This window comes from Pelecanus crispus, chromosome 4, assembly GCF_030463565.1.
Source record: "Pelecanus crispus isolate bPelCri1 chromosome 4, bPelCri1.pri, whole genome shotgun sequence".
Taxonomy (NCBI): domain Eukaryota; kingdom Metazoa; phylum Chordata; class Aves; order Pelecaniformes; family Pelecanidae; genus Pelecanus; species Pelecanus crispus.
The window spans coordinates 75209979-75282067 of record NC_134646.1 but is presented as its reverse complement, the minus strand read 5'-3'; the positions used below and the strand labels follow the sequence as shown (position 1 = coordinate 75282067).

General features: G+C 39.0%; 2 protein-coding genes across 2 annotated transcripts in view; both read right to left on the bottom strand.

Annotated features, from left to right (window-relative positions):
- HTRA3 (HtrA serine peptidase 3) overlaps positions 1 to 2431 on the bottom strand; it is a 25742-nt gene extending 23311 nt beyond the window's left edge. The window contains exon 1 of the mRNA XM_075709331.1: positions 2008 to 2431. Coding sequence (XP_075565446.1) covers positions 2008 to 2431 — 424 coding nt within the window. The remainder of the gene's footprint in view (positions 1 to 2007) is intronic.
- Positions 2432 to 36009: 33578 nt separating this feature from the next.
- SH3TC1 (SH3 domain and tetratricopeptide repeats 1) lies at positions 36010 to 64274 on the bottom strand. The gene is made up of 17 exons (XM_075709571.1): positions 64067 to 64274; positions 61538 to 61612; positions 58261 to 58388; positions 55593 to 55698; positions 53620 to 53763; positions 52785 to 52962; positions 51885 to 51984; positions 50859 to 51058; positions 49879 to 50006; positions 47626 to 47649; positions 44302 to 45990; positions 43430 to 43610; positions 40272 to 40422; positions 38021 to 38143; positions 37578 to 37728; positions 36474 to 36670; positions 36010 to 36240 (listed from the first exon to the last, which is right to left on the bottom strand). Exons 1-17 carry the CDS (start codon positions 64272 to 64274, stop codon positions 36010 to 36012), a joined length of 4014 nt encoding a protein of 1337 aa, XP_075565686.1.
- Between the last annotated feature and the right edge of the window lie 7815 nt (positions 64275 to 72089).

Below are 72089 nucleotides of genomic sequence, written 5' to 3'. Positions count from 1 at the left end.
CAGTAATTTTAAACTGTCGACTTTCTTCTAAACCTCTCATTACAGCCATTGCATGTTATTGTTTTTACAAAAAAAAAAAAACAAACCAAACCAAAAAAACCCACCCAAAACATAATTGAGCTCTATTCCTGGCTCAGCCACCAACTCAGTCTGACCTTGGGCAAGACACTTGGTTTCTTTGAGCTTCAGTTTGTGCAGCTGTAGAATTGAATAAAAAATTTAAAACTTAACAGAGAACCAGATGCTTCATCTAAGCTGAGGTTTTCTGGGACAAAAAATAAAGCCGAAATAAAGTGAACACTAAAATAGTTGCTTGGGGGGCAAGGGGGGAAGTTACCTCTACCTCAGAGCTCCAAATTCCTAAGATTGTAGACAAAAGACAGTAGATTCAGGAGGAATCCTTAAAGAAAATGTCATATATACCAAACCCCAAGCACTCAGTAAGCCCTCAGATGCTGGCTAGCTCACTCATTTTGGTTAAACATTCTGATTATTTCACGTGGATATGTTCCAACCAAGTATTAGCAGTACTAAAGCTAATGGATGCTGATGTGAAAAGGAACAGGCAAGCAGCAATTTCTAACTACAAAATATTGGAGCAACCGATCATTGCAGCTCCAGCCTGGCATGTGAAGCAATTCTTGGCTCTGGCAAGAGAATCGTAAAGTAACTCCAGGAATATCACTTGACCTCCTCCCTTTCTGTGCCACTGTTCACCTTCTCTCAAGAGCAGGATATATGAAAGGTCCCCTATTCACAGAAAGGCTACAACAGTAGCTCTTTTCCCTCTGACTCCTCCCAATAATTTTGGCAAGTTTGCCATCTATGAATACACAGGATGGTTAGTGGTCCACCTGACGTAATGGAAATACTAGTGCATGGTTTAAAACTCCATTATGCATATTGCTTTTCTTTCCAGGAACACCATGAGAAAGGTAGCAGAAGCAAATCCCTGAAAGAGTGTATCAGTAAGTATGTGAAAAGATATTAGCAGCGTTAACACTTCCATGAAGTGACCCATTTTAATACTAAAAAAAAATTACCAACATAAGTGGTTATTAAACTTTCTGAAGTTAAACCATCAAGCCTTAAGTTACCATAGCATATCACAATATCCAAGGTCTAGCAAAGTTATTGCAAACACAAGACCATTTGCTATCCTGAGTGTCAATATTTTAAACTGTAAAGGAGGTTCACAGGCATTTTTTCCCACTTTAGACTCTACAAGACTACAAAACTTTTTGTGAAAAGGAAACAAAACGGGCAAAAGACTATGTTTTAGGTGTTTTATATACTACTTGGTACTTTTTCTGCCCTGTTCGAGCTACATGGCTTTAAGAGGCATTTCCGCCCAGCGATACCTGTCAGGTGAATCCCATTAACCTCCCACCCACCGTCAGGGAAGGCCGCAGCGCACAAGCGTTCCCGGGTCCCCGCTCTGCTCGTGCAGGCCACGGTGCAATAGATCTGCAGCGCAACCTGCGTGGGTGATGCCACCGCAACACCTCAGCAGCGAGTGCTGACGTTACGAAACGAACGCGGCGCTGGCAGGACGAGAGCAAGCTTGTACGGCTGCCCTGCCTTGAGAAGGGCCGACAGCTTGAGGACGTGGCTGCTGCCCTGCCCTGACGCCCTGCACCGAGCTGGCCGCCATGCTGTCAAGCGCCTTCCCCACCTGCTCACGGGAGCCCGCGGCAGCGGCGTGCACGCCGAGGCATCCGCGGCCACGCTACCGAGGGGAAACCTTCCCAAAGGGCGGCCGAGGCCTCTAGCCCATGCTGAGGATCAGTGAGGGGAATTTTTGCCGTTCAGAAAGGACCTGAGCTCACCTCCCCGTGCCACAACCATCGCTTGTGGCCTCTCACACTCCCTGGAGCCACCCCGCCTTCCCAGGACATTGCAAATCACTTTTCCTAGCCTGGAAACCGGCGCACCCCGTGCCATCCGCCCGCCAGCCTCTGCCCCGGGAGGCCGTCACCGCACAGGCGGGCCCCGCCATGCTCCTACCCGATTCACAGGCTCCCTTCTGGACCTGGGCGACGGCGGGCAGGCCGTGCTGCAGCGCCTTGCGGCTCACCGCCTTCAGCTGGCAGATGTTGTCGTAGGTCCGGCCGTCGCTGCCGCACACCTGGGCGCTGAGCTTGCACTGGCAGACCCCCTTGGCGAAGCGCTTGCCCATGGGGTAGCGGCAGTCGAGGCTGTCCCCGCAGGGCGGGTCCTCCTTGCGGCCGCAGGAGTCCCCCTCGCCCGCGGCGCAGATGAGGCAGCAGTTGCAGCGGTCGGGGACGTAGCCGCTGGGGCAGCTGGGGCTGGGGCACTTGGAGACATCGCAGCGGGTCGGGCACTTGGCTCGGGCAGCCGAGAGCTCCGCGGCGCCGGGGCTGCAGCTGAGGAAGAGCAGGAGCAGCGGGCTCAGCAGCGACACCCGCATCCTCGGCGGGCTGCGGGCGGGGAGAGCGGCGGAGAAGGGGTGCGAGCCCGCCCGGCCCCAGGGGGGAGGCGGAGGAGCGTGGCGGGGGAAAGGTGCGATCGCGGTGCAGCGAGGGCAGGGAAACTCCGGCTTTATGCACACACGGGTGGGAAAGCCGCTTCTGCCCCGAGCAGGGCTTCTGCAGGCGGAGCGGGAAAGAGCAGCGGCTGGATGGGAGGAGGCTGGAGTATAAAGCCGCAGAGCCAAGGCCAGCTCAGTGCCTGCGCGGCGCGGCAGCTCTGCAGGGACTAGCTCGCAGGGCTGAGGCGCCGAGCCATGGCCGAGCTGCCGCGCAAGGTGAGCGCCGTCCCCGGGCGGCGGCGGCGGGAAGCAGTGAGAAGCAGTGAGAAGCAGTGAGGAGGGCGGCGCAGCGGGGCTATATGGGGGACGTGCCCGGGGCCGCCGCCTCCAGCAGCAGCCGCGGGAGCTCCGCGGCGGCCACGGCGGCCAGGCCCCACCCCGGCCGGGGAGGGCCGGCTCCCCGCGGGCCGGCCGGGGAGGGCCGGCCTGAGAGGAGCCCTCAGGCGAGCCGGGCCGGCTGGGCTGGGCAGGGCCGGCTCCCTACGGGCGGGCAGAGCGGGGAGGGCCCGCTCCCCTCAGCGGCGGGGCAGGTACCGCCCGTCTGCTGGTAAATCACCGCCCCGAGGGGCGAAAGGCAGAGGGTGAGCCGGCTTGCGGCGATCCGCTCGACGCCAGCAGCTGTGGGCGAGCGAGGGGAGCTAAAAAAATGCAAATATGTACGTGTAAGAGCATTTACGTGAAGAGGGCAGTTGTGACCCCTGTGAGAGCTGGGGGAAGAAAGCTGGCAGCCATTTTGTCTTCCCTCATGTTCCTCTTTAATATTGTCAGCGTTAAGGCCGTTTGTCACCACTGCCAAAGGCTAATTGGGGTCGGGCCCTTGTGACGCTAAACGCAACGACACTTGGACGTGAATCCCTTTTTGCAGGTGATGAAGCCGAGACGCGTGGAGCTGAACATGCCCCTGGTAGCCACTTGCTCATACATGGGCATCGTGGCAAGTTGTACAAGACACTTTCCAACAGCCAAAGGGCATCCACTGGCTCCCCACTGTCATTTACTTCAACAAAAGATTTGGTAGCTTCCATATAATATTAATTGAAAGTATTGCCAAAGCCTTAACTCTTGAGATTTGGGGGTTTTTTTTAATCTATTACTAATCCCAAAGTATTCGGTAACAGTCGGGTGGAACAGAGCATGTAGTCACCCATACAGTCTTCATAATGCGCAGAGTAAACCTTGCCCATACATGCCATGCTTATCAGCAAAACACTCACATTTGGTCTGAGGTAGTGACTAGTCATAACTTTCAAATTAATTAATCTAGGTGGGGGTTGAGCTGGCTTCCAGAAAAGTTGACTTAAGGAGAAAAACCTCTCACATAGCTTACCCAGAGACCATACCAAACTTGGCAAGTCTTACTTGCTGCATATGACATTTCCAACCTTGACTTCTGCCTTCAGTTCCCCTTTCCCTCTTTTTCATGCAAGGGATAAAACTCACACAATCCCACAAGGTACTACCTCAGCCTGTCTCCTGATGGGATCCCATGAACCCGGTTTAAGTAGGCACTATTTGCTGACCAGCTGCATCTGGCTATAGGGTCATAAAAGGGGGAAATTGTGATGCTGTCTTCTAATTAAGGACCTCTTGAATGCAGTAGGCAGCATCCAGAATCCCCTGCTACAGTTAGTGTTTTATTGTTTCCTCTGTTATAGGGAGGAATGCAAGACTGGATTCTCCAAACAGCTGCAGTCTCACTTATGGAAAAAGAAGGTATATGTGATAGCTAAAGGCATTACATGTGATGAGAAAACTCTAAAATTTTGTGGTAGAACACATCTTGTCACTTTTTTGAAAGGCAAGGTTTACTAAATAACTTTATTTATAGAGCAGTATCTAAAATATGGAAAATGTCTGTGTTTTGATATAAGCTTGCCCTTTAAGGAAACAGGAGACTAATAAAAATGAAAAGTGTTAGGTCTGCAACATGGGTCAGAAAGAAACAAGAGCTCTGTGTGTATGCAATGTGAATATTTTCATTATTTATGATGACCTTCGTTACAAGGAAGAGGTTGGGGAAAATGTTTCAAATTACAAATAGCAGTCTGTGAATTACTCCTGTTAGAGTACAGAATCTTTCATAGCTGTATTTGCATTCCTATTAGTTATCTCTTTCTGTAGTCACACTTGGACTTCAAACAGGATATAGGAAAACAGGACAAATGTGGACAGACAAATAGAGAAATCTTGACTGAAGAGTCTGCAATCTAGGATAAGTATAAGGAGTTTCACAGAATCTTTCATAATTGGCTTATCAGTCTGCGTCTCGTTAATTTAGGATTTTTAGATAAAAAATCTGAAAGGTATTTTGTGCTGACTGTTGTCTCGTAGCCAAAATAAAACAGATGACATAATTTCTCTCAGATAAGCATATGTGTAATATTGCCACTGCTAGGACTGGGTATTAATTATATTCTGAGGGGTACTGATCAGGCTCCTGTTTATTATAGTAGGTAACACAAAAAAATATAAGGGATACCTCAGTCTCTGCAGCTATTTTTTTTTTTCTTTCAAAATTCATTATTCCAAAAAAAGAGTGATGCAGAGAGTATGGCTAGGAAAAAAATGAAAGTCACAACAAGTATTGGATGTTCGTCTTGGCAATAGTGAGTAAGAAGGTTCATGGCTCAATGCTACTTGTTGAACACTTTTCACTAGAATTTGAATTCATTCAAAATTCAAATGTGTCTCTAAAAGCTATTCAAATGATAACTCATTCAGTAACAGTTCTCCATCACTTGGAAAAATGACCGTTTCATGGGTTCTGAATCACCTCCATTTGGTGGAAATGATGCTTACTGCATAGCTGGAAGGGAGGTGCCTCAAGACAAATCCAAAGCAATGCAGGAAATGTTGCTGGTGACTCAGTGGGTCTCAGTCTTTTCTCTTGAGGGCCAAATTGTGATTTTTATGCAAGTCCCAAAGGACAGTGAAGAATGTAGTCACCATGCGCTTAAGAGAACATCAGGAGTTCACTCCAAAATTCACCTACTGCGTTCTAAACTCTATTCTTCCCTTTCTCAGAACAGCAAAAAAGTCCTTTCTGGCTTTTTATGAAGTTAATTGTTCTGTTGTGCCTGTTCATTTGCATCTCCTGGTGTACATGCTGGTCCCCAGCTGTTCCTACTTCTGCCTGGCTGCATATGTGCCATTGGAGACATGGATGCTGGTCTCTTCTGTGCTGTGTAGTCCACATAGCCATGACAGAGAACTAAGGTGGCACATGTCACTGCACAGAATTAATAGTGAAATGATGCCTTATCTCAGTGCTGCATTAGGGATCTGTATGCTGCTGGTAAATGAAGTGCCATTTGGATGATGTATAAATCTAAATTTATGACCCCATAACCATTAAAATGCATACTTATTTGCATGAGTATAAGAATATTTTCCACTCTGACCTGTCCCAATCCAAACTGGGTAATTATGTATCAGCTGATTTAAATCTCTGTGTCTCTCTCAAATCGCAAAGTACTCTAATTTACACACTGTCCTAAATCCTATTATTCTAATTCATCTCTGTGTATTCATAAGTCTTATAAATTTCTTTGGATTGAATTTCTGTGTAATTCAAATTTCTTGTTATTGTTTCTTTAATATGGTTAAAGTTCAGAAACATTCACTTCTGTTATAACCTCACTATACAAATTGTGTAAGTTAAAGACCACTCTGACCTCACCATTGAGGTCTCTAAATTAGGAGCACATGTTTAATATTCATCCTCAGTTCTTCGTAGGAGTATTTTGAAAAGAAATCCAAAGTACGCTTTAAACTGGAGTAATAAACACTGTTTATTTATCAGATTGTCTGCATCTCATTTCCTGAACTGAACAGCTAAAATCTGTTTGCACTCCTGACATTTCTAGTCTCACAAGCTGATCCAAGAGAACATCTGTCAGTTTGTTTTCAAGACTGGACATTGCAGAAGAAAAGAAGGGGTGGGGGGAGAAGGAAGGCTTTGACAAACACATCAGTTCAAACAAAGTGACAACTTTCTCAGCTGCCTTCATAAGCCAGGCAAGCTGTGCGTTAGAAATACAATTTCTTTCTCTTTCTTCTGTCCCCTAACAGTAGTTGAAAAGCAGGGGTCATTTTTCTTCTTCGTGTTCTGCTCAAACTGACGCCAATAAATAATTTTAGGAAGTGTTAATGAGTCCAAAACTATATTCAAGAAATACTCTCACTTCCAGTATACTGGAAGCAAATTAAAAAATCAAGAGCTTGTTCTCCTCTAACATGAGACACAGCTACTCTGAACTCATTGCGTTTGGTGCAAGAGAAAAAAGGTAGACTTTTGGCACAGAGACAGGAGTATTTGAAGGAAATGCCACAGCCTGCTCTGTTCTTCACTCTGTTTCTAGCCAAAAGAACAGTTTGTGTTGGTATGTTTAAGGGGAGGAAATTCAGACCGTTAATAACAGAACTGGCCTAGAAATCATATGCTTTAAATTCTGTCACAGTCTTAACAGGCCTTTTTCTAGCTGTAGAAGGGGGAATTTTGTCTCCAACTTTATCATTAAATATAAGGTCTGCAGTGAAAAGTGTGTATTTGAGCAGGTGTTTGGGAACAAGAAAAAAAGTCTATTTTTTTATTAGAAAATATTGATTCATAGAAGAGAAAGGTATCCAGAGGAACAAAGCATGACAATTTGTGTTTGGAAGAGCTGTTTGCTGTGTGAGGGTGTCTGTAAGGAGATGGGGTAGATCTGGTCAAAACATGTGTTTGAAGAGGGAAGAATGGAGAATGAAAGAGGGAAAGAAAAGACCCCTTTGTTTTTCCCCTCCCCAAGATCCAAGAACCAAAATTTTGGTAATTTTTTTTGAGCTGTAGAAGACTCAGATTCAATTTTTTGATCTTTCTGGTCAAGAGCAGGAACTTGGCTTTGGTGTTTTGGTGTTGAAGGTAACTACTGTATCTGCTCTGGAAGATTCAGTTTTCTTAGAGTGTTAGAAACCTCAGTTTTGTGCAGAAGCAAGACAAAAAGAAATATCAAACTCATTGTCGTATACAGATTTCCTGCTTTGCAGCCCACCCTCCTGTAGGAGCTTCCATGCCATTCCATTAATCGGCCACAAATGTTGTGTGAAGGGCCATTTGGCAAGAGCCACCAGGTCTGAGGCTGCAATGTGCAAGCTGAGCTAGCTGCTGAAAGGGGTTAGGTGGACTAGGCAGACCTAAGGCCAAATCACTGCTCGCTCAGCAGGATACCTAAGTTTGTAGTTCTCTAAAAATACTGCTGTAGTGTTCCTTACCTGCTATTAGCTCTCAAAAGAAAGATACAGTGACACCAACTCCTATCAGTTCAGTATGTGTGGGGCTATCTGAAAGAAAAATTTCCTTCAATTTAAACCACACTGTTGTGGATTCTTCAGACAAGACATGTTGCCAGACCCACACCACATCTGCTCTAGCTCATAGATTTCTGTGTGTGATTCGAATCTGTGGAACCAACAGTCTCATGGAGATGATTGTGAGTCACAGAAGCTCCTTATTCTTCTAATAAATGGCTGTAGTGAATTGGAGGAAAACGTACAAGCGTAAATGGGGTTTTGCTTCTCTCTGCTCCATGCTCTGCTTTGTTGTTGAACAACTGCCTAGAATCTCAAATAACCTCATCCCAACTGATGTGTCCCTGTGAATATACATATCCTGCAAAACCCTGCCACATGCAAAAAGGATACAGTGTGTTAAAGAAAGAGGAACGAATTTGAATGGAATGAGTTAAAGGGAAGGGGTCACTTTTAGATGTTTTCTATTCAGCTGGGCCCAATACATTTCACCTTAGGATGCTCTTAATGAACTGTCAGAAGTAACCTAGAAGTGCAGTTCACAGTAGAGTGCAAATAAAGTCAGTTTATAAGCCTCCAGAAGACCATAAAGTAATACTTAACAGACATTACAATTAAGAATGTACCATGTCTCACAAACCTAAGTTCATCTGTAATAGAATGATAGGGATTGTAGACTGAGTAAAAGCCGTGGCTGTCATATAAGTACATACTGACATTACTAATATTTTTGATACTTTCTTTGATAGTATTTTTGTAAGCAAACAGTGAAATTAAAGTTTGGGTGAAACTTAATGATGTATAACTTCTTGGAATTCTGCTGTCCAAAAAGTGTCATCAATCCTTCATAGTCTATCTGAAATTATGTCAGGCGTTACCATAGGAACATATCTTGAGTCCAGCACTGTTCTTATTATAACTGCAGCTGACTGCAAGACAAAAGAATAGAAAAATTGAAATTTACAATTACTTGTTTAAATGGAGAAATGTTCCAGTAAGTAAGATGCAATTCAATAAGGACAAGTGCAAAGTACTATGCTTTGGCACAAGTAATGAGCAATCCAGTAATGAAACAGGGACTGACTGATTCAATACAGTTCCGCATACAAGTTTTCAAGCTTATGGGAGACCATCAGCCTACACATTGAGGGGGAAAAAACACACCAAAACCACCCAAGCCTCTCCCCCTTGTTGAAATACATAGGACCTTTGTATATCTGACCAAAAGAAAAACCCAGACCACCCCTCATATTTCCTCTTTCCTCACTGCTGGTAAGGTCTCAGTTGGAATTCTGTGCCTAGGTTTGCATTGGCTGCTTCAAAAAAGACATGAATCAGTTGGAGAGAATCCACAAGAGTGTAAACTCATTACAGGTTTAAAAATATGCCTTACAAGCTAAGCTTGAAAGATCTGAAATTGTTTAGTCTAAAGCAAACAAAGACAGAAAAGGGACATGATAAGAGTATTCAAATATGTAAAAGGTTGCTGCAAGAAGAGGGTAGCAAGCTGTTCTCCATGTTCACTGGGGTAGCTCAAGAAGAAAAAGACTCAAAATGCTTGTAGGGAACTTTAGGACTGATACTACGAAGATCTTTTTAAATACAAAGGGTCTGATATTTTTAATTATAAAGATAGTAAAGCACTGGAACTGAGTTTTGTGGAAAGGATGTGGAATCTCTTTGCATTTTAAGGCCTTCTTTATAAGAAAGCTTACATAGTCATTGTTCAGAATTACTCTAGAAAGAACTGATCCTGCCTTAGGTAGGTAGGATCTTGAACTCCCTTCCTACTTTTTTCTGATTTTGTGACCATAATGCAGGCAATCTGCCTGAATAAAGAGTATATAATCAGATAGCACAAGTCCTAAAATGCATTTAGGAAGCTCAGTCAGAATTTCAAGGAAAAAGAAAGAAAGAGATGGATTAGAATTTGAGATGAAGAAGGATTCAGTTCAAACTATTGCAGACTAGTAGTTTCAGTAGTGTAATAAAACCACAAGGCAAAACCCAAATAGAAATACAGTGAGATTGAAAGTGAAAATGGTTGTACAGCTAGAGTTTGAGGTCTAGGGATGATCAGAGGATAAAGTGCTGAGGGTGAGGAGATCAAAGAGAAATATATAACAGATGGGAGAGTGGGGGAAAGAGAAATATTTCCTCCAGATGGCATATATTATCTCCTGGAAAGATTGGCAAGATTAGAGAATCTTGCCAAGAGGAGAATGTACTGTGCATAGAGGTATACCAAGTGTATTATATTAAATTCTATTCAGCAAGTAAGAAAAGCCTTCCTGTAAATGAGTTAGTTTCAAATGTGCAAATTCCATGTAGTAATCCAAATTGCTCCCTTTGTACTATCATTATTGGTATCACTAGGTATTCAGGATATAACTATGGATATTCTCTAAAACATCAAAAAATCAACCTCCTTCTGCCTTCCATCTCTTCCCTAATTTTTCTTGTTGATACCATCCCATTTTCTGTGACTGTTTTTTTCCTTGCTGGCAGAGTAACAAGGTTCAGGGGCCTGCAGATTTTATGAAGCTTTTTATGGTTGCTTGGCGTTGTAGAAGGGTGGTGTAGATGTTGCTGGATATCAGCCAATCTTTCAGTGAGAGGGTCTGCACAGTGGGTGCCAGGAGGGATGAGGACTGGAAGGCTGAAACAGAATTGTAGAATTCATTACAGAAACAAATACAGAATTAGTTCTAGAAATCAGAATAAAAAGTTTAAATTCATGAAGAAAGCTTTATTCTCCGTAATCCATGAAAGGAGAAATCGTTTAATTTCACTTGGAAAAGGTTAGGGGATTTACCATAAAAATGGTGCCTGCCTAGGGTACATAATGCTTTTCTCATCAAATTTATTTAATTAAACAATCAGTCCAGAGGAGGACTGATGAAGAAAGGTGGGTTTAGGAGTCTTGCCAGCCTTAAGTTTTCAAACTCCTGAGCCTTTTTCTAATTATGAATTTCAAAATTAATAATCTATATTTTGTTTCTTTTTATTGTTTTCTTTTTATTGTTTTCTTTTTATAAGCCTGGGAGTTGTGTTTTTGAGCTTCCCTCCATGAAATGAGAGCTAGAAAATCATTTTATTATAGAATGGAGACTCTCAAATGACTGCAGTAGTTAATGTTTTAAGAATAACACCACATTTTCAAGATTTGCTGTAAAATTACAGGAGTTGGAAACTTAGGTTTAAGTTAGAGGCCTAGAACTTGAAGGTAAGTAGATCTACTGAGGAATTAAAGAAAAAGACAGCATAAGCACAATGAGGAAAGTTACAACGCTGCCTGACTTTTCCCCATGAAGGCTGAATGATGGCAGAAGAGAGAGGCTAGTAGAACTCAAAAGCCAGGGTAGGGAGGTTGATAGGATGAGTGAAACCATAAAGTGGAGAACAATGGGTCAAGTGTGGAGAAAATAAGAACGTAAGTGTGGTCTTTGCAGGTTGTCGAAGACCGATAGTGGAGCCTGGGCTGAAACCCTTCACTCCTTGAGGCTCAACCCTCGCCCATTGAGAAACGCCAAGGCATTTGATGTGAATATTTCACTGAACTCAAGGGGAATTTTTAACAGGTATATCTTTTTTATATATATATGTATTCATGTCTGTGTGTATGCCTGTGTAAATCAATTTAAGTAGTTTGTAGATGTACGATTTAATTATAAAGTGAGTCTTACACTGCTGCATTATCCTTATTCACATAAACTGTTGACCAAGTCTGAGACTAAGATTGGACCTAGCCACACCTAGACTCCTCTCTGAGACGGAGTTTAGAAAGCAAGGGAGTCTATTCTGAACCTCATGACTCAACAGGAGGGTCCCCGTTATCCCCTGTATGTACAGTTTCTCTGTGAATCATTCCAACTCAGTGTAACTTAATTTTCCTTCATGCACTTCCATGTAGCAATAGTGAACCTTGGCATCTTTGAATCTGTAACTAAGTCACTGTTTTGATTGATTTTGCCTAATCACTTTGTTAATCACTGATGATTGACTGCTATTAAAATATCACAATCGAATCCTGCAATTTGTCACAAGTAAATTCTAAACTGCTACTAAATCAAACTGTGTAAAGTCAGTCATTCACGATAAATTAACATAACCATCAGGATTCACAAACCTCTATTCATGACACAGGTCAATCCACAGGGCCGGTCCTCTCATTTATGGTGACTTACAACAATTCCTTGGAGAAGAATAGAGCGAATCTGAACTGACACTTCTCATGCTAGACAGTGCTGCTGATTTGGGAGCAGCAGTTTTCTCACATCCTGCCACCACTACTACGTTTTAAACTGGAACTCTCTGCCTGACTCTGTGACTCAGACTAACTGAGCAAAAGGGCTAGACTGCAAAGATGGTCATTAGACCCTCTCACCCAAGCTACGGGCATTGTTATCAGCTTAGCCCTGTGAAATAATTGGCCAAAGCAAGTTAAGAAGACAGGTGGTACTGCTAGACCAAGCTGTTTGCCATAGGGTTTTATTTGCTTACCCTGGCACGTTTTGTATGATGTCAGCACACAAAGAATGTTTCTGCAGATAAAGCAAACAGCAAATGATTTCATGAGCCTGTTTGTGACAGATGTGTGCAGTGTGAAGAAACATTGTAGCACAAACTACAGTACTCGTCAAGATCGTGTTATTCCAGCTCATTAATCACATTTCTCTGGTTTGTCTCCACAGATGACTATCTGTGAAAACTCACTAGCGGTCATGACAAGGCTTTCTGCTTGCCACCCCCCTCTACAGAGATGCCTGTTGAAATTCTGCCTGTCATTATCGAAGCCACACTGAAAGACAGATGGGTGTTGTACCTCTTTCACGTCTGCTTCACACTCCTCTTCCATTCAGGGCCAAGAGCTGCCTTGTATTTGAAATCTCCCACAGTTTTTCATGATGAAAAAAAAAAGTTTTTATCAGTATTCTCATGAAATTCTTTTTATTAATGTGCTTTTATCAAATAGGTTAAAATCTGTCATGCTTTTTTTGGTGATAACTGGATAAAAGATGAGCAAATAATAGGTGCTCTAAGTTAGAGGAATTTTCATAATGAAATTACTGAATCATATTACTACAGTGAAATCAGAGCATAAAACATATTTGGAAATGTGCAGACCTTAAGGGTATTTTTTTATGTGAGGGAGGAAAAAGAGGAGATGCTTGCCTTCTCTCCACTCCGAAGAACCCAAGGGAATGTATATTTACTGCTATCCCCAGGACTTCTGTGTGCTCCTGGCCCAGTCTTTGGAAAATTATACTAGTCAAGGAGTCATGCGTGCCTGTTTTCTCATCCTTTACTTGTCATGGAGCAGCTGCATTTCAGAGTTGTTAGAGCAGTGACTACATATGGAAGAGAAGATTAATATATCAGTATTTGCAGTTGAGATCAAATCTGAAAAGAAACTTAAATAATGTGATGTTTATTGTTGCAAGAGAAAAGAAAGATTCAAAAATTCCATCTGAAGCAGTGCACATACTCATGAAACTTTTGTCCACAGACAAACCTTTTAATTTTTAATATTTTTGGCAGGATGAGCCTCACTTGGAAGAACAGGTTCTTTTATGGATATGCCAGTGTCTTGGGGACAACAGCAGTGAACCAATCTGGTCCCAAATGGCATGCGCTTCTCTCTGTTAAGCTGTCTGTCATTCAGTCAGCTCAAAGAGTCTCAAAGCTTTATGTTCCAGTGCCTCTATCCCCAGCCCTTCCTACTATTCTTATAGAAGGAAGAAGGCACTGCAGTAATCCACAAATCCTCTGTTAGTAGAATTAGGGTGAGATTCAGCTTTCAAAGGTCGTAGAGGAGGTGCTTGGCATTACACAGTGCCACAAAGACACGGGCAACTGGGAGAAGATGGAATTCCTCACAACCAGGTAGCTGAAAATTTTAGAAACAGGCCAAGTGTGATATTGCTGGGTGGCAGTCACTGCAGTGAAACAAATTCAGGACTGAAGTTGCTTCTGCACTTAAGGCATCTGGGTGTCATCTTTGACTGCACCTTTGCCTAATTCTTCTCTTCAGAAGACCTACTGAAGGAGAAGGAGATGTAGTCATGTTGTATATAGCAATATACTGATTGGAGAACCCATCCTGGAAGCAAGGAACAAAATTCTGGACCATTCTCACCCAGAGGGGATTTCAGCCTGCATCTCCATTTTTTCTTTTAGACAAGCTACTGGAAGTTGTCTTTGAGAGCTCCCACCATTTTCTCTGACCATAAAAATGTGGGGGTCCAGATGGGAGATGGTTTCTACAGTCCAGTGTTTAGGATACTCAGCTCAGTGGGATACATCTAGTAAAGTCCTTTAAATACTTGTGCTTTTGCTGGTACACAATATTCGTGCTCAGCAGCCTAACAGTGCCAAACAACTATCTCTCCTTCAGGGACAGGATTTTTTAAAAAATGGGTATCTTCCTACCAGCCCTTTCTGTGACACCCTATCTGGTAAAATAAACCTATACTATAAAATTGCACTATATTGATAATTTGTGTGTGTGTGTAAGAGGAAGCAAGGCAATGTTTTTGGTTGTGTGTTTTGGTTTGTTTGTTTGTTTTTTAAATTGAGTGAAGAATTAGAATCCCATGCTGCAAAATCATAGCAAAGGGTTGAGTCCTCAGCAAGATGTTTGGGAGCCACTATGTAGACCATGTATCACAGAGTAACTTACAGCAATAATGGCTTAATTTCACTTTCACAGAACAGCAAGGGTTAAGAAGGAGATGATATCCTTGAGACTGTCCCCACATGGGATTTCAGAGGTACTTGCTGTTGGTGCAGAACTCTGCCATTTTTGCTGTGTGACTCCCTCAGGTCATTCCTCTAAATATTCCCAGGTGGGCACACTGCTTAACTCCTCCTTAAAATGGGCCCCTCATTATACATTCATTCTCCTCACTGGAAATTCAAACAAATCAGTCCCTTTTCTATCTGTAGCTAACTTTCCCAAGGATTCTGTATGAGGATCTCATTTTATAGTGTTTCATGTCAGGCTGAAAATTTTTTTGAACAGCAAAATATTCAATGGAATAATGAAAAAACTGCTCCTAAAGGCATATGTCAGATAGCTTAGGGACAAGTTGTGCTTTTCAGTGCAAATTCACACTGGTATCTCAGACATTTAGTGTAAGTATCCCAAAATTTTAGTTTGCCAAACTGATCAGTCCAGTCTGCCTATTGTATCCAGTCCCTAAGGTATAACCAACCCATTGAATTGTGACCATATTTGTCCCTACATATCATACTCAAGATATTTTCAAAAGTTTTGTTTGTTCATACATAAACCGTGTCCTCCCTTTTTTTTTCTCTTAAGTATTCCACATCTTACAATATGTTTCACAAAAAATTTTACATGAAAGCATTTATCATGTTGAAATGTTTTTATCAACAAATGGCAACTCATCTGGTATCAATATTTAGTAAGTAAATATGATTTAGCAACACTAAAATGTTTTTGCCCCTTTTTTGTAATGCTCTTTTCTTGAAATGCACTAAGTGCCAACAATCTTTTTTTCTATTGTAATTGATGCTTTCTTATACAGGCTTATTAATCATAATGATCTAAAACCATCTGCTTGTGGACACAATCACTTGGGATTTAGGTTGCTTTTTGATTTCTACTTCTGTCTTTGGAGTTCAGATAACTCCTACTCACCTGACAGCTTCAAAACCAAACCAGAACAAAACCTCATCTGCTTCTGGTGAATTTCCCAATGCAAAGCTGACAGCAGATCTAGAAGGGAACTGATTCTAGGGCCAAATCCTATGCAGCTTTTAGTTGCTAGAATTCATTTGAATTCAGAGGGCACCAGGAGAGAATCCTGGCACGCAGCTCCGAGTGAGGAATGCAAAACTAGACCCAAAATGTTCTGGACTTGTATTTACTAATACTGTATAATCTGGCCAGGACGCCAAGGTTAATGTCTTTCCCCTTGTGAAATGTTCTGTGAGATCTTTAATTGACCACAAGTCACCAAGAGTCAGGTTTATCTTTCTCAGCAGTACAGTGCCTCTTTGAAGCACATTGGGTGCTGGTTTGATGCTGACTCGGAGGAAAGACTGCCGTCTTTTGAATCACTACCACCGTTTCACTGCAGCACCTGCCAGTTCTTCGAGATCACAGCTTCCATTCAGATTTTAGCCACTCTGAGCCTGCATTGCTTTACAAGATCTGGAGAGATCATAACCTAAGTTTGTATAGTGGCTGACTTGAAGAAAGTGCATTTAAATCAACAGCTGATAACTAGGTTCTTTATTATACAGGCAGGCTAAAAGTTCCAGAGTATGTAAAAGTTCCACAGTACCAATACAGCTTTCAAGACACAACTAGAAAGATCAAACTGAGTTAGCTAGTGAAAAGGCAAAATGTATAGGGAACTTAGATGTCATGTTAAAAAGTATGTTTCTTCAATCTGACAGCTCCCTCTTAGATATCTAAGTCTATGGTTTACAGTTTTACTCAATTTGGTGAAGATACAGAAAATGAATGAGCTGGAGAGCCGTAACAGTTTTCTGAGGAGAGAAAATCCTTATGTATCAATCTGGAGGCACTGGCAGAGAAACAAAGACTTCAGCACAGTGTTGGTGGTCAACAACAAAACAAAGGCTCTTTAGCTATTTTTACTGTTATGGACTTTGAGTTATAGAAGAGCAGAACATATAGTTCATTTGATCATAGAATCATAGAATCATTTAGGTTGGAAAAGACCTTTAAGATCATCAAGTCCAACCACTAACTTAGCACTACCAAGTCCACTACTAAACCAACTAAGGGTAGAGTAATAATTTCATGTTTCCTGGCTTGGTGGCTGGATTGTTTTTTAATGAAAGTAAAACTAGAATAGAATCATTAAGGTTGGAAAGGACCTCTAAGATCATCAGTCCAACCGTCAACCCAACACCACCATGCCTACTAAACCATGTCCCGAAGTGCCACGATCACTTGACTCCTGATCACATGATCATGTGTGACATGACAAGAGTCATGTGATCAGCCTAAGAATATCATCAATGGAGTTTAAGGTGCAATTCATTTGATCGAATGTCGGTGTCTACTTTCAGGTGAGACAAATAATTCTCGGTATTTTACTGATACATTAACTCTATTGGTGTTAAGATTAGCCTGGACACCTGAGTTACATGTAGACATGTACATTGCAACTACTTAGGACTCAATTCAGTTGCATACATATGGATCTACTGCCATTTGAGCTGCTCCAGGGTATTCCATCTCGTCTGCAAAAGGTCCCTGACACTCCAGAAGGGCATAGCTCTCTCATATGCCCTGTTGTACCTGGCAGCCCTGTGTAGATGTCTTGAATACATTAAGGTGTTAAAAATCACAGTCTGCACTGATACTTAGCTGAATTCAGTCCTTGAAGTTAGGCAAGAGGAATCGCATGCATTGTGTCTTGTTTCATTTGAGAGCTTGAAAAGGATTTAGTTCATCTTTCACAGAAGACACCAGCAGTCTTTCCATGGGTTTTGATATGAATCAGCTCAGCTGTGTGTAATAAAGGTAACAGCTTGGGAGACTGAATAAGCCTCAAAACTGACACTATCCAGACTACATTATTTCCTTTTAAACAGAAGTGAAGCTAGTCAGAATCAAAACTTACTCTTATCTAATGGCTGTTTGGTATCTCAGTCCTGTGGATAGATACCTGCATCCCTAATAAAACCAATGAAGTTGATACTAGCTATGTATCTAAGGCTCAGATTTTATAATACAATAAATGAAGTTTGATTCAGCTTGCTAGCTCTGTAGTGGGACACTACTTAGTAGTCCCAGTAGACCAAAGGCCAAACAGGCATGGCAATTACCCTAACAGTTACAGTTGAGGCGTATTGTATAGTGGAAAGTTGTTGGTATGATAAGTCCTGATGAACCTTTTCAGGAATTTCTGTCAGGGACTGAGCATCCACATCACTTATGGGATTCAAAGAAATTTGAGAGGGGCTAGAGCATTCTTAAAACATGCTGAACAACCCAACAAATCCACTCTGTTACTGAGAGCAGTGGAGGCCTTTCCACTCACTCCAGTATAAGCAGGAGTGGGACTCAAAAGCATACTTCTGCTGCCAGAACTCTCCAAGCAGAAGCTCTTTACAACCAAGAAAGTGCATTATATGAGTTGAAATGCAGTATGTGTCATTTTTCCTGTTAAAACTTCCTTACGCATATAAGCTTGTGCTTCTTGGCATGGATACAATTGCACTATCCTGACCAAGCTGGGTATCTGGCTGCCTGTTTCCTGATAAAGCTCCTTACAATTCACACTGTTGGTAACTTCATGCGAAATTCCTTTGACAAGTTTGTTTCACTGGCATGTTCATGTACACACAGAGAACAACGAACAGCAGGCACCGTCACATTAATTCATTAGTCCTAAATTCATGCAAAGACTCAAAAAGAATATGCTTTTAAAAGGAGACCAATATCTCTTTTCACTGTTGTAACTGTATTTCAAATTTGGCTTCTCGTTGACAGAAGAGAGAGTAGTAGAACATGTAGGATTTATGAATTGTCCCTAGCAAACTTATGTTTCATCTTTTAGCTACACTTTTACATTTGAAAATGACATCTGCTCTTACTCAATAACACTTTTTAGAAGAGATTAGATGCAATGCTTTTCTAAAAGCCTAGTATAATGAAACAGCTGAAAGAGAAGCTTAAAGGAAGGCAACTGAAAAAGAAATGTATTCCCCACCATGACCATAACTCATAGCTATATTTTGTGAGAACTCTAACAAGCTAATCCATCTGGTTTTGGTTTTCAGTCACAGATGAACTAATAGCCTCTCATTTAAGTTACTGCATGGAACCACTATAAGCTTAAAGAAGCATTAGTCATTTTATTTGCGTTCAAAGAGTTGTGTTTTTTGAATGTAAGGAATATCACTTCCCTTAAGAAAGAAACATATCCTGCATAGCAAGGATTACCAGAGAGGCAGGAAAATCTGTGTTAGCTAAAAAATTGATTACATAGACTCATTTGGGTTGGGCAAGGATCCTCCTGTGTCATCAATTCCATTCCACTGCACCAGTACCAAACTGATGATACCAATTGGATTGTGGGAAGGAAGACAGTATAATTTCGGAAAGAGCGAACCTAAAATTATTTCAGTGTATGTGTGTGAAATTAAGGACCTTGAACTGTTCTGATATCTCTCCTGTAGAAAACACTAGCAAGATTTGCATTATTTTTGCCAACATTCTCCTCAATATTCTAGTTGGTATTCAAATGATACCTTTTAATTCTAAATATTTGTTGTCTCTCTTCTCACTTTTTCTTTCAAGAATGTTACTAAAAGCCCTTCAGCAAGTAGCTGTGAGTAGATCACTTGAGATGTAGCAACCATGCTTTAGCCACAGAGCACAGAAGGTAATGTAGGACCTTCAGTTTGCTTCATTAAGGCCCGCAGTGGTTAATGTACCTTGCTTATGAAGTCAGTTTTAACTGTGGAAATATGCATCCATTCAACAAAAGCCATATTGTAAGGAAGGAACTTTATTCACAACAGGCTATCTCCTCCAAGGACTGTTTCACTCAAGTCTGTCCTAGTTTTTCCATTGCTTCCATTTGGCATTGGATCAGGCCTCTTCACTGATGAGTTTGAAACCCTGATAGATAGGAGAATATTTATTCTATGCAATAATATTTCCAAAAATTACCATGTTACAGTGAAGCATAATGAAGAATTTTGCTGTAGTAGGAATTCTGGTCTTTCATTTTGGTTTTGACCTAGAAATTATCTGACATGCTACAGACAGATAAATTGTTACCATTTTTTGATTGTATACACAGTTTTAAATAAGCTCAAGCAGCTGTTTTTCAGTACACTCTATTTTTTTGTATTAGGCTCATTGTCCCTTAGTCCAGTGCTATCATTATAGATTTCATAGGAAGGCAGAGGTTGTCTTAAAAAAAATTTTAAATGACAGTATCTTAAAATTACCACCAATGTGTTCTTCATTTAAAAAAATGTCTTTTTCTCAGAGGCTGATAAAGCAGCTCTCAGCTAGGCTCAGGAGTGTGTTACCTTTTATTCAACACATACCTAAGTCAAAACATATCTTGTTTTCTTCTAGATAGAAAACCAATCACATATTTACCCATGGCAATACTTCCTTTTGTTTCTCAGACTCTTGCACTGTAAGACATTTCATTTCCCAAGGAACCATAGGAGGTAACAGCCTTGTTCACAGTAAGCATTTTTAGGACATCATTGTGTAAGGTCTCAGGGAAAGAGACTGCATGTGTCTGCCTTCTCAAAGAGCTCATGAAAAAGCTGCCTTATGCATAACTTAAGTCAAAGATTCCCACACTGTTGAATGGAAGGACAGAATGAAGCTCTGAATTTCTGTAGCCATAAACTTCTGTGAAATAATGATTTCTCCAGTGCATCCTATGGTACTAATGATGGTCATTTGGGGTTTTTTGAGGTTTTTGGCTTCGTTTTGGGGGGGGGGGGGGGGGGTTAATGACATATTCCTTACTCATTCTCCTTTCAGTGGTGGTTTTGTGACTTTCTTAGAAGCTTCAGTATGGTGTGACTTTTTCTGTGGCCCACATCTATCATTAGCTGTTGTTTCTAATTCTTAAGAGTTGTGTCACCTTTGCTATTAGGCTATAACTATCTAGGGAAGGGGGTTATGGTCTTCATTCTACAGAAATAATTTTGTGGGCATACCCAGGAGTACATAGACATCTGTGTCAAGGAATTTCTTCTCAGAGCTCCTAGGGGCAATTTTGGGTTCTCTTTGCAGGCTTCAGGTATCTCTGTTCTTTGTGCTGTCTACTCTGGTACAGTCTGGGTAATACTGGTAGGGATCCCAGAAGCTGTTTATGTGACAGGTTAGAAACTCATTTACATAAGATGTTATTCTCACAACCAGCTTCGTAGTTCTGTCCTACAGAAAGTGGGTTTTCTTTTGCTTTCCTTTAGGCCTCATGACATAGGTCAAGATTTTCCATGGACAAATATAATCAGAATTGTTATAATTTTGTAACTGCAAATGGCTCAAGTCCACAGAAATTTTCCATTGGAGAGAGATCAAATTGTCCCCAGAAATCCATTTTCACGAAACCCACAGCCAAAATATTCTTGAAGCCATCTACTTTTATATATATGGTAATAGCCATTTGCCTGAGGGTACATTTAGAATTGTTGGATTTTCAGGTTACAGCTCAATGAAAGAGAGTAAATACTCAGTGAAAACAGAAGAGGGAAGAAAGGAGTTTCTCAGCCTTCACTTCTCTGTCCTCACTAAGTCACCAGTTCTATAGAAAGGTAAACGATTGTGCACATTTCTAAAATTGAAAAAGATACTAAATACTTTATTTTCCCAATATTTTATACACATCCCTTTTTCACCAAAAGGAATGTAATTTTTTAATTTCAGGTCAAACATACTGCTTACAGTAATAGACTGGCTATTCTTACAAACAGAACTAGGACCACATTTGCCCTTATGCCACTAAGGGCAAACATGATGGTGGCAAACCATAGCCTCAGTGCTGTGTTTTCAATCCACTAGTCTCAGGCACAAATACAGATATCCATTAAAATTAAAGGAGCTCAGTAAGAATAATGAGAAGATAGTAATTAGGATCACAGGCTTCTGACAAGCATATTCTATAGATACCAGCAAACAGAAATAAAAACTGATTGCAGCAGTTAAAAAAATTCTATTGCTAAATTATGTCTAGCACCTGTGGAAGATAGCAGTCAGCCACCCAGCCTGTAAATTTAATATTTTTTTGTTCACATAAGCAGGTCTCAGTTCTTGCAGGCTTACTTCTGAGCTTTGCCATTACCTCACTGAGGATTTGTGCTCACGGGTGTTTTTGTGTTTGTGTAGCAGTGGAAATTTTTTTTCAACAAGTATGAAAATAAAGCCTGCGTGTTTTTCAATTTTGAAAATATTTTCCTTGGCAATGAAAGTGATAAACTCAGTGGCTAAAAATGGTGTACTTTCTAGGGTATATTTCTTGGTTTATACCTGAAATAGGACACCAAACTCAATGACAACAAATCTCTCAGCTGGCAAAATTAGTACAGTAGCAGGAACTCTGCCAATTAAACACAAGAAAGCTCTCATTAGTCTAGATTTTTGGAGGTATGTAGTGATACAGATAATTTATTGCACATATTGATTTGATACTATGGAATGGTTGATTATATCTTTGTAAACTTCACAATGTTACTGGAGTAATACTGTAGTCACTGAAAAAGCACTTGTCTTTTAGTCTTTAGGGTGTTTGCCTGAGTTTTCGTCAGCTTCAAACCACAGTGCCCAAAGCTGAAAGGCCAATGTAGGCCAATCAACAAAGCCAGGTGGATGTGTAATGGAAGTTTACAACACTGGGATCATTGTACTTTTCATACAACTGAGACCCAGCAAAGGTAGGCATATGGTAATTGCCCCACTGTTTTACTGGTGTGACTTCCGAAAGAAAATGTTTCTTCCAATAAGAACCTGGTTTTGGAACTGCAAAGCAGTTCCATAAAAATATGTAAATTCTGTTCCATAAAAATCATATAAAAATATTATTATCTTGGACCTTAGGAAAAGTACTAAGATACTCAGTAGCGGTGCCTATCAGTCTATGGTAAACCACAAAGCCAGAGAGACTCCATGTAATTTCACAGTCTTATTGGCCTATTGGGAACATAATGATAGAACTTCCTCCATTTTCTATTACCTCTTTCCCAAAATTAGCAGTGCCTGATGGTTGGGGAGAGCAACCTCTTTCAGTTATTCTTTTTAAAAGACTGATTTATTAAGCAAGTTTGAAAGTGTTTTCTGGATTGAGGTATCAACCAAAATAAGCAAAGGAATGTCTTGTTAGCAGACCCTGACGGGACTTAGATATGAGGTTTGAGCTACTCGTGATGTGGGAACTATGGTTATACCAGAGGAAGAACATCTAGTCAGGATAATCAGTGGACAAAATTGTAAGTGTCTATGGACTTCAGACTGCTTTAAGCAGCTGATAAGCATGATTTTGGAGGACTGGAGCTTTGGTGTCAGGTGCCTAATATCTGACCTGTTCATTCATCTGTCTAGCCCACACAATAGTACTTTGAAGTATTTTCATTGAGGATGATGGATGGAAAAGGAATGTAAGCCAGCAGAAACACGTAACAAGAAAAATTACTAGAAAAGATTCTGTCATACTTGACCCACTATTGAATCTGATTCTTCCTGATAAATATTGTAAAAATTTGGAAGTAGCTGCATTTTTCATTTAAAATTAGGGAGTGTTACATTCAGATGAAATAAAACTGTGCGTATAGAACAATTCTGCTTATAAAAATGCTTTAGTAGTGGAAATAGGTTGCTGAACAGACCAGTGACATGCAACAGATGTTACATTTCTGTTCTAAATTATGGGTTTAAAGTCCAGGATGTTAGTGACAGCTGTTTATTAGCCTACACTCCTCTCAATCTCATTTCCTAGTGGACAGGCACCCGTATCAGAATCATCAGTCTTGGTACGTAATTGTTTCTGTATCAGCCTGAAGACTAAACTATCCTCCCATAAACTGAGAGAGCCTTTTAGCATCAGCATTGCCACCGTATTTCATGCTGTGCCTGTGCAGATAAAGAAATTATGTCTGTCTCTTTTGCTGTCATATCTGCTTTCATTCACAAGCGCTAAGCTTGTCTGAGCACAAGAATAATACAATGAAAAAGCTAAATCTTCCAAAAAGATTTTTTATTGTTTAGCTTGGGTAGACCAAAGCCCATTCAGTCACTGTAGGATATGGGATTCCTTACTAAGCATCTACCCAGTGTTTTGGTATAACGACCATTCAAAATCTCTTCTGAACTCTTCAGCCTGATTAAATCCCATGTGCGCTTACAGCTTTGGCACTGGTCACATACACATCAGCACTGACAGTGCCAAAGAAATGGCTATACCCTTACAAAGTTGAAAGAAAACAGGTTTCCTCTATCTCTCACTCTAGTGATGTAAGCATGGTTTTTTCCCTACAGAGCACAACCAAATGAAATAATGCCTTTTTAGTTAGTGGTTGGACAGCTAGACATGAAAGAGTCTGAACCACCGTCTCCTTTGGCTTATATCCACTAGGCTCTGGGACATTTACAGATGGAGGTCTTTTGATCCCTCCATAGCTTAAGCTGTTCTATTTTGTCAAATTAAATCCTGAAAGCATGCAAATGCAAGGGATCAGAAGGACCTCTAGGGATCCAGTGCTACCCTGGTGCCCTGAGGCAGAAATAACTACAACCAGTACACCAAATATAGAAAAAATAAATTATCTAACTTGTTTTTAAAAAGCTGCAATGAACGAGACTCTCGTTATGTAACAGATCCTAGTACTTTGTTACTCTACTATTATGAAAATACACAATATAAATCTTACTTTCCTTTCCCCTGCAGATGAGAAAAGCTATCTTCTTCATAAGAGGCTTTTACATTGCGAAGACTGTTATATCTGCCCTCAGTCTGTTCTAGACTAAACAAACATTGTTCCTTCAACCCTTCCTCAAAGTCCATATTTTCTAAACTTCTTATCAGTCTTATTGTTCCTCTTTGTACTCTAATTTGTCAACATCTTTCTTGTGTTGTGCCTAAACTGGATACAGTTCTGCATCCAAGGTCTCACTGGACAGAGAATAAGTTTCTCTGTATGTTGTCCATGACGCTTCTACTGATTTGAAGTTTGCCATTTTTCCACTACAGCCAAAATGTTTATTCATGTCTGACTTGTCACCCATTACAAGCCTTAATCCTCTTCTGTCACTCAGTCAGCTATTCCCCATTCCACATTTATTTTCCATAACACAGATCTTTAACACAAGTTTCTTTTTCAAAGAGATTTGAATTCTGATCCTACCCTCAGTAATGCATTTAGCCCCTTTCAATTTGCCATCATTGGCAAATTATAGACATCCAGATTTCTTCAAAACATGTAAGCAGGCCCAAAATTATCTCTCTGAAGGTTGCTGTTTGAAACCCTTTCCATTTTGGTAGTATGAAGTCCCAACAACTTACTTTCAAATTTTTAGTAAATCGCATGTTTACATCATGTATTCTTGTACAGGAGGATATATGATGTGACACTATTTTACATAGTTTGGCATTCACCTTCATCCACTGTCCCATTAAAGTACTTATCCTGGCAAACTCTGACATATGAGCTCTAAGACAGTTTACCATCATCTCAGTATTTCCTACTGCCTATCTCATGCCAGTGGCATATGTTATGCCTTGTTTTTATTAAATCCCAATTCTGAGGTCCTTGGGGTTCCAGAAGAAAGGTGGCTACCTAAATGACCGCTACAGATTTCACAAAGTGTAAGGACAATGGTAAGCTGGGAATTGCAACATTGTTGTCAAATCCAAACTGCAGAGACTTTACTCTTTTCTAGTGGACTCTTTATAATAATAAAGAAGTCTACCCAAGAGTAGGCTCTTGGGATTGAACCAAGTTTGTACATTCTTTGGAAAAGGGTGTGTGAAATAAATCTGTAACAAGATATTTTATTTTAATAAGTTCAATTATAAGTACATAAACTTATTTCTAAGTGATGATTTAAGCCTCTATAATAATGAAACAGTTTATTTGCATGGCGAGTTCTTCCAGAGACTTTTATTAGTTTGTTTTTATTCATGAAAGATAAAGTTAAAGAATGAACATGATTTTAATGTACAGTAGAGTATGGACCAAATGAAAATTGATACTTGACTCCACCCAGCAAAGAAGAGCCACCTCCCCTTACTGGATTGAGCATTTGAAAGGAAGAAAAATAGCTTCAGGTTATTTTCAGCTGTTTTCTAAAGTTGGATGAACGTAATCCATTTTGTTTCCCACTATTTATTCAGAAGTATTGCCTCGGGATATGGATGTTTTTAAACATTGATATTCCACCACACCCCCTAATATAGGATAGAACTAAGCATGATAGTAAAAATTCAGACATTGGCATACTCGGCTGACTGAACCTGTAGGCCTGGGGAACTCAAGTGCTGTAACTTTGGTGCTTTATTCCATAAGGTGTAACAATTCTCTTTGTTTTCACATATCTGCTATAGTGTCCCAGTCCTCCTTCTACTGTACGAAAATAAGCTTTGCAGTCACTTTAAGCAAAATAAAAATAGGGCTAAAATCTGAACATGAATTGTATGTTTGCAAAAACACAAACACGAAGAAGTTCTGAACTGGAGTAAAGGAATAAAAGTACGTAAAGTCTTGAAAATAGACGTATTATACCAAATCTTCATTCTGCAATCTTCCATATTTTTGTAATTATTTTGTACTTTTTCTTGTACATTTCAGATTTTTTTTTTTTTGATACATGTTATTTTTACCAAGAACTTCATATGGGAATGTAGCTAATGAATGCTTGAATCTTATTGGTATACACATTCTTCAGTTACCAATTTGAGCCTCTTCACTTAAACTGTGTTACTGGTAGTACAGAAGTGGGTTTAACGGCTTTATTCTTTAGTTGCTATGGCATAAACAATCAATACCATGAGAAAAAAATTATACTACTTTTGAAGATGCAGTGAAGATATTAAATATTCATTGCTCTCCTGTGCTTGTCCAATGCACAAATTTAGGGTTTTTTTGTAGTCTGAAAGGAACTGTTTGCATAATTTATTCTAGGGATTATGCTTGGGTTTTTGTGGAGTAGAAATAGTCATTAAAAGCAGCGTAGTAACACTGTGTTAGATAAAAATGAAAAAAACCAAGAGAATCTCCAAATGCCATGAGACTGTTTTCATTATGTTTGAATTCTCCGAACTACTTTGACCACAATGGAAAAACACTGCTCAATATCCCACAGGCATTGTTACTTTAATAAAACACCAGATGCATATTCTGTTAGATGCTCACAAGACTATTTTAAACTAGCTGAGTGACACTGAAAATATATCTGCTTGCTTAATCTGAACATTTATATTAAGCTGTTTCAGCTTTAAGTTAAAATTTCTGAAATTACAAAAGAATATGTGAAAATATGCCCTGATACCACTTTTGAGAAATAAAAGTCATTCACAATTTCCCTTATATTTTCCCTTAATTCAGGGGAACAGGAGGCTCAATTTTACAATTTCCTGTCTTCCTAATATTCAAAATTAAATGATAGTCTAACTGATAGACTAACTGTGCAAGGTTTCTGCATAAGATGACAGAAGTAGTAAGGAAGAATCCAAGCAAAAATTTTCAAAATCACACTCCAGTAAAATCAGCCAAGTATTAGCTTCATGAAAATGTAAACACAGCAGACAGTATCTTGGCTTATGAATTGTGCAGTGGGAGAAGACTCTAATTACAGAAATATGAATCAGCCAATGATTTTTTTCAGAAGATAAAAAGTTCCATAAGATCTTGAACTATAGGGAAATTGAGAGACTGGTTTTAGAGCATGCACTTGTGACCTTCTTCCAGAATCAGACCTCTCTAACAGGTCTTATAAACCCAATCCTGTAAAATGGGTCCTACTGTGCAGCCCTCTTTCCAGTAGAACCTCCAATATTTTGTAGAACTGTAAAGGGGAGAGGAAGGACACTGAGAGGACAACCAAGAATGAGGATGTGTAGGAATGCGCCAAAACTTCTACATCCTGTGAAGTGCTCCTCACGGTTTAGTGCAAACACAGCACTGAGGATGTCGCTCCAGTTTGTCCATGCCCACACAACCCGCTCCTCCAGACTCTCACACGGGAAAACACAGCCACACACCAGAGCTGCTCAGCAGCTATCAGATGGGAGGAAGAGTCAGTCTCTCAGCCCACATACACTCTCCGTTTCCAGGGGTCCATTCAACTTGGACCTTTGTGCAGGACCTCAGCACTTAGCTTTAATCTCCTGTGGCAAAGGAATGTCATATTAGATATAGACCTTTAGCCAAATCTCAAATCCTTAATTTGACCCAGATCTGGGGTTTTATTTTAATGGAGCCTAGCTGATTTATGGGAGCTGAGAATGTGGCATATTGTCCAAATCAGAATTCCATGTCTCAGCAGCTGAGTAAAATAAAACCTTAACTTGTGAACAGAGGTCCAAAGGCAGCAATCTAAATATTTCTAAATGTTCAGTCTAAGTTTATATTAGTTTTAACTTGTTATAAACCATATCCAGCATATTTAATAAAGGATTAGTTTATCAAAAGTCATTTAAAAAGAGAAGAGAGTTCAGAAAAGATTAACAGATACATTTGGGTAATCCAGGTATAGATTTTAAAGTAAAGTTCAGAAGCACTAAACAAGCAGCTTGCAAAACTGCAGATATTTGCACATTACAAAGATCAAAACCATAGAGAAACATATTCAGTGCACTATTTTATGTTTTACTTCTTGCCAGTTAAAAGGGATGTGTTTAGGGCTGTTTAACAAAAAGCAATAGAGAATTCTGAAGCTTCTAGTATATGCTGTGAGTATGGGAGACTGGATGTAATGCAGCAGCATCTTCAAAAGTAGGTCCTTTCCCATTCTTCCTCATTTTGAACAGAGGATAAGCTTTCTTCATACTTCTCAAAGCAATTATCTTATTTTCTGTTGGAAGTCTCATAGGTTTATTTGCTTCACCCTTGTAACAGCATGAAGCATACGCACGGCAGAGCATGGTCACCCCCACAAGATGCAAGGAGCTCAAGCTTACTCCGTAGGCACGCAATTTTGGTAGCATGTCAAAACATCTTTCCTACACAAGTTGCAATTTTTTAAAAGCTTGTGACAGGAATACTTTTTGATAGAGAAAGTTCATTCCTAAAGCGACGCCACTTTGCTAGTAAATCAGTGCTCCCAGTCACTAAAGCTTTATAGAGAACAGGTAACCAGACTTCATTTGGTTTAAAATAAACATTGACCAATTAGTGCACTTTTCTCCAGACTCATTCTTAGAAATAGGAATGATTTTTTTTCCAACACTAACTGGTATGTGGCAGACACCCAGGATTCAGCAAGGGTGATGAAAAGCCTGGCAGACCTAAACCCAAGTAAAAATGGTGTCTAAAAAAGGAAAGCAGTAGAGCAAATGTAATTGGCAAAAGGTGCAATAAGGACAACGTTTCTCTGGTTTAATATGAAAGTGTCATTGTCTGTTCAATGACCCAGAAAATCACAGACACCAATTTATACATGTTGATCAACTGGTAGGCAGAAAAAGGAAACAGATAATCTAACAAAGGTATTTTACCCCAAAATTCCACTTATCTGTGAAAGAAGAAGAAAATATGACAGAAACAAAGACATTAATTAAAATTTGTTAGTAAAGGACAGATTTTTAGGCTGAGATACTTGCTGGCACACACATTGGTTTTCTTGAAACTTCTTGTAGTTACAAGTCTTTCAAGATTTTAAGAAACCTATAGTTATCAATAAGTAAAATGAAGTGAGAAACTTGAAGAATGAATTCTATCTCAGATAATAAAGAAAGAATAATATTACAGTCATATAATTATCATTACTTCATGGCGAATGACATATTTACTCAGCTGTATGTTTGCATGTAAGACTATTGTTATCTCTGGTATGCAGGAAGAACAGAAAAAAGAACTTTTATACAGTGTATAATTGACAGACCTACAGCAGAGCATAAAAGAAAAACACTTTCCAGATTACTTAGTAAGCAATTTACAAGTGTTTTCTCTTGAGTTCATCGGTACAAGAGTGCATGAATTTTAACTAAGTCTTTATACCATGTAAGTCTTGACCAATAAGAGACAAAGCTTCAGGATTTAAAGAAAATTGCAGTGCACATCACTTTAATCTACCAAAGAAATAAGTACAGAATTATGCCAAGAATTAAACATTCAAAAAGTAATAGTTTCTAGGGAATAGTTTCATAGATAGAGTGGATGTATTTATTTTACTATCCTGTTTCTTTATAATTTGGATGCTTCTGCATAGTTAGTAGTAATATCAACTTTGAAAACATGAGACAAAACATCCTGACCACACTTTACAATGATGCTCAGTAATTCAATTCTGCACTGAGAATAAAATTGCCTCAATAAACAACAGGTTCTTCAAGGCTGAAGTTACTCTTTAAAAGGAAAGTAGACTAAAAGTAATTAATTTGAATTTCAAGCAAATATGGATACTTTGCTGCATTGCCACTGAACAATAACAGTGTAGCTGTATTTGGAAATTTTTGTATGTTATTAAGTGGATATGAATTGCTAAAGAGAGATTATGGAAAAATGCAGAAATTAACTTGGGGGTTCAGTACATCACTAGACCAAAGCCCCCAATTCTCCTAAAAACACACCCCCACCCCACCCCCATTTATTCATGTCCAAAGGCCAAAATGTACAAGGAGTCCAGAAAAGGAGGCAATATTTTGTTTCAAGGTCACTTCTTAGGTACTTCCTTGTATGTCCTAATACCCATATGCTGTTGCTTTCTGATACTACAAAAAATGCCCAGTTACACTGGTACTGTGTTAAATCTTCTCAAGGGAGGGAAAGGAACAGGTGTGTTGCATCTCAAACATGTAACTATGGCATGTATTAGAAAAGGCAGGTACACAGAAATGCGTCTGCACTTTAAGCAAAATATGAGCAGGTGGATAATGGTCTGTAATCCTTGATGAAGTCTTTCCCCAGTTTGGGAATGAATTGGCTCCTGAGAAATTTCTCTCCCCCCCAGTTTATAACCTGACTGATAGAACACAAGTATCTAAGACCAGCCAGTGGTGCTAGATATACTTCATGAAACATTCAGAAAGAATCCATGTTATTTTTAGAAAAGCAAAAATGCTCCAGTTATTATAGTTGTTCCAACTTCCAAAAAATTAAATATTTTCCATGCAATGGTGAAATTTCCTTCTGTTGACTTGGCAAAGAAAGGGTACTTTGAGCAGATTTTGTACATCTGCTACATCAGGAAAAACACCTGCTGAAAAATTTCAAGAGTTTCCCAGCACATAACTCTCTAAAGTAATTCAGCATCTAAATGGCATATAAGTTTTATGATATTGTAAGTCAGAGTAATCTTGTTTAGTTTGCCTTTTCATGCACAGATACAATCCATTTAGTATGTCAGTGTACTGCAAAGGCAACTTAACCTGTCACTCAGTGATTAAAGTGCCAGATAGAGATAAATATTCTGGGAAATTAAACATTATTTTTCTTCCCTTCATTATATGAAGTGGCAAAATGAAGACAGAAGAACATTAGAAGCAAAATATTTAGAGGAACATCTCCTTAGCATATCAGCAGACAATAACACCATGCAGGCAATTTATATTCAGTGGGAAAATGGCTACTAACTCTGCTAATATGTTTGGTACATTTTCAGAAAAAGTGGTTTGTTCTGCAGGTCAAGTATTTTGAATGTCACCAGGCTCATACAAAGCAATTCATATGGCATTTCTCTTGACAAAACAAGTAGCTGTCAGAAGTTGACCATTTTAAACTTAACACCAACAGTTTCCGCATGTGCCTGCCTCTAACTTCATTTGCTAGGTTTCTTCTCGACCACAGTATTCTGTATTTGCACTGCAGTTTTCCTGCTACCAAATAAAGCTATGTGCTACCTCAGAGCAGCCAACTTTCTCTAGGTTGCCTGTGGACAAGTCAGTTATCAGAAATTTAAGCATTTCAGGGTAGCTTAGAATTATTATCTTCAACTGGTTTTGCTCCCTGCAAGTGCTCCATTGGTGTCCTGGAGCACATTTCCTTTGTGACAGAGCACACAGATGCTTGTCTGGGGACAATCTGCATTTCTCTTGTCCTGGTAAAGGGGCTTGAAAAGCCCTACCTAGGATCTAGGTCATCATTTTTGAAGGGATCATTTCTGAAGGGGTTTTTTGAGTGGGTTGGGGTTTTTTTGGGGGATGGGGGGGATGAGTCGTTTTTTGTTGGAAAGGAGGAGTAACAGAGGAACAGTGCGCTACTTTTTCAGGTTTCCGAATTCCTTTCTTAACCTTCTGGACTGGAGGCCACTGATGCAAAGCTAGAGAGAGAGTGCCACCGCGTGGCTAGAGGCTCTCTTGGCTGGCAAACTCTACACTTTGGTCCTGCAAAAAAAGAAGGGTTAAGATTGAATGGATTAGGCCCTGGAAAAAAAACAACATAAAGCAGGCTTACCTTCTCTGAGGAGGCCAGAGTTGCAAAAATGGGGACCATGAGAAAGCAGTAGAGCTCTTACTCTAGTAAACAAAGAGACTAATGGATACCCAACAACCAGGAATCCTGTGTGCCAGTTTCCACTCCAGAGACTCTATTTTATGCAGAGGTGCTTAATGCAAGCCTTTCAGAGCATGGGTGATAGAGCCCAGCCTTCCTTTACTCCAAAGTGAATTCCTTAGCCATGAGAGGACAGGGCTGCACTCTGTTTTACACACACCGAGAGAGCATGCAGAGTTTGCCATGCCTTTTTATCTAACCAGGAGAGAGAGAGCGAGCGCGCAACAGGTCTCTAGCCTACTGAGTAGGATACTCAGTGTTTTCCTCTTTGGAAATGTGAGCTTCTACAGGCTGAGGAAAGCATGGGGGTTGAGGTCACCCCTTTCCTGTAATTAAGTATTCCATACCATGATAGCATCACTACCATTCCCTTCTCTGTAATCCCATTTTAAAAATGAAGGGGTGACACTTGGCAACATACGTCATTCCTGGGTGAGAAACCACCACAAGTAACTGGATCTGTATCTAACAGAGTTCTAGATATGTAGCTGCTCACAGGCACCAGTTCATGCCTTCCTGGAAGCAGAACGTTGTTATTTCAAATCAAGCAGAAATACCTACAGCGCCGGCAGTGAGTGCCTGCAGAGCTTTTAACAGCTCAGCAGGGCTTTTTTTGGCTCATTAAGTGCAACAAACTTTTGCTACTGACTAGCTTTATAACTAGTTCTGATTAGAAGCCCTCTGAATCTACATCTGCTTCCTATGTCTTTTTTTCATTTATCATTCAAACACCCCATCCCTCACTGTCTTTTCTAGCAAAGAGACTCTGCAGAGGTATGCTTTTTATACCCTATCTAGGAAGCATCTAGACTCCATGCTGTTCTGTCTTTTTGCTTCATTAAACTAGAATGTTCTACCAGTTATCTAGCAAAAATTGATCATTTACATCACAGGTATGGGAAAACAGAGTTTTATAATATCTCAAATAATCAAACTTCCATTTATAAAGACTTGCACCAGGAAGCACACCAGGTAAGATTCATCTCACCCATCTATAGAATTCTACATTGTAGACAGTTGACCATTCTCTGATGCTAAAGAGAGCAGGCCATCTGACAGGCCCTTCCTGTCTCATGAAGGGAAGATAAATCCTACACTCCTGATCAAAGGGAACAGATCTTAACAGTAAATCCTTTAGCCCAGATTCAGTTCCTCCCAGAATTTGTAAATGCCAACTTTGCTGTCCAAGTGCATTGCATTTGTTGTCACAGAATCATAAAATGATGTTGTGCTTCCTGGAGAAAGATATATTTAAAGGTCTAACAGGTTTTGAAGCAGTTTTTAGAAATCTAAAGTGCCATTTACATATCTAATAGGAATGCAGTTCTTTGAAATCCTATGCCTTTAACCACAGTGAGTAGGAAAACAGAATTCCTGTGTCATCAGAGCAGGGAGAAAAGGCAGTACCTGAATTCTCAGAAGCTGAATACATTTTTGTATGTTATTCAACTGGATTGAAGGGAATGCCCAAGAAATTTAGTGTGCTATACACTGCCCAAGCACAATTTAATATTAAAGGGTGAATTAATAATAAAGGACTGGTTTGCTATGAAAGCAAAAATTCTGTGGAATCGGGGCAACAAGATGACATAGCAACAAAAGAAAGAAAATACTCTAGATTAGGAGGTGCAGCTTCCCTTCCCAGAACACAAAGAGACTGCCTGTGATTACAGCAATCAGAACCAGATAGAGGTTATAAATTTATCTAGTCTGAAAGCGAAATGAAATGGAAAATAGACTGCCAAGCACTGAAAAGCAAGTTAATGAGCAGAGAGGAACATCCACAATTTTCCCAGCTCTGCAGAGATCATACAGGACTTCTGTTGAGTTTTCAGGTCAAGACAAGGAAGAGAATATGGGATAATTAATTTCCCATGCTTAATTGGACAATATGACACCAGTCTGCATATGAGTCTTCAAGGTAAGTTCCTAAGACACCCGAACAGTAAAAAACTTTCAAATTTAATGCTTAGTTCAAGTCTGATTGTGAGTGTCCAAAAAACATTGTGTGCAGAATTGCTTTGAGCAGTACACACATTTCTACAATCAAGACATTAGAGGTCTGATTCACTACTAAAAAACTATACAAAAAAATTATACAAACTATAAAGTTTTTTATTTTTTAAAAATAAAGTTCTGAGATATATTAGTATCTATATATGCTGCATATTTACAAGCAAGGCACTGTCATGTTTATTCTTTTTAGCCATCTAATACTCAGCATGAAACTGAAAACACAGGAGCACTTAAGTTTTCTTTACAGTGTCAAAAGAGAAAATGAAAAAAATAAAAAGCTTAGTGTGCAAGGAGCCTTCTAGAAATAGCATATACAAAAGTGTTTAAGCTCAAGGCATAGAGCTGAAGCCCCACTTCACTTTCTGGACCTTTGAGCCAAGTGCAGGGCTGCAGAGAATTACCTTGTCTACCTAGGATGACAAATGTTCTCTTCAAGGTAATTGACAGGTCACAATTATCATGATAGTTGCAACTATGTGTTATATAGAATAGTGCTTACAGCACTCACTGAGTAAGAAAATGCACTTCCCACCTCCCTGGAGAGTATCTTAAGTGTCAGTCTATCTCAATTATATATAAGTATCCTCTCTCCCTCTAGGGAATAAGTAAAAAAAACTAATGAAGAATTCACAAGGTCAAAGAGACAACAAAAGTCAGATACCTGAATGTATATATGGAAAGCATTCAGTGTGTGGTGTGAATGACAAGTTTTAGGAAAAGATAGATTCTTAGGCAAAGAACCAAAGCAATGAGAGTACGTAGCTACACAGACCAGGGGAAGAAAAAAAAAAGTTTTTTTGCACCTTTCCCCAAGTTTGACAGAAATACAATATGTAGCCAACAACCCCTAGCTGGTTTCTGAGACCATGTGTACATCTTTCAAAGACACTTCCATACTTCCATTTTTTGTAATGTCTCTTAAAAATAAAGTAGCAGTTTCTGTATGAAGTTGTTACAGAGAATGAAAAGGCGTCATTTCAAAATGTATCTGAATATTTAATTGCAACATTATCAGACTTTAAGACATTGACATTCCTTATCAAAATATACAGCATGATCTAATATGTCATTTCTACCATGGCTTTGGTATGAAAATGTTTTGAAGCACAAAGATTTAGGAATTATCAAAATCAACAACCTAGAATTTTTGCAACTAAAGTAGTACATTTTTCTGAACATAATGTAATTATATGCAAGATGGTAGCAAATGCTGTAATAAGTCATTGCAGACAAGACTGACAGTTTTGAAAAGGGTCGGTTAAAAAAATAGATAATTTGTCTTTGAAAAGAGGGAAAGCGGACCTTCACATGACCACTGAAATCCACAAAACTACAACTTACATATTATTAGAGACTTCAGTTACTAAACTAACCAACCAGTTAGTTATTACAACATGTACATAAGTGTTTTCAGGAATTAGAAGATAAATCTTAACTAGTGCCTGTAAGTACTGCAGTAGATTAATTTGATACGAAATTAGGGGTGATGTCTGGGGAACTGGATCAAACAAATTCTCAAATACCCCACCTAACATGCTTGTGCACATATTTTTATGACATCCAGTAAACACAACAGAGCTAGGTCATACAAGAACTAGGTCATGCAAAGAAAACCATCATATGTATGGAGTGTATCTTTTTCATTGCATCTATGTATTGATCATTTTTCAGTATCCATCTAGGCAGAAACAGGAAAGAAAAATTTAGTTAAAAATAAAGACTGTTGGGTTTTGATTTTAGTTCACTGGCTGATCCTTAAACAACAAGTACAAGACTGTATATCTTGGGAGACAATGAAACATAGTTCACTGTCATATAAACTGGTAATTTAGTCTGGGATGCTGAGCTCTGGCTTACAGCATGTGCATAATGAGACACTGAATGCATTCTGCATCCTCCTACAAAGCTAGTGCAATATTCTCTAGGTACTTCTGTAGTAGTTAGACTGTGTTTTCCAAAGATGCTTATGAACTCTTGTAACACCTATCAGGAGCTAGATTTATTCTTCTAACGTTCAGCTCCGTTGCAAAGGTTCTTGCCTTTTGATAGAAGAAGAGAGACATTTCCCGATCCACAAGGAAGTTATGGTAGATGATTGCAAGCCTTGTGTAAATCTTCAGCTGAGCTTTTTTATTGCCCAGGTCCATGGCAGCAGCAAGTGCCAAATGATAATAGCCTGCTGCATCAAAGGGATCCTGAAATAAGAGACACAAAGATAGTACCCTCTATAGTACAACCGGTGTAAGAGGACATCCAAGCTCAGTTTATTAGGTATCAAGAGAGAATAATATAGATTCTGAACTTCAGTAGGTTTTCCCACTTTATTATTTACATTCTAAATGCATAAAACCAGAATGTGGTAAAACCTGATGTTATGAAACACTACTCAATGTAACAATTTTCTGCAGCAGTTTTTCATATTTCTTACCTTAAGGTCATAGAATATAATGTCTCCTAAGATCAAGTACACCTTGACATAATACAGTGTTTCCTCCTCAAACTCCAGAGGAGAGGAGCAGAGGGACAAGGCCTTTAAATAGAAGTGTTCAGCTAGTTCACAGTGACCCAAATGATGATGGATGGCAGCCAGCCGATGGTAAGCTATTCGTTCATTTAGCTGATTTCCTAATGAGATAATATATGAATCAGGATAAAACCAAAGAGACCAAGTAGTCAAATTGTCTCAAACCAGAATACATCTATGCTAATTTTTGGTTTACTTCTATTTGGTATTTGCTGATCTTTTATTGAATAAAACTAATTTTGCTCAAGAGCTACATGGCCAAAACCTGTCCTTTAAGAAAAATCCCACAGAATTCCCAAATGTCATAGTGTAGGATTTGACAGTGTCTGGGATTTTCTTAAGAGACAACTACATTCATATCTCTCATTCATATCCCTCATGCATTCTATGATCCTATGTATAGATATACACAGCCATAATACCATGCATACTTTCAAAGAATAAACATAGATTATTTTGAAAGTATAGTAGCTAATGAGATTAAAGACTCCCTTGCCTCTCCCAGTACATGACAAAAAGGTGATTTTTCAGACTGATCAAAATGACCTGTCTGTACATGTATGAAGGGGCAAGAGGGTTCTTAATCAGTTGAACAGCTCTCAAACTCAAAGAATTTGGAAGCTAGCCCTATCATTTTTGACTACTTTTTCCTAGGTCGGTTCACCAGCAAGGCTATGAGCAAATCTGAAAGAAATATATGACACTCGAAAGCCTCTTGGGATAATATTGTTCATTGGTATTACAGCTTAGCTACGAGAAGAGCACTCAATTTGGACTTGGAATCCCAGGCTTAATTCTATGCTCTACCAAAAGTTTTCCATATGAGCTTGGAGTTAGAAGAGACAGCAATAAAGTTGTTTGTTTTTGAATGGAAGCAAAAATAGCAATGATAGTATCATGAAATCCTGGCAAAAAATCTAACTGAATTCAAAGGAAGAAAACTTTTTAGAATTCTGCCTCATTTTGGGGATATCAGTAATATTCAGCTATAATTGAAATTGGTCTTACCTAAACTTACACTGAGCATAAGAGATGCTCTTGCATATTCCAGACTTTCCTCATAAACCTTCAGATTCACCAGCAATTCCACCAATTTGTTGCATAATCTGAGTTCGGTGTTTTTGTTGCCAGTCTTAACAGCAAGTGGAAGAGCCCTATCCTGAAATGCATAAAAACAGATAAGGTACTGCTGGACCCCAAGATGTGCATTGACAGGCTTCCATTTATGTCTTGTCACACAGTTTCTGTTCATATTTTGCTCTTTGCATAAGGCATTTCTTACACCCAGAAGTTGCAACAGGTGAAATCTATTAACACCATGACAAAGTACTCAGCTGCAATAGGTTATAAACTGTTTGCTGAGAGGATCAGCTTTTGGTTCAGCATTTGTAGAATACCGGCTGTGACAGGAGGATACATAACTATGGATGCAGTAGAAAAACTGCACAAACCTTGTAGAAAGTCACTGCTTTCTCCTTTTCCCAAGTACCATTAAAAAATATGTCTCCAGCAGCTTCAAACAATTCCATTCCTAAATTTGGGTCTCCTGTGTAAAGAGCAGCATTCTGAGCAACCTGAAAAGAAAACAAGGAATGGGGAAAGAAAATCTTGGTTATTTCTTGGTAAAAAAAATCATAAATATTAGCAAATGAAAAAAGATCTTGTTAAGGCCTCTCATTATAAAATAGGAAAAGCTATGAGACCATGCTCTGTCTTTTTGGTACCCTGGTTTTGAGCAGGCCAGCAGCAGATGCTGAAGAAGGAACATAAGGACCTGAGCACATAGCATTATGGTCTCCCTTTTTCTGGCAATAGTACCCTGCTACCTTCGTCAGCACATGGCACTAAAAACCAATAGTGCATTTGATAGCTGCAACATATTAAATTTGAATTAAATTGCACATATCATAGAAATAAATTCTAATTGCAGGTTAGATATTGCTAACAATGCAGATTTAAAAGCCTGTGAAGTGAATTCTGTAAATATATGCAGCTCTACTATCTTGTTATTCTGAAGTAAATATATGCCATGTTAGCAAAAAGGACTTCATGAAAGGCAGCATGCATCCTCCCCGAAACAAGGATTCCAGGATAGTTGGTTACAGATAGGATAAGTAGTAAGGAGAAAGGGGACTTGCACAAGAAGCAAGTTGAAGAATCTTGTTTTGGTTCTGAATTCTTTAGTTTTCAAGTTGCATTCAATTAACACAAGTCCAGCTCTCTACTTAAGCAGAAGCAGCAATCCTTTTCAGCCTATTTTGGCTTCAGGCACATAAGGACTCTATTGCATCACATTTTTGGAAGTTGTTTTACATGCAAGTTCAGATGTGATGACTTGCACAAATTACTGGCACAGCAGTCAACCTTTTAGTGGGCAGATTCCCACTTTGAGGCTTTCCTCATGGAGAGACACTGACTGCTCTAAATACCAGGTTCCGTACATGCACAGTATGGAATACACATGCATGTCCCTGGCCTGCTGCTCCTCTTTGAGGAAATAAAGCAGATGGAGAAAAATCATCCCACATACTGATGTGGCTTTTGTACCACCAGGTGACTGACTTGGGGGCTATCAGCTAAAATCATTCAGTAAAAGAAAAAAACCAAACCCAACCACAGGCCTATAACACAGTCCCTTCCTGTAAGCACATTTATTCAGTTTTCCTGGTAAGTATTCAAAAATCTAACTTAATTGAGAGAGGAAAACAAAAAAATCATTAAAGCAGCCCCACATGTTGTGCCTGAGTACATTTTAAACATAAACGTGTTTTCCTGCTTCTTTGTAGAATTTTTTGAAAACACCTTAACAGATGTGTGATTATTTTATTTAGAGATCATGTTTTGGTACCACTCACACACCAGACAGGACTCTGATCTTACTATACTAGGTTCTGTATACATCCTGCACTACAAGGCAGCACTATCCCTTACAAGGGGAGAAAAGTATTTTTAACCCCTTAACAAAAGCAAGAAACTCGTTCCCCAAATCCTTCAGTGAATTGCTAGAAGCCATATAGAAGATAGCATCAGATCTGGGCTGCAGTGCAGCTCTGAGAAAGACTCCAGATCATCCAGTTTCAGCAGGCACAAGGGCTAGATTCCCATTTCAGGTCATTTTTCAGTCTGTGTTAGCACAGCAGTAGAAGCAGCAGCAGGTCCCAGTTGGTTGTGGAGGGTCCGAGGTGTGCAAGCCACGTGCCTCCTGTCTCACGGTTGCAAAGGCAGCAGCAGCTCCAGCTGGCTCCATGCTGTGCTATGCACAGCCACAGAAGGAAAGCTTTAGATGCTTTGGAAATGCTTCCTGAAAAAGCTGCTCTCTGTTTTCCTGGGGATCTGGCCCACAAGCCAGCATGCTAAGATGATTATTATCTGTTAGCCACCAGCATGTAGCATACATACATGGTTTGATTGCTGCAGTGCTGTAGAGCTGGTAGACGATGAAGAAATAAACAGAATTTACAGAGCAGGCACTAAGAAAGGTCACTGCCCAAAATCTTTCCAGAGACAAGCAACAGATTAAAATGGAGTGTCACCAGAAAACACAGAGACTTTCAGCTGTTGAACAATACATAAATACAGTTACTATATGTTCAGAATATCAGTTAGCAAAATCTCTGGGATCGTTATATTGAATTACTCTCTTACCATGCCACCTGCACCGTGTGGACAGCATGCGCATGCCTGTAAGCGTTGACAACATACCTGAATATAAAGATCCACAAGCTCATTCTGCCTCAGAATGTAATATATCTTTCCTGCCTGTAGCCAAGCATATGCCTCTTTCTCTTTTTTCTGGAGATCTATAAATATTCCAAGGCTTCTTTTGGTATATTCCAGAGCTGACCTGTAAGCCCTGAAACAGTGGAAAACTGCTAATCACTGAAGGGTTCTTCAAAATTGGAAATGTTTTTCTTCATAATGAAAAAAGTTTTATGTTAATGTAAAAAACAATGTGTTTCCTCTATTCAATGCACAATTATAGTTCCTCAGTTATATTCCATTAGTAACTAGCAAATTTGGTCTTTTTCCTCTTCCTTTTTTTGTTCAATCTATGTTTCCTGTTGGATTGTTATCATGTTATATTATTTCAGGACAGTTTATTTTAGATGTGTCCTTCCCCTACACCTCAGGCTAGTGACAGGTGGAAAAATCTTTCCTCATCTTTAGCTCTTTGTTATTATCTTTAACAATTATCATTTATGGCTTTTTCCCAGAAACCTCAGAAAGAAATGGTGTCTGTAAATATTTTTCTAAATATCACCTAGGCCTCAGACTTAAGCACAATTCAGACTAATCAGAGTTTGTAGAAAATCTTGGAGGGGGACAGTTAAGACTTCTAGAGGCACTTAAATTATCAGATCAGTGGGCAGTGACATTTTCTTTAAGTGTAAGGGCACTGCGCCCTCAGAAGAATAGTCATCTTTTCATTAGAAAGACCTGTCAGATTGGTTGAGCTTACAGTGCTTTATACCAGACATAGAAGCCCCAGACTTTCTTATTAAATCCTTCTCTATCTGTCTTGTGATAGACTCCCACCACCTGGACCTGGTGCATTTTCCTCCAAGCACAGGACACAAACATATTAAAATACACCATGGACTGTGCAGTTACAGTGAGTCTTTACACAGTGCGTCTTTAGAACAGCCTACTTAGACCTCCAAAAAGATGCGAAACAAATCTAAGTAATATGCTCCTTAGTATTTCACACTATCAAGACTTCAGTTCTGTCTCAACATGGTATCTCATCTGAAGGAAAAGAAATGTTTTTACCACTTCCTGATTCTTACAGAAATTGAAGAGACCTGTCACTCCTTTTATACTCATGAGAGGAAGTAAAGATCCACTGAACAAGCCTGATATTTCAGTTGTCTTTTCTTTGCTAACAAGCTGCTAACATGAGGAAAGGCAAGGTAAAGTAGTCCAACTCAGCCCAATTACTGAATGCCACTTCCATCCCTCCTTTGGAGTTTTTGCTTTTACAGCAGACAGAAGCATATACTAATCTAAAACCCAGCACGGCAGTTGGAATGGGTCAGGTTGAGTCCCCTGGTGTGGCCGCAGTAATTTACAATGGAGGTTATGACATCAAGGACATTACTGTTTTCATTACTTCATCATAGACACATATTCACAGAATACTGTGATACTATGGTCTAATACCATATTGAGTACATGCTATTATCCAGTAGTCTGCTGAGGTTACACAGCCAACATTACTTGGGAGCCAGGCTTCTAGGCAAGGAGCAGGGAGTGGGACTTGACGATCCTTATGGGTCCCTTCCAACCTGAGATATTCTATGAATCTATGATAAATTCCATGCACTACAGGCACACAAAACAGCAGCTTCTCCAGCTAGTCAAATCCTTCTGCAAATTCCAGGTAGTTCAAAATCTTAACCAAGTCCTTTGTCTTCAGCCTCTTGAAAGGATTTTCACCAACTATCTCATTAAACAGCAGTGAACAAAGCAAAATAAATTAGGCGACACATTAGGAAAGTTAGATGCTTGGGCTGCAGCTATTTAAAGCTAAAATAAGCATCTACTCTCTTTCCACAAATAAGAATATTTTTTCTATCCTTACTGAGGCATGCTTGAAAATACCTGAATCTAAAGTGACTCCCTGAAGTGAGATACAGTAAGGGGGGGGGGGGGGGGGGGGGGGGGATCAAAGCTGCCTTAAAAGCACTTTAAAAGTTGTCTAGAGAAACATGTAAGTTTCCCCAGCACCTGTTAGTTACTATAAATTGACTTGTGCATTCTGTTTTTTCAATAAAGCAAAGCAAAAAATTGGTATTCTGAAAATAAGAGCAGAAATAGAAATTGCTGGAGACTGACACTATGCAGTTTTGCACATAGGATTTGTGCTTATATAAGTTTTGAAAAAAGCATTTCCTCAAAGAGGAAACTTACACAGAGACAATTTGATGTATGACCTGTCTGGAATATGTCACTTGGCTTCTAATGGAAAAATTGTCTTGTAAAAATCTATCATTGCAAACAAGTCATCTGCCAGCAATAATCCTAGAGCTATAGCACTCCTCAAGAGTTGCATAACATATAATGCTTTTTAAGCGTATTTACATAGATTTTTAAAATAATTTGGCTCTTGAAGTGGTGCTAATCCCTGCCGAACATCTTGTCTCCCTTGAGAGATGACAGTTACTTAAAAAAACCAAGAGACATCTCTACTAGCACTGGACCCTTTAAATCTAATCAAGTGTATTTGCAAAACAGAGTGGAAAAAACCCAGTCATATTCAGGTCATATCCAGCTGTGGAGCCTTCAGCACAGGAAAGACATTGACCTGTTGGGGCAGGTCCAGAGGAGGGCCACCAAAATGATCTGAGGGCTGGAGCACCTCTCCTACAGGGACAGGCTGAGAGAGTTGGGGTCGTGCAGCCTGGAGAAGAGAAGGCTGCGGGGAGACCTTATTGCAGCCTTTCAGTACTTAAAGGAGGACTTACAACAAAGATGGGGACAGACTTTTTAGCAGGGCCTGTTGCAACAGGACAAGGAGCAATGGTTTTAAACTAGAAGATAGTAGATTTAGACGAGACAAAAGGAAGAAACTTCTTTTACAATGAGGGTGGTGAAACATGGGAACAGGTTGCCCTGAGCAGTTATAGATGCCCCATGCCTGGAAACGTTCAAGGTCGGGTTGGACAGGGCTCTGAGCAACCTGATCCAATTGAAGATGTCCCTGCTCATTGCAGGGGGTTGGACTAGATGACCTTTAAAGGTTCCTTCCAACCCAAAGCATTCTATGATTCTATGATTCAGCTACTGGAAAAATTCAGATCCTTTAGCATGACAGAAAAGATACAATCAGAATAATAGCAAAGTCATTCAGCATGTCTTACCTTTCTGTTCCTAAAGACAAATAGAGCTGACTAATGGTTTCCAAAATTTGCCCCTCCAGAACTTTGTTGGACATCTTTCTAGCCAAAGATAGTTGATATTCATTGTAGATGACACACTGAGCTTCATTGGGAACAACTGTACTATAGAACTGACACAGCAGTTTAATTGCTTGTAGTTGACCTAGGGGAATAGATTGGAAATGCTATGGAATCTCTATTTTAAAATGAAAGTTGAATTAGTTTTAAAATAATTCATTCTTACTTTTTCACATATTCAGCCCAGTAAATGAACAACAATATAAAAGCCATAACAAGAAGATTCCATTGCCAGTTTCTTCACCCCCAAAGTTAACAGAGAGGTTACGTCAAACTTGATCTCCAAAATAAAATAGAAGTCACCTTACCTGCATAAGCTGCCTCAATCATAGCAAGAATAAATAAAGCATGGGTCTTCTAAATACAACTATTTTATGCAAAGTAATCCAGATTACTGTTGCTTTCATACTTTTAAACTCAAGTCTGGCACTGTTTGTACTACCAATATCATAACTATTGTAAATATTATTGAACATAGAAATCTCTAGACTTTTTACTAATTAAGTTACTTGATTTTTTCTTAACATTTTGTTTTCTCTATCTTTTCTGACAAACCTAAGTACAACCAGAAGTGCAAGGCAACATGTATTTATTTCTCCACCATTATGGGACAGAGCAAAAATTTCAATCCCTTTGATAGCTATCATAATTGGACATAAAGTGTTGTTTAAGGAACAACTATAACATACCTAGGAACAACTATAACATACCTATATAACAAACATTCCCAAACAGGGTGTATTTCATAACTTTGAGAGAAAAAAATATGTACTTACTTTCCAGATGACTTGTCTCCATTGCAACTAAAAAAGCCCATTCATAATAAAACCTTCCCTTTTCTCTTTGAGTTCCACCAACATAGTAACATCCCAACTGAAGGAGGACTTGGATAAAGTCTTGGCCACAGTCCATACTTGGAAGTTTGGAGAATAGCTTCACTGCCCTGATATAATAATGTTCTGCCAGCTTGCTGGCTGCTGCATGCAGGCAGAGTGTCCCAAAATTAGCTAGGGCTATAGCTTGGTTATGGGTCATATTGGTCTCTTCTGAGAGACGCAATGCTTTGTGGTAGCTCTCAGCAGCTTCTTTTGTATTGCTTGTTCTTTTCAAAGCAATAGCAAGCATATTATAAGCGATGCCTTGTTGTTGAGGATTGCTCCATGAAGAGTCTACAACAGCATTTAAAATGGCTAAGGCCACATCGTATTGCCTGTAAAGAATGTATAGCCAAGCAAGTGAAACCAAATGGTTAATAGTTTCCTCTGGCTTAGCAGAAACATCAGAGTCCAGTGCTTTCATCATGTAAACAATGGCTTTTCCATACCGTTTGTGGTGGCTGTACAGTTTTGCTAAGCTAAGATAGATAGTGCTGCATAGTCCTTGGTGCTCATTAGTAAACACAGAGGAAAGTGCTTGTATGAGGTAAGGTGCAATTTGGGATGGGAGTATTTGTCTGAGTTTTCTCAGGCCATAGAGCTTGGGAGCATTTCTGATGACTAAATCAATCCTTTTCAAGGAATCCATTAAAGTACTGGAACTCTGGGAAGAGGCGACCTTTATGCAACTTAATACAATGTGCGGTAAACACTTTTCATTGTAGGACTCCGCTAGTTTGAAATAACAGTTGTTTGATAAGCTGTTTTGTAAACCCAAGTCATTAAGCAACAGTTGAAACCTTTCCAAGAATGGTAGTGCCTCTTCATGCTGTTTGCGTGCATTGTAATGTTTTGCCAGTAGAAAGCATGCCCTTGCCTCTGCATGTTTGTTCTGGCTCAAAATTGTCCTCTTCAGAGCATACTTTAGAATATCTGACTCCAGGTCAGCACTGGAAATGTAGTTGGGAATTCCCATGAGAAGAGATGTAGCCTTGTCAAAAACATGAGCACATTTTTCTTTGTTCTTCTGTGTCAAGTAGATGACTGTTAGATTTGTATAAAGAGCAATTACAAAGTACAAATCACTAAACCCTCCAGCTACTGCTCCCAACGCTTCCTCAAAATACACCCGAGCTTGGGAAAACTTCAACTTTTTAACACTGAGCCTGCCTAAGAGAAAGCATAGCCTTGCTAGTGCCCAGGACATACCAGATTTCTTTGCCGATTCCCTTGCTAGTCTAAAAAAGCTAACCAGTTCTTCTTCTTCTGAAAATCCATAAAACATGCTATTGATAAATGTGTAAGAGAAATCATACAGGCTTTTGAAGTTTCTCTCATACTCTTTCCTATTTAAGAAGAGTAACAATGACTCAAAGATGTCAGATGCTTGAACATCATCTTGACTTATGTGGAAGCAAGGTCTTTCAGGTGGAGGAAAGATTTCTATACTTGGAGAGCTAGCAGAATCTTTTACTTCAGTAGTTGGCTCTTCTGCCTGAGTGGCCTCCAAATTCTTGAAGTTCTTCAGGAATTCTTCTATCTTGCCATTCTTGCTAGTGGATCCTGTGCTAGAGTGTGAACATTGAATTTCTGAAATTCAAAAATAAATTACAGATCACAACTTCATATGTGCATGCACACAGAGATCTTTGATAGACCAACAAAAACATTTATCAGTAGAAGATGCTGTTAGGAAAATATTATGTAAACATACTGCACTTTCTTAACAGTATGTCTAGGAGACAAGCCAGAGGTGGGGAAAGAGAGATCAAGAAGGATCAGGGAGGAACAAGTGTGGGAGACTGGAGGAGTGGGGATAAACAGGACTTGCCACATGTAAGCAGGTTGCTGATCAGTACGCTTGCCTAGCCAGGCCCTGTACCTGATCCAACACCAATCTAACTGAAGTCCAGCGTTAATTCAAACTGGTTTATGTCCGAGTGTATACTCAAGAAGTATACTCTGACTGTATATTCTCTGTTCTTTCCGTATATACATGAGCGAGAGAGATCTGGCAATGAATTACATTTCAGACTAGCTGGTAAGCAGGAGAAGACCAGAATCTGGAAAGACCCAAGGTCTGAACTGGAGGCTGAATACAGGGCCCAAGGTCTGGGCATGGATACTGGATGGACTTAAGGTCTAGGGGAGCTGTGACTTTGAGCATGCATGTGAGTTGAGTAAGGGTATGCCTATGTCCTGATGGAAAGCTAAGGTAGGTTAGCTGGAGGCAGGGGAAGAGTAAGACTGAGCTATTTGAATTGTTGAAGTGTCATGTGGGTGCTGTGAGGTGCCTGCAAAGGTCCTGTTCCCCTGTCCATGTTATCTCTGTCTGGCCAGCCATGCCTGTGTAATGTGTAATAAGGTTTCTTCTTTCAATCAAATACCAACCCTGATTCTCTGCTGGCACAGATTAACTTTCTCGAAATTACCAAGTTTGTGATGATTGATGTGGTTATTGATCTAAATTCTCCTAGTACTGACACTGTTGAATATTTAAAAAAAAAAAAAAAAAAAAAAACAGACATGCCACCACTTCTTTAGTCCTCCCGCTGTTATCCAGCCAAGGTAATAGGGCAGGGACTAGGGATGTAGTTTGCAGGCACAGTCAGTGTAAAGCTTACAGCTGCATATCAACAGGAGCTTATAGAAGTTGCAAATTTAGAGCTCAGTTTCCTTAGAATATAATTTCTGAAACTGTTTAGCAGAATCATAAATATGAAACTTGGTATTTAGAAAAATGTAGTACAATACGAATAATGATAGTGACAGCTTAGCAACTAAATGCTGAAGGGAAATAATTCTGCATCCTCATCAAAATATCTCCTTTGGGAAATATAATTATGGGATGAAGTTTTCTAGCAGATGGAAAATCTGCTGGAATTCAAAGTCAGCACTTGCCAGGTGCCCCATAAACAGTATTTTGCCCTGTCAAACAACATAGGGGAGGCAGGGGTGGTGCATGTGGGTGTGTCACAGCAGTAAAAATAAGTCATACAGTTTGCAATGGGATAGCAAAGTCCAAGACAGACATCTGATATTAGTGAAAACCCACAATGTCTTACAGCAAAACCTAGCAGTTACAGCAAACCTAGGAAAGCAAACAATGAGAGAAGTAAGTTAGAATGTGAAGAGACATTAGAAAGAGAAAAGCTGGCAAAGATACCAAAAATATCAAAAGTCACATTAATTTTATGTAAAAATTGTATGCATATGAAGTATTACCACATTCTGGTTCTTCTAATTGGTCTGTAAGAAAGAAAAAAAAAAAGGCATGTTAGTTATGGTATCTTAGTTCTTATGGTATCTTATTTTTCAGTTTTAAATATCCTAAAATAAGGCTATTTTTTAGTTCAGAATTCTTTATGTAAGAAAAATTGGATATGTCCTGGAAATTTAGAAGACAAATTTCTAAGTCTGACCCAAAACTAACAGATACTAGGGACTTACCCTCCTGCTGATACAATTCACTGCTTTCTACATGGTTATCATCATACACCTACCACTGCTCAGTAAGGTGGGGAGGCAGCTGCATATGGCAGTTAGAATTAAAGCCAACCTGTTCTGCATGAGGGATGTATCACTGCTGCATTAAAATACAAGTGGCAATGTAGATACAATCATTCTCCACAACCCACCCCTAAAGAGGTAAGAAAAAGCCCTTAATATTACTGAAATAAGTTTTAGCATCACTCCCGGGATAGGGGAATAATTATTTAGGGTAGGTTGTGTAGATAAGTGTCAGACTTTGTGGCTATTCCAATAGCATGCAGATGAAAAATCCCTGTATCTATCTTTTCTTTTAAAAGGTGTATCTTTAAATTCTGTAGAAACACTTGCTATCAATCTAGTTTTAAATGTTTAACATAGCACATTTGTAGAACCTTTAAGAATTACTACTTTGTATAGAAGATATTTCTCAAGGTATTTCAGTTGCCATGCTGCATTTCAGGATTATACTCACTGTCTTTCATACCCTAGAGGCAATGTAAGTGGTACTGAGTGTATGAAGGATATATCTAAAAGCAGAGGCTCACAGAACTGTTTAACTGATGGAAAGCTATTTTACTAGCCTTTAAGAATGACCTCTCACTGACTGTTTACTTTGGGATCTCCTTTCTTTAAATGCTTTCCTGACTTTGGTGGACAGATGCCACAGATGTTTACAATAGTCATAACTTCCTGCTCTGAATATCTAATGGGGGAAGCGCTCATAAGTAAATACTTCTCATTAGACTGATGTAGATGGAAGGAATCGAAAACCCATTTACTCAGTTCACACAACAAAACATCAAGTGAATATTGAAAACGCTTGCTCTGGGTAAGTCAAGTTTGATTGATTGATTGTGCAGTTTAAGAGGAAAAAAGTGGTAAAGATAGTACCATTAGCTGAGAAGATGTAAAAAGAAGTTGGCATTTGTAAAGATTAGGGAGAAGATGAGATGTGGTGAAAAATGGTCAACAGGGAAAAACAGCAGTATGTCCATTAAGCCCATGAGATTGTTTTAGTAACTAATAGAGGTCTGAGCTTTTGTTCCCATGCTTTTCATTTGAGCAAGGAAGGTAATATGTGGAGTCATTTTGCACATTGACACGAGTTGCATTTTGCAGCTCAGGTCTGACATGCCTTAGTTATTGTTCACACACACAGACACTGATTTGCAGAATTAAACCAATGCACCCGAGTCAAATCTACACACAGGCTCCTTTCAGATTGGAGCCTATGGGCCTGTCTCTTAGGACGCAACTAATGGAGATAGAACTTTGTTAGATTTTTGACAAGCATACACATTGCCACAGAACAGCCTGTGGTGGGATAAGAAATTGCTGCTCCTGTTCAGTTCAACAAGACAACTATATTACACTGTCTTACACTAAACCTGTAAAGGTGAAACCCCAATTATCCCAATTAGTTTATGTAAAACATGAGCACTTAGAGAAATAACAGCTATATCAGAGATGATGTAGCTAAAAGTATATTTTTAGTTTGTATGAATAGACTTTGCTATTTTTCTATACCTTTGAAAGTTAAATCAAGCACAAAGAGGTGTATGTTTGCATTAGCTGTCAATAATTATTCTGCCAACTTCCCCAACATGAATGAAAAGCCAGCAGTATTTGGGTGAACATACTGCTTTTTATAATGCAGCACTCTGACATTTGAAAGCTTGAAGATCTGATCAGGTCAATAACAGAGTTTTTAAAACCCTGCTGTTTAATTCACTAAAAAAAAAAATAGGACAAAAGAAGGTTTGCAAACACTCTGCTGGGAAGAGTCTTGCGTCAGCAGGAAAATAGCAAAGATGATATAAAGGGTTTTTACATGCCATATCTATGATCAAACTGAATACCAAGATATTTCAAAGTAGGTGTAAAGACTGGAATCTCATTGAAATAGAAAAAAAAATCAGTTATAACAGGGATATAGGAACAGCACGTGTATCTTGTGCAGTAAAAAGGAGTAAAACTCATACTTACCTATTCTATACACAGAGCAAACATCTGTGATGGAGGTTTGTTTCAACAAATGTATCACTTCTTCCAAATTGTTTTCTTTTGAAAAAAAAGATAGCTCTTCTGCTTCAAGAAAATCCAGGTCTTGTGGTCTAACAAAGAAAGGAGTAACTTTGAAGGTGTCTGAAAGCAGATTTGGCTTGAGGAGCTCACTGCATCAGTCTAATTGGAGCTTGTTAGAGAAACTAGTACAGTCTTTACATTATAGGTCCTGTTGTGTTCAAAGTTAGTATCAGTCATATTTATAAACGTGTACAAACTGATAGTAGCTATGATTGCAGCTAACAGTTTCTGCCATATCAGAGTAAGTTTTATGTCTGTGTCATGGTGTAGTATTTTATGAAAGGATTTATTAAAAGCACAAATCTTTAAGGACATTGTGGTATATTTTTTTAAATATAAGCTTAAAGTTACACATCAGACGGACCTGCAAACAACATTTAAGAACTCCTTGTTTCAGTATGCAAACAGTCCAGACATACTAACAGGAGCAGCCTATTTACATGGTGCCAATGTATGCAGCAATGCACACTTTTTACAGGTTTCTTTCTACATTATGAGAAATTATTTTTAAGAGGAGACACATGTGAAATAAGCTAAGGCCTGTAATTGAGGGTACTAGGAAGAACAGAACTTGGATGCTTTAACATAAATCTTGAAAGACCAGTAAAAATGGAATCTTCTGCAGTAGCAAAACTTCTTGGATCTTGTGAACCAAAGAATAGAGACTGAACCCCTTTCCCCAGTAAGAAACTTGGGTACGGGCTGAGAACATTTTCCAACATTTAAAAAGACTTCATATTCCAATTTGCATTTGTTTTGACTGATACACACTATGAGAATTCTCATTAAAAAAAAAACCAAACCTGAGTTTAACATTTGGCATTTTAAAGCTCAAGAGACTAAGTCTCTTTTTGTTTATGAGTTAAATACATATCACTTACTTATTTTTAGGTAAGTCCAGTTTAACATGATTTGTCTTCACAAAACCTACTTGACCAGTAAACACATGTCTTCCAAGAAACCATTCCATGCATTCAATGAAGTAGCCAAGGATCTCAATTTTGTCCCCTTCCTGGAAACTCATCTCTTCCAACACAATACTTTCATAACTTATCACAGCTAGACAGGATCCTATTGCTGTGTAATAAGGAGATAAATAATATTTGCAGATAAAGTAATTTAACAATACAAATACAGTTAACAGAATGGCAACTCAGCAGAAGAACATATTTAGCAAAAGACATTCCTGGAACTCCTGAGTTTCACATCTGATGTGGCAAGATTTAAAGCATCCAAGCCTAATCAGTTTGGTTTGAGCAATTAGAGTTGTAAATAACAGCATAAAAATCCTCATTTCCCAGCCATTAGAAAGCAAAGTCTAAAATGTTTTCAAAATTCTAGCAAATACAATCATGAAGCAACAAAAAGAAGTGTTTTAAGTCCCTACTTTCCCTCTTATAAAAGGCTCTGCACTTGGGCCACAGTAAAAACATTTGAACCAACTAATAAAATCCCTATTGGATAAATATGCAGTTATATACCAGTCAATACAGTATTAAAACTGACATGTACAGCAGAAAATAAGCCATATTTACTCTCTCACCTCAGACCATCTGTATAAGTTTTATTTCTCTGGCAGTATTAGATAAAGCGATACACGTGTGAAAGATCCACAAAAATTACATTGGTGCATGTTCTTATTTGGAAGTTTGTCACCAAATCTACAGAGGCATCCTCAACTTAATTACTCTTTACTACTTTGTGCATCTACTTAATACAATATTCAGGAGGAAAAGGGGGAGAGAGAAGCCTTTAGAGTTTAACTCAACTTCAGCAGATTTATGTTCTCACTAATTTTACTGCAACATAAATTTTGTTTTCCCATCCTAATACAATGCAAAAAAGTTATTGAATCCTTTAGTGTCCATCCTACCAAAAGCATAGAATAAGTTTGGGGCTTTTTTAATACTGATATTTGAATGGAGTTTCTTACCAACTTTCCTGATGGATTTAGATTCAGTTTTGTATGCAAAATCAATAGGATCAGAATACCCTTTAAGAAACCATCTGAAAGTAGAAAAAGAAATTGAAGTTAGTGTATAAAACACTTCACTAAATGTTGTGACAAAAACAGTGATATTTTAAATCCATTTGAAAACAGATGCACCCCTCCCACAATTATCTTTCAGTTTCAGCACTGTCCATACGCTTCAGACAGAGCTATGTTTTGAGTAATAGTAGTAGTAAAAGTAGTGTTACTTCAGTCAAACAAACCTGAGAAAGTCATACTATTTCTCCCTGCCCAAGGTCAATAGAAAAATTCCAGCTTTTTAACTAAGAGCACCAAGAATGAATGATTTTCTGGTGATTCCTGAAGTGAGTCCATTGATAAGTCCTTTGATGTAATTTTGGCTTTATAGCAATTATGAGCTTGGACATGAACTTGAAAGAAACCGCATTAAGGAGGTGGGTGGCTCCTGTCAATAGTATTGAGTAAACACACTGCTAGCCTGTTATCATCTACATTTCCAAGCATCCCAGCTGTTACTATCCATATTTCCAAGCATCCTGAAAAATGAAAATTCTCACTTTATGTTATTCTTGAATTGTTAACAGATTTTGTTTCAGACTCAGGAAAAAAAAAAAAGCAGTATCTAACTCAAGATGGTAAACCATCTTTAAATGCTGCTCTGCAGGCATCTGGATTAATTTCAGTTGTGTGGTACTGAAGGAAATAGAGCATTTGTTCTTAGTGTTAATGGAAGATGAATGTTCCATGATGAGGTTCCATTTAGAGACACCTATGTCTAAGCAGACATGTGCACCTATAAAACATGCATATGAGATAGGTAGAGTCAGGTACCTACTGATGAAAAGGGATCAATGGTTCTGGAGAAGCATTAGACTGCACGGTCATGTTACCATCCACAGATTCAACTGTTACGTCTTCAGTAAAAGCCCCAGTCTCAAAATAAGTGTTTATTTCATTGTCTGTAGCCATTATCTTTCTTATCAGATTGTCAGGACAAAAAACAAAAAATGCACCTAAAAAGAAAGTAGTGGAGCAGATGTCATTTTATGTAATGTTTAAGTGTCATACAAGCTTTAAAACTGACTTCAAGAGCATCAGTAATATTCAATTAGAGATTGAAAATCTGAGATTTCAGAAGAACTTTCTTTCTGATGTCAGATATTCATACTCTTCTCTCTAGTTTCTCTTTCAGTAAAAAAAAAAATGCAGAGATGAGGTGTTTGATGAAGTGTAGAACCTTCTGCTGCAACATTTTGCATGTTCCTATTGCAGTAATCAATGATCCATCTAGCCCATCATTCTGTCTCTGACAGTGGCAGCAGGTGATGCTATTCAGGAGAAGCACACAAGCCTGGCAATTATCTGTAATCCCCCTCCTGTACATCTCCAGGATCTGTAATAACATTAAGCAAGTTGGAATGTACATCCCTCCCTAATCCTTTTGGTATCCATTTATGGACCAGTTGCACATGAATTTCTCTAACCGCCCTGTGATCCTACTGAACCCAACCCAACTGTGTTTGTACCTTTCTCTCCTTTCTGGTGCATTTGGAGTGAATAGATTTAAATTTCAACTTCATTAAGTATTTGACTAGGTCTTAATATTTGATTTGAGGATTTTAAAGAAAGGTGCTTCTCTAAGTTTAGCCTTTGCATGTAGTCTTCCTTACCTTCCTGTACTAGCATGCTTCTGTACATCAAATTTAATGATTTTTCATTTATACAGACTTCAATGCCTGTTTCTTCCTCCTCTTGAGAATAGAGCCAGAAAGATTGATCTAGGAATAAATTCTCCATGCAATGATTTATAAAACCTAGGAAAAAAAATCCAGTTTGTTTTCTTTGCAATTTTACAGTATTATACAAGAAAATAACCTTTCAGAAAGTCAGAGACTGGGATAGGCATTCAGATAACTCCATTATTGCTTAACCCACAATGTCTAACTAATTTTACTACATAGTATTGGCAAAATTACATCCATTAAGTCACATGCATTACAGCTACTTTTAATGCTTAACTCTCACAAACCACACCTAAAAGGTGCACAACTTTTGTGTGCCTAATCCTGCTGAAAAAGCAGACCATATCTTCCCCTTACAGGGGTTCCCCATAGTTTAGCTATATTTGAAAGGTTTGGAGTCTGAAAGAGGTAATCACTAACAAGCTTTGAGCAACAAGTGCTTAGCACCACTTAATAACAGATGACTGGAAATAATATAAAAAAATAATTTCTTTATAAATTTCTGTTGCCTGATTCAGCTGTGCTCATTTATGCAGATACTGTGTCTGGGCATCAGATTCCTAGAATATCTTTGGGACAGAGATGATACTGCATACCAGTCATGTAAATCACAAGAAGGTGGTGCTTGACCTTGGACAATGGGGCTCCTTATATCAGGACTTAAGGCTTTCAAAGCTATGTGAGTTAGATAGGAGATCTGGATTGGTGTATCATAATCAGCATGGTATAGAGAGCAGATTACTACTTAACGGGCCAACATTAATACATTAGCAAATCCTTTTGTGCAAAAAGTTATGATGAAGAGGAAAGGTGGGCAGATCAGCAATTAACGTGCTGCTCTGCTATTTGGAAGATACTGAATGAATTCCCTGTTAGCCACAGCCTTGCCTAAGAAGAAACTTCATCTTCTTGTGCTTTCTCTGCAAAATTGGATTCAAACAGTATTTTTTCTAGTTCTCTAAGGAACATTTTGAAATACAAAATAGCAAGTAACATGAAATTAAAAATTAAATTCATTATTTTAAATTGGTCTGATGGAAACAGGCAAATTCAATAGCAATGCACACAAGCTCTCCATACACAGAAGGAAAAAATAAAAAAAATCAGGTGAACAAAATGGCGACAAAGATCTGATTCAAATGCTATTCTTCAGAAAAGACCTGTGAAGTTATAGGATATTAGAAATGGAACTCAAATCAATGGCATCATATTATTACAAAAGGCATGCTCAGATTTAGAAACAGAACTGAAGCATGAAAAGCATATGAAGCAATCTTTGTTTTATTTGATATTTCATCTGAAGCCTTACTAACTCTATCCAGTTTGCTCACTACTATTCAGGAAAGATGTGGAACAGGTAGAAGAGTCCAGTGGAAAGCATGATCAGAGGTCTAGAAAATACACTCTGAAGAAGGATTATAAGAATTCGGGTTGATTTTCCTAGTGAAAACAACACTTAGTGGAAGTGCAGGTTAGAAGTCTCCAAATAGGTATTAGCATGGTGCAAAGAAAGACGAGTAACCTCGACATGTCTACAGTGAGCAGAAAAAGCTGTAAAAGCATTCAAGTTGCAGCACAGGTTAGACTTTAGGACAAAACCACCTGGATTGGAATAGACTGTTTAGAAAAAAAAGATGTGATCTGATTCTGGAGTATCTAACTTCGACAAGACATCTACCAGGAACAATAGGTTTTATCTTCTTTGGAACAAAGGCAGGTTCTCCTGGAGGGTCTCTCCAGCCCTACCACTAGTACCCAGTTCAGGAACATGACTTACTGCTATTAGGAGTTAATACAAAGAATCTCAAAATCCTGTTCAACAAGTTCCCAGTCAATCAGAAATTGTGTGCAGAGGAATAAAAAAAAGCATATTGAACTTTTCTATGGTGAAACAGCTTTACCCAGTGAGTGGTAGGTTAGAAACTTCCATATTTCTTCAAAAGTTTTAAATGTCACCACTATTAGATCTTGATCACTATGAATAGACAGCAGCCTGGCAGAGAGCTCCTAAAAAAAAAAAAAGAATCAAACCCAATATTTTAATTACAATTATACTAGACTCAAGCACAGTTTCTCACTAGGTAACACTTATGCTAAAATGCTATGTATTAAGAAGGATAAAAAACCATCCAGGATTTTACCTATATGAGATATCTGTTCTTTAACACATACCTACATACAGCGATCCAAGTTTTAATCTGTTTTTTTCTTACCAATTGTACTAACGGTTCCAGTGAAGTTAATTTACAGAGGAATTAAGACCTCAGGACTGACCACACTGAGTGAGACTAAAGGCCCGTCTGGTTCAGACACATCTATGTCTACTGGCCAGTATTCTCTAAATAGAGTGTGAAAGCCAGGCAAGCATCTAGTGGTACTTTCCAAGAATACCCTCCTAGCACAGAGCAATTTACAGCTTGAGAACTGCCTTTGCCAGACGTGTGGGCATTAACACTAAACAGCGGAAAGGGCTTCTTTTTATTTGTTGGTTTGCATTTTTTACTTCAAATTTCTCTATGTCACTTGAGCCACTGTAAGTTTTTAGGATCCACAACATCCTGCTGTAGGTGAGCCTTGGAGCTCTGTACACACATGAAAACCTTTGATGCATCTTTGAACCTGCTATCTGGTAGCTTCAGTCTTGTTCCAGAAGAAACATTGAACAGCCATTCCCTAGTTCACTCTTTCCATGGTTAAGACAATTAAATATACTGGACTATTTTTTTTTTTTTTTAAAGTTGCAGTAAGATCCTTTTGTCCTCATTTGTACTGGTTCATGTTGCTAGAGTAGCATTAAATTGCGTGTTTAACAAAGATGAGCAATGATCATTGTAAATGATAATGATGGAATTTATTATAAGGAATTTCAGAAATGCTGAAAGGTAGAACTACATAAGCCTTCAAATATGTGAAAGAAATACACATTTTGATTATTCTAGCCAAAGAGCGGTAATATACAGTCTGGTTGCGCTTCAGTTAGTAGCTTAAAAAAAAAAAGGGCTTTCCAATGATGCCGGCTACTGTCTTTCATGGAAATACAAAGAACTGTGGCAATTTATGATACAGGTATCTGAACCAGTATCTCAGAGAATAAATCAGATGCAAAGCTAACAGGTATAATGCTACTGTATCATTTGCCAGTATTGTACCCCTGCTTCCGTCACATCAAAATTGAAATGCATCTTAAAACAATTTAAGGACTGATCAAGAAATTGATTCTAACACGGGGGGTGGGGGGAATTTGTCCCTCAAACATTTTCTGTAATCTGAGCAAGATGGAGCTGATCCACTGGTTTTATTACTCTTAGGTTATGATTTTAAAAGGTCTCCAAATTAATTCTGTTTAACTTCCATATTTTCAATTCACACATGAACAGATTAAAATAGTAAGTTGAACTTTTGTTTTCAAAAAGGAGTTAAGCCTCTTCAACAGGCATGCCTCATCACTGCTTTGATCTTCTGCATGCCCCTTTCTACACTAGATTAAATATTAATGAGAGCCTGAAATCTATTAATAAATTGCCAACACATGCTAAAATATCTCAACCTCAAGGGCTTTATGCACTGCTGAATATCAAAACAACATTCTAAGGGAACTTATCATTATAGATCTTGCTTCCTTCAAAGTCCTCTTCCCAGTCTGTTTCTAATAAGGCCACAAATCTAGTCTATTTGTATGCTGGTTTCCTTCTCCTGATCCCTTCTCCCTTTCCCCATCTCCCCCTGAACAAAAGCCAGAGCAGAGCAGCAGAAGTACAGACTGCTTTCACAGCCACAAAAATCAGCAAGCTAGTGATGGAGAGTTCACAACACATGAAAGTAAGTCATCTAGAAACACATGTGTCTGATACAGTCATAAAGCTATAACTAATTAAGACTTCAGTGTTTAGCTTGCTAGTGAAGGAGGCTGGAACTCATGGCTCAGACAAAAAAGTGACACCAGTGGTTAAATGGTATCATCCTGCTCTTTCATCAAGAGGAAAGAGGAGGCTTTAAATTGTATTTGTAAGAAAACCCCATTGGTTGCAGAGGATGGGTTTCCTATATACAAACAAATTAAAGACAGTAATAAAAATATGCCAATCCTCTTGTGTTCTGTTTAAAGCCATGACCATCTAGCCCTAGGAAGTCCAATATTTATGCTATTCTTCTCCAGACTTCCTCTTTGGCTTAGCAGTGGGCTTCCTGGGTAACCTGCATGCCAAATGACTCCAAGTGACTGGAAACTGAAGTGAAGAGTCAACAGAAGAGCAAATTAAAAAAAAAGAAATCAGAAACCCATAATTTCCTTTGATGTAAATCAAAGCAGAACATATTTAAAATGAAACCCTTCAATGCCTTATTTAGCTGGGTTTATTTTTTTTACAGCAATTTAGTGTTCCAGTCTTTTTCAATGGTTCAGTATTTCTAATGTCTCTAGATGGTTTTGGGCCATGGGAATCTCTGGTCACTCAAATTCAAGTGTACAGCATGTAGATGGAAATGAGACCCAAATACCTGACAGATTATTTCACTAGCAGAGAGCGTATTCTCTAAGTAAATAAATCAATACCCAAGCAATTGACTTACACTGAAAACTGCCATCACCTCCTTGCTGTCATTTTCCAGAAGACGGAGCTGCCCTCTGAGCTGTCTTTGGAGTCTGTGATCAGGACATCCACTCTTCCGTCTTACCATCGTTAACTTCAAGGAGATATCTGGAGAAGGATATCCATTTACATTGCTACAAGTTTTGTGAATCAGCTTTGGAGAAAGGGAAAATCCCGCAAAATCATAGAATCCACATTAAGAACTATTTTTTCAGCTTCAGAGACAGACACATGGAAAATTGACTTACTGCATGTTTCTTTTTCATTTTTATTATCCAGCAGAGATAGTAGCCTAGCATGAAACACAAGATTTTTTTTTTTTTTTTCAGTTGCATAATAAAGGCTACAGCTATACAAAGGACAGTGATGTGAAAGCCTGTAGAAATTTTGGGAGACAACTGACACACTTGGGGACAGAGAAGAGAGAAGAGGAAAAAAACAAGCAGACTGGTAATTTGTCAAATTAGACAGGTCTACAGACATTGAGAACACACCCAGATTTCCAAATATCCCATGCATATTTTAAAAATTGAGGCAAACAGATACTGACATTGAAAAAAAAAAACAAACCACCAAACAAAAACAAACAAAAAAAACCCCAACACATACCAACCCAAAACCACCATAGATGCCATAGATGTTTCACTATGTTACAACTGTTTATCCTAATCTTAAATTCATGGTTATCTGACATGTCAGCCCCACTCTTCAGGTAGCTTCTATAAACTGAATATTGAAAAAGCTGTTTCTCAGCTAAGCTGGTTGAGCAGTACCAAGATAAATGGTCCAAAAGCTCACTTACGTGATTTCCCCAGCACATCTGTTCTCAGATCTTGACATCTGTTTATGAGAAGATTTTAGTACAGCTAAGGGTACAGTTTCAGCTACCTTATCTCAGATAAAGAGGATCTTTGATTAAGCTGCTTTCATTCTGCATGTCTGTTAATTTAACTCAATAACAGTAAATCATATTCATAAGTTTTCAGATACCCAGATAGGCACATATAAGCCAAGAATACCCACTCAGGAAGAATTCCAATTGCAAGTGTGTAAATAGGTCACACTTCCAGCAATAAATGGGATTGTTGTACATCCTAAAATATTCCAAGCTCCTCTGAGTCTCACCTTTTAATCAGGTAAAATAGGTATTTTCCACATTCTAGTCTAATATGCTGCATCTTAATCTATTTTCAGGGGGCTTCTTATGTATGTCTCCAGGAGTTTTATGATGACTTGTGCCTAAAATTACTCATTACTTTAAGGCCAGGAAGGGCAGCTCAGACATATAGAGCAGTGTTACTGAATTACAAGACCTCTCTGTTTAAGTTGTGGTCATATAGTCAATCGTTAGTGTCCTGGTTTCAGCTGGGATAGAGTTAATTTTCTTCCTAGTGGCTGGCATAGTGCTGTGTTTTGGATTTAGTAGGAGAAGAATGTTGATAACACACTGATGTTTTTAGTTGTTGCTGAGTACTGCTTATGCTAGTCAAGGACTTGTCAGCTTCCCATGCTCTGCCAGGTGCACAAACTGGGAGGGGGCACAGCCAGGACAGCTGACCCAAACTGACCAAAGGGCTATTCCATGCCATATGGCATCATGCTCAGTATAGAAACTGGGGGGGGGTTGGCCATGGAGCAGCGATCGCTGCTCGGGAACTGTCTGGGTGTCAGTCGGCGGGTGGTGAGCAATTGCACTGTGCATCACTTGCTTTGTATATTATTATTGTTATCATTATTATATTGTTATTATCATTACTATTTTACTTTATTTCAATTATTAAACTGTTCTTATCTCAACCCAGGAGTGTTTCTCACTCTTACTCCTCCGATTCTCTCCCCCATCCCATCAGGGTAGGGGGAGTGAGCGAGCGGCTGCGTGGTGCTTAGTTGCTGGCTGGGGCTGAACCACGACAGTTAGTAAAAGAACACAAACTACAGTCTTTGAATGTTACTTGGATCACTGTTAGGTAACTGTATTGTTGACCTTTTCATTTTACCTGAAGCCATAAAAGATACTGGCACAAGAGAAGTCTATTACTTAAAAATTTAAATTTTTGTTCTATATAATCAAATTGACTCCAAGTTAAATTATGTTTCTACAGTTACATATCTAAGTCTTATATAAGGTTCATATTACTGAAATAATAATTACATTGAATTAAAACAACTGAAATATGGCTGCTTCTGCCAAAAGGACTATTAATAATGCCTTACGGAAATGAAACATGGTACAAAAACCCATTGCACCTATGGTAATCTTCCTGTCTGCTTCTGTGAGCTCTGATCCATACCCCTGATTAAGAACCCCCCAAATTCTGTACGGAGTGAGACAAACAGGTACATAAGCACATATAATTTAACTACAAATAACCATATGCCTGGGAGAGACTGTCTACTATTTATGGGCTCAAGCTGCACCAGGGGAGGTTTAGGTTGGATATTGGGAAAAATTTCTTCACAGAAAGGGTAGTCAAGCATTGGAACAGGCTGCCCAGAGAGGTGGTGGAGTCACCATCCCTGAAATTGTTCAAAAACCAGGTAGATGTGGCACTTGGGGACATGGTTTAGTCTAGTCTACCCTTGATTGGTTTAGTGTGGACTTGGCAGTGTAGGTTAATGGTTGGACTGGATGATCTTAAAGGTCTTTTCCAACCTAAATGATTCTATGATACTACTGATGTGACTTGTCAGGTCAAGCCAGAAAGCAGAGTGCATCCCAGTGTTGTTTTTTGATGGTTACTTCTCTTCCGCCGCAAGCAGAAGGGAAGCATAACTGGACCCTCAATGCACACAGCAGGCCACGAGCTCTCCAGAAGGGAAGCCTGCTGTACATACTTACTGAAGAACTGCACTCAATTGCAACTTCATTAAAAATACAGCATTAAAAAAAAATGAATTAAGGCTTGGAAAGGCCACAAACTTAAAAAAAAAAGACATTTGAAGAATTTAAAACCTTACATAAAATAAGCAATGAACTTTTTATTTGCTTTTCTTTTTTTTTTTATTAGCCATTAAAATACAGCCCATAAATTGTTTCTGGTTTTTAGAGCAGTTAATAAGTTACTTCTCTCCTTTTATGAGAAATTCTCAACAAATCTTATGTAGAAGTTGGACACTTCACAGGTGCCACAAAGTATGTTATAAAGTTACAGGAGTGATGACTGCAAATGTTGTTGATGTAGTTGTCTCGATTAAAATACAGTAAGCAATGAGAAGAGCATTATATTTATAATATATGATGGAAGAAAACATCTTACCAGTTGGAAAATTCTCTGCTTGACTGGGAAGTGTCCTTGAACTGACATTCGTGCATTTTTCACTTTGAGAACATTCTATTATGATAAATGAAAGGAATGGTTAAGTGCATTTTCTAAGTCCCTATAAATCACACTGGAAAACAAAACAAACAACCCACACTTTCAAAGCATTTGACGTATTGGATAATTACTAAAAGAAAACAACTATATTTTTTTCCCCTTCCTGCTATATAATTCCCCAAACCTACAAAAAGTATCTGAAGATCATTTCTTTCCTACTGGGGAGAAAGTTAAATCTCTGTATCGTCATTTAGACATGAAGCTTCAAGATGATAGAGAATTGGTGGAAAGATAGCCTCTCAGGAAACTGAAGTCCCATTTGGGAAGAAGCAAAGGTCAGACTTCATTTTCTCTTCCCTTGCACCTATACTAAAAAGTGGCCTCCACTGAAGCTTCAGTGGTATAAATTGGCAATGATACGAGTGCCTTGTATCAGTTCATACATGGAGAGAAATAATCCTTCTCTTTCTTTGTTACAAGCTTAATATTTGGGAGGGGGTAATATAAAAATGAGTGATTTGAAGTTTTAGAAAAATAACAAAATAAGTACATTATGTTAACAATAATCTGCTTTTTTCTTTTTTGGCCCATATTTCTTCCAGTCCTTTTGGAAATGATACATTTTCATGCTGAAGGAACACCCACTCTAACCAATTCCATTTTCTCTAGGTTCCCTTGGCAAAAATCAGTGAAGACAAGGCTTGATACTTCAGAGAGTGAAAGTTGGAGAAACAGATGTTTATTTTTAAAGGAAAAATTCTGAGGCAATTTTCATGTATGCTAAGACATTTTCCTCTGCAGCTCTGCTTTTAAGAAAAAAAACTGTAATATAGTAGATGACTTAGAAATTACCATGTCCTACATCTTCTCTCAAGTGCATCTGTTGATGTTATATGAACAAAGTCACACACATAAGGATACATAAACACAGAATTTTCCCACTTCAGAAAAAAGGCAGTAAGCAGTAAAAACATCATCTTTACGGCCAATTGTTAGCATATACTAGAATTAGAAATGTCAGTTCCCAAGCACTTTTTTTTGTTGGGTTTTGGCTGGGTGTCTGATAGCAGTGTTGGGGGGGGGGGGGGGGGTTGTTTTGTTTTTTTAATCTGGACTCAACAATATTTGGTTTTAAATAGAAATTTGGTAGTAAGCTCACTGCATTGTAGGCTGACTGTATTTAAGGAATATTTTAAAGTTAAGTTCCCCACAACTTCTGGGACCATACTTAGTTGTAGTTCTGCTTTTTCTTGTTTTAGTCAGAAGTACAAACAGAGCAATTGTCAAAATTTTGACAACCTGTTATCAATCACTTATCATCATTTAACAGTTGATAAGGACAATTAATTAGCATATGGTTTTGGTATGTGAACTTGCCATTACTATTATTTTGATATTACCAGTTATGGACTTTCCTCGAAAGGTATTTACTGAGACATGAATATCAAGCAGGTAATATTTTGTTTAAAAACTAAACCTAATTTCTATGACTTTTAGGAGAAAGCAAAAACTACAAGCAAGCATTTTATTACTCATAGGAGTTTAATCACAAATAATAATTTGCTATTAAATTTGAGCAACAGCATAAGAGTTACTATAAATACCTTTTAAACATTGAGACTGTTTGAAGTGCTATAATTAGATTCAAAGACTTAACGTGAACTCCATGCCCCATTCCTAATTAATGGGATGACCTGCATACTTCTTGGCAAGCTGAAAAGAAACTTTATATTGCCCTGGGATGCTTGTACCCCATATTCTTTGATGTCAGCAGAGTTGCAGTTGTGAACAGAAAGACATTGTCTAAGCCATAGGACATATAATTTAAAATGAAATAGTTTTTCCATGATTGCTTGAAGTATTTTCACATTCAGAAAGCTCTTGGGCTGACTATAAAGTAAGAGTCTGGTCACTGGTTTTGAGACACAGCTACCTATGCCACTCTACCCTTCCACCCAAAAAGTGTTTCAACTTGCATGTTTTTACTGCGTGAAGAATGTTTTCATTTGCAGAAAAATAAAGACGGTATTACATCTTTTGACAAAAAACAGAAACCTAAGAATTTTAATAAAACAGAAACATGCAGTCTAACTCATCTTTGCTTCTGAATCTTAGCAATTGTAGCAAAAAGCGCTAGACAAAGAACTTATATTTCAGTATTCTGGCTCTTGGGTTCTGATAATTTTCATCTCATCTTATCTTAATGCTGAGATCCATTTGTCTGCCCAAAGTGAATTTCAATATAGATTGTTTAATAGTCCAATCTATGTAGCTTTGCCATGGAGGAAATATAGCTGTTTGTTTTTTTGCATTTAACAGTTGTAGGTGTATTTAAAAAAAAAACTCAGCTGAAAGATACATGACAATTGTCTGCTTGTGCACAGCAAGCAATGTTTAAAGAAAACAGTAATTTAAACGTAAAGAAAAGTCAAGAGCAGAGTAACCAGCATATACTGATTGAGGTCTTACCCATTGGTTCTTGTGACATGTCCGTCCTGACTCCATCCCTGACAGTGCTGATGGCAGCATTGGCCTCTGCATGTTTCCAGTCAGACCTGCACCTTCCCTGCTCCATTTCTTTCCTTTCCAAGCTCCTGTCTTGCTTTCCCTCTAGACTAGGGATGATGGCCTTAGCGCTGAGCACGGATGTGCTGTCTGCCACTGCCGAACTCTCCATAATTTGCAATTCCTCACCGTGATGCAATTAACATTATCAAAAATCTAAGGGAAAATTCAATAATATATTTAAATGCAATAATATATTCAATAATATATTTATGTCAGAGTACATGTACATATTCAAGAGCTGTCCCACTCCTTCAGGAGTTATTTTTTAATTGTAATATACATTAAAGTATTTGCTTTAGACTTCTTTGAAAGGAACCGTTGTAAAACACACAAATTTATCCCAGAAAAAGCTCCTGCAATCAGGTGGCATCACTGCTTTAGCAACAAAGCAATAGATTTGACTAATAGCAACAATCCAAGGCTTGAAGTGAAGTGTACTTGTGCCCACTGCAAATTATGCATTCTTGGTCAGCTTTAATGCAGAGCCTCCAAGGGATAGCATCATTCACATTAACAGAGGCAATGCAGGGGAAAAACACAATTTTCTAAAGGTGATGAGAATGAAAAGGGTACTGCATGCTTAATTCAAACAAGCGTGAACATTTTTATAAATCCAGCTTTTTTGCAGTGCATCTGCAAAGGACGACTCATGTAGCCAGCACATGCCCCACTGATATTTAGACCCTTTTCTTCAGTGGGCTCTCACATGCCCCTTTAATTGATTTCATAAAGCCACAGGATAGATTTTGCTTTAGTCCTGTCACTTGGACCAATTCCTCTGTGCACAAATTCCTCTGTGCTTACTCCAGCCATACTCATTAATGAGCTGTATTCATTATGAGCATACATAGTGGTGCCTGGTCATCTTGTATCCCCTTACAATCTGCCTTCAGGCTGGTCTGGAAATTTCTCCCTTTTCTGTCCACCATGCAATGAGTACCCCAAAGCACATTTTTCTGGCTTGCTCCTTCACATACATGCCTTCCAACACTTCTCACCCTGCGAGCTTCATGGCATAGATCCCTAAACCTGAGCAAACTGAGTGCCAACATGAACAGCAGCAACAGCAACTAGCTGTCTGCCTTGGTGGGCAGGTATGCAGGACAAGGCAGTGATCTGCTTACACAACTTTCTGGTTTGCAGTCATTGAGACCTTTAGCCCATGGAGCACTTGAATAAGCAGTGAACTATATATTGACAGAAGCATGTTATGCAATTATAAAAAATTAATTAGGCATACATACAGGTGGTATGACCAGCTGAGAGAATTAAACCATAACCATATCTACAAGTGTATAAGTTAATGAAGTATGAAGAAATCTAGGCTGAATATTGTTTTAATATTTTCATTGTCCCGTTTTGCCATTTATTCAGAAGTGCCAGAGTGGTGAGGCTGATTTTCAAAAGATGCTTTGTGGTATTAGCATTGCAGTCCTCCATATAAAGTTAGTTGTATAAATTCATACATACCTATGAAATACAGATAGTAACTCAAACACAAGTGATTTTGATGCCTTTTTCCAGAAAATAGTATTTCCACTAACATATTTAGTTAGCATTGTTTTTCTGACTTCAGATCTCAGTTTCTCTTGCTAACTTCCCTGAAAAAATGCTTATCAGACTTGATGACCATGTTATAAGTGACTAAAAATACAGGTCTGCCAGAGACCAAACTCACTTTGTTAGGTTTATGGTTTCCATTTATATAGCTGATCTTTTCCTTAACGTAATGACAGCAGCTAACACCATTCTTTTCAGTACTGTACCAGGATTATATGTAATGCATTGTAATTTTCACACTAAGAATTAAACACTCTTCTGCATATATTTTGCAAACACTGATATCTCCTGTTGATGAAGACAAATATTCTGATATTAAACATAATTAAATTGCAAAGGTGGTTGTTTAAATTACGTTGTTCTATGAATCCAAAGCCAGTTTTTATTTTTAGATCAGGATAATCCTTAATCTCAGGAATGAAATTCAATGTTCAGAATATTAATTTTTTTCCATAAGCTCCTATCTACAAGCAGAAATATCATCCTCAACAAAATTCAGAAAAACAAGTATACTGTGACTTGAATTCTTAGAATTAAGTTGAGTTGGAGAATCATAGTTGGAGAATCATAGAATTGTTTAGGTTGGAAAAGATCTTTAAGATCATCTGGTCCAACCATTAACCTAACATTACCAAGTCCACTACTAAACCAATTAAGGGTCAAGTAATAATTAATGTCATGTTTCCTCTCTTGGTGGCTGGCTTATTTTTTAATGAAAGTAAAAACTAGGAAACATTAAGATTGGAAAGGACCTCTAACATCATCAGTCCAACCATCAATCCAACACCACCATGCCCAATAAACCATGTCCCAGAGTGCCACATCTACCCGTTTTTTGAATGCCTCCAGGGATGGTGACTCCACCACCTCTCTGGGCAGCCTCTTCCAATGCTTGACTACCCTTGCCGTGAAGAAATTTTTCCTAGTATACAATCTAAACCTCCCCTGATGCAACTTGAGGCCTATCGCTAGTTACTTGGGAGCCCAACACCCACCTCACTACAACCTCCTTTCAGGTAGTTGTAGAGAGCGATAAGGTCTCCCCTCAGCCTCCTCTCCTCCAGGCTAAACAACCCCAGTTCCCTCAGCTGCTCCTCATAAGGCCTGTGCTCCAGACCCTTCACCAGCCTTGTTGCCCTTCTCTGAACACGCTCCAGCACCTCAATGTCTTTCTTGTATTGAGGGGCCCAAAACTGGACACAGTATTCCAGGTGCGGCCTCACCAGCACCGAGTACAGGGGGACAATCACCTCCCTGCTCCTGCTGGCCACACTATTCCTGACACAAGCCAGGATGCTGTTGGATTTCTTGGCCACCTGGGCACACTGCTGGCTCATGTTCAGCCGGCTGTCAACCAGCACCCCCAGGTCCTTTTCGGCCAGGCAGCTTTCCAGCCACTCTTCCCCAAGCCTGTAGCGTTGCATGGCGTTGTAGTGACCCAAGTGCAGGACCTGGTGCTTGGCGTTTTTGAACCTCATACAGTTGGCCTCAGCCCATTGATCCAGCCTGTCCAGGTCCCTCTGCAGGGCCTTTCTACCCTCAGCAGATCAACACTCCCACGCAACCTGGTGTCATCCGCAAACTTACTGAGGGTGCACTCAATCCCCTCATCCAGATCATTAATAAAGATATTAAACAAGGCTGGCCCCAAAACAGAGCCCTGGGGAACACCGCCTGCGACCAGTCGCCAACTGGATTTAACTCCATTCACCACAGGAAGAGATACTGATTAACTTTTCATGTCTTCTGCATCAGTGCATGTTGGTAAGGGTAACATATATAAACAGGGTTGTGAATGAACCTATAAAGCATGGTGCTGCAAGAGCAAGTAGGACATCTGAATGAATCAAAATGGACATTTTGACTGGATGATCTTAAAGGTCTTTTCCAACCTAAACGATTCCATGATTCTATGATTCTACCCCTCTGCTCTAGACAGACATTGCCTGGAGTACCGCCTCCAGCTCTGGAGCCCTCAGTACAAGAAAGACATGGAGCTGTTGGAACAGCCACAAAAACACTGGGAGGGGTTGCCCAGAGAGGTGGTAGATGCCCCATCCCTGGAAACATTCAAGGTCAGGTTGGACGGGGCTCTGAGCAACCTGATCTAGTTGAAGATGTCCCTGCTCATTGCAGGGGGGTTGGACTAGATGACCTTTAATGGTCCCTTCCAACCTAAACCATTCTATGATTCTATGACATGATCTGTTTAAGAAGATTCAGTCATAGCATCCCAAAGCCTAAGCCAAGGGAAAAAAATCAGAATGAGTAAAAAAAAAAGAAAAAAATCGTATGTTCTTATCAATGTTTTCTCTTGGCTCTTCCAAGATACAGAGTGAAAACTAAAACCTCAAAAACACTTTTAACAGTCATGCTCTCCTCTACAGATTCCTTTCCCATCTTTAATGTTTGCCTTAACTATCAAATGTCAACTCACCTGGCCCTGTATAAGCACTGAAAACAAGATAGTAAATAACTTTCCTGTAGCTAGGCAACTAGTCTACCTAGGCCCTTTTGAATGTTTATTTAGAATCTATAAATGTATCCTAAGTGATGCAAATTTGGTCCCAAGTTACAAACATTTCATAGAATTTTGCACCACATCTCTGTCCTTCTACTATTCACCTTTGACTATCATGTAAGTACCCCAAGGAGCAAAACTGTATCACACAAGCAGTTCTATGGTATAATCACCACATTTATTATGCTGATGCTTTCTCATCAATTATTAAACCATTCCAATACATGAAACAGATTCAGAGGCACCAAAGCAGAGAAAAACATTCATCCACTATAAAACAGATTTAGAGAATATTAAACTTCAATGCTTGAGTCACTCTCATGATTAGAGATTTTTCATAAACCTATAATGCTAACTTACCATTATACTTACTAGCATCTAGCCATTTGTTGATAGCAACAAATACAAGAGGAAGAAATGGATTAAAAATCTAACACCTTGTAAAGTAAGATTGTCTTCTATAGCTGGTTTTTACAATCTACATTTATGTGCACCGACAAAGCATTTTATTTATAATTTAGACAAAATTATTTTATCTCATGCTCTTTGAGGCTTGACCAAAAAATTCGTATTTGGTGCAGGATTCATATTTGGCCATAAAACTTAATGATCTTCCAATTTTTCCAAAGCAGGAGCCAACCTCTATTCAAAAGCCATGCAGGCAAGAGGTGGCACTCCCTGCTGATCTGGGGGAGCCTCACTTTCTAAGGCAGGGACTCACAGTGGGGATGAGCAGTGAGAGAAGGGAGGCAGATGCTGGACAGCTTGACAACTCGTACAGGAGTGCTACCAGGTTCACTGATGTCATCCTTCCCCACGGCCTGAACTCCCTGGACATGCTGTCCCCTCACAGAGCCATTGGTGGCACCTATCCAGGATTACGAGGCTCAGAAGGTCACTCCACCTTCCCCTTGCCTTCTCACAGGGCACCACAGGCTGGAAAGGTCTGTATTCAACAGGTGTTGAACACGAGGTGGATATAAGACACTTTTTTCCTACTGGAAGTTAACTAGAACAATTCTGTTATCATGCTTTTCCCTCTGTTGCTGCTTCCTTTTCATTGAGTGCTTGTATCTGTTTTCAAAACACAGCTAACCAGAAGAAAAAACATATAGCTTGACATTTTCCATTTTCCTAACTATGCAGGTTGAGTGCTGGTTTTTAGTCCTGCCTTTTGTTGTTGTTTTAAGAGGAGTTGTGGATGACAGGAACACTTTCTCTCCCCCAACTCCTTCCCATTAAAGGCTGGGTTGAAGCAGTATCCTTCTTCACAGTTGGTCTACAAACAAAAAAGCCCTAGCAAGCTTCAAAGATGCAATACATTCCTGTAGAAGTTTTAACACTCTCTTATGATTAATTTTCTTCATGCCTTAGTAGCACTGAAATATACTTTCCACCCTCAATCCAGCTCTGACAGCACCATAAGCCCAAAATTTCCAAGTTTAGGTACAGAAAATTGTAGACTAAAATCCACAATTTGATAGCTGATTAAAAATAAGCATAAACGTTAGGGGTGCTTTAAAAAAAAATCAGATTACTGTTAGAAAACTATAAAAGGCATCTATGAATCTCCATACTTCATTCTGAGTGCTAGATTTGGCAGAGTTTGGCCTGCAGCAGCTAATGCAGAGAAATAAAATAGAAGGAATGCTTTTGTTACTGGACAACAGCTCAGCTCACACAACACTACGTAGGAAAGGGAACAGAAAGCAGCACAGGAACTCCCGGCACATTCTCATAGCCATGACAGATCACATTTACATGTTTTTCCAGTCATTTCGTTATGACTCCACTACTGAAATTATGCCCCTTTGGCTGCAATTCTAACACGCCGGCAATAAACCTACAGTCAAATACCACAAGTACCTAAAATACAGCAAAAGACGAACATGCAGTATAGAGCACAGAAGTTCTCCTACCTTTTCCAAGTCTTATTTGCTATAACATACTGGTAAAGAGCAGACAGATCCGTGCCTTCCTCAGCTCTGCTCAAAACTGACTCCAGCACAGCTCTTCCTGTTTGACCTTCTTATCTTTCCTGTTGATTGCACAGCCTGGCTTGGATATGGCAAGTACAAAAAGTTGTCTATTAACTGGTCCTGTTAATCCCAAAACTCTTTTTTTTTTTAAAAAAAAAAAAAAAACACAACACCAAACCCAACACATTCATGAGCACGGAGTTGAGCTACTAAAGCTCATTAGGCAAAGCAGAAATGTATCAAGTGTGCTGGAAGGTTTATTCACACACTCCTGCTTTTCAAAGCAATAATTCATGTTGGCATTTTGCATTAGTGGCTAAAAGGCTCCATGGGACACATCCAAGCCATTGTGCTAAGCAAGCATTGTTCAGACAAAGTAACAAATAGTCCTTCGATGGAGTACCAGGCTTTGTTTCCCCTTTGCTTTTGATCACAGAATTAGATTTCTTGCTATCATTCCAGCTACAAAAAGCCTGATGAAGAATTGTTTGACAGTTAATTCGCTCTGATACGCTTGGTTTTAGATTGCGGAAGTGCAGAGTTTTGCAGATCTGTCATGCACTATGCATCCATGAAGCATTAAATATCAGTTTTGGGAGCTAAGCAAGTCTGTTGTGGAGCACATGCAGAGCATATCTTCTGTGTCACACAACTTTATCACTGATCCAGATGCCATATCCTAAATGACCCACAAAGGCAAGGATGAGAGAAACTGAAAGTAATCCATCCTGTTTCAAATCTGCTTGCTTTTTGTCCTCCACACCTTGAGATGTTTTTATATTCTCCTTCTCCCTAATATACCCAAAATTTCACATACAGTTAGTCACAGTTGTGGTACTCTTCTTATAGGTAAGCACTTAGCACCCCACATACCATCAGTGCAGGCTGTGTTGCAGCAGGCACTACAAGAGAACAGAATAAATAGACAGTGTCCACCCCAAAGACTGTACATCTTATCTCAGACATGTCTAGTCAGCAAAATCCCAGTGTTTGAGATATCAGGCCATTGACCAGTTGTGGGGGGCGGCTGGCAGGGGAGGTATTGTCCTGAGATGCATCAAACAGTTGGAGAGAGCCTGTGGGACTGGGCAGCACCTGGAGAACATGGTTTGAGGTGATGGTTTGTCATGCACAGCACTGCTGCCCTCCTACAGCTCTTGCCAGGAGAAACAGAAAAAACTGACCCTTCAGGTGCCTTAAAGACCTTATTTATGACTCCTGCTAACCTGTCTCAAGGAATATGCACTAAAGTTTGTTTTAGACTTTATAAACTAGTTATTAATTACAAATCATACTCTCATTTACCTTACTTCATCCCATCATACCACGTTAACATGAATTATAAATGCTACTTCACACTGATCAGCCAACCTGTTCCTGCAGTAGGCTTGGGAACTCTCCATCTTTCTAGAAATTAAGAAGTTGGAAGGTATTCAAGTCACTGTATAAATCGCAACTAACCAACCATCCCACAGGGCTCTCCTCCCATTGGAATTAATTTGACATTGCACTATATAATGCAGTACACAAAGCATGCCACTTAAGGTTTAACTAATTTACATAGTAGCTATGCCAACAGCATGAAATACCACATTTCTGTCACCATTTTACTGACTAATTTTCTATGACTTTCATAAATGTCTAAATATTTTCATCACATTTTTTTATTTTTATATTTAATGATAATCTTTGGTCACATTTTATAACCTCAGTTCTTCACTGGTATTCCTATAATCTCTTCTTTTATATGGACTTAAGGTAGTCCAAAAAGTCATCTAACCCTTTATTTTTCCCCAATGAATACCAATCCTGCATCCTCTATTTCTATGGCCCAATCATTGTAGATTCTACCACTGATTAGTGT

Bases quoted from the DNA above. Each gene is read 5' to 3' on its own strand.
- SH3TC1 (XM_075709571.1), bottom strand. From the start codon at position 64,274: ATGGAGAGTTCGGCAGTGGCAGACAGCACATCCGTGCTCAGCGCTAAG. The intron at 52,963-53,619 runs GTAAGGAAGACT...CTTTCTTTTTAG, and splicing joins AAGCATGCTAGTACAGGAAG to GTGCATTTTTTGTTTTTTGT. The intron at 38,144-40,271 runs GTATGTTGTCAA...TTTTCTTTTCAG, and splicing joins TTGTGGATCTTTATATTCAG to GTTGCTCAGAATGCTGCTCT.